This window comes from Sitophilus oryzae, unplaced genomic scaffold (assembly GCF_002938485.1).
Source record: "Sitophilus oryzae breed Bouriz unplaced genomic scaffold, Soryzae_2.0 scaffold_1395_pilon_pilon, whole genome shotgun sequence".
Classification (NCBI taxonomy): Eukaryota; Metazoa; Arthropoda; class Insecta; order Coleoptera; family Curculionidae; genus Sitophilus; species Sitophilus oryzae.
In genome coordinates, this window is record NW_022146054.1 from 978392 (window position 1) to 1039339 (window position 60948).

The window sequence follows — 60948 nt, forward strand, 5'->3', positions numbered from 1 at the left end:
CCTAAAAGTTCAGTTAAAAATGATGTGATGAATACAGGTAAGGGGGCTTCCACGAAAACCACATTTATGTATCTTACTCATAATTCCAAATTTCCAGGTAATGTCGAATGCGTTTTCTATGTCAAAGAATACAGTCGTTGAATGAGTTCGATCGACTCTCTCGAGTTCGATCCTTAAATAATTTAGATACGCTATTTTTGAGAAAAATCTGATCATCTAATGTTGATCTTCCCTTTCGGAAACCTGACAGTTATCAATAAGATTTCGATTTTCTAATAACAAGGTTAAACGACAGCTCATTATTCGTTTAAAAATCTTCCCCATAAGACAGGTCAGGCTGATGGGTCGGTAACTTAATGGTAGCAAAGGATCTTTAACATATTTTAGGATGAGAGTAATTATTGCCGTTCTCCATTCAGCTGGGAAGTGTCTTATACTCTAAAGTTTATTATGTAATTTTCAAAGAGTTTGTGATTTATTATACAATTTTAAAATAGCATAATATATTCTTGGAGTATTCAGAAGCATGTCATAAGTGATTGAGTCTGGGCCTGGCGCTGACTTTTTGGATGTGAAAGAGCTTCGATGAGTTCCGCCATCGAAAATGGTTTGTTGTAGTTTAGTTCCTGATCAGTTTCAAGATGTCAATCATGTGACATCAAGAAATCAAGATGGTGCTATTCTTTGTTCTTTGTTTTCAGGAGCATTACCTCATAATTTGAATCACTGCTGACTGTGGAAAATTGTTCAGCAAATATTACTGATATTTCACATGGGTTATCAACAATGGTATCATCAACATTTCTGATCCATTTTATGGAAGGATTGGAACCAGAAATCACATATACCTTTCTCCAGATCTCCGTTAAAGGTTTATCTGGTGCAAAACTAGAGACATAATTCTCCCAGGAGCGTTTCTTCGATTCCTTCATGATGTATCTTAATATTGGTTCGAGCCTGCTTAAAATATTAGCGGGGTGATTTTTGTATCGATTGAAAGCTCTTTTCCTGGTTTTTATTGCATTTTGTATATAAGATTTTTGAACGAATAATGCGACAACTTTCGTACCATTGCGCTAATTTCACATGCCAGTAAGATTCTTCTTCATATCATTAACGAAAGGTTAAAACCATATATTCAACCACAAATCCAAACATACCAAAAGTAGAATTACCATCAATGGCGTTACTTCGGAAGACTTCCAGCCTACCTGTGGTATTAGGCTACTGTCTCCTCAGTTTTTCAATATATATACTGAATATATCATGAGAAGGGCATTGGAACATTGGCAAGGGGGGACAACAATTAATGGTCACAAAATTACCAACCTTAGATTTACAGCAGACGATACGGTCCTTCTAGCGGGAAACGAAGAAGAGTTACTGCAGCTTCTAAAATTAGTTGAAGACGAAAGCGAGAAACTTGGACTTGAAATCAATCCCTCTAAAACAAAAATTATGATTATCGACAGGCAAAACAACAACAAACCTGATGTAGTGAGTATTGGTCGTTTTAAGGTTGTAAGTCAATATATATATCTTGGGTCACTTATAGACAACACGGGATCGTTAGAAGGGGAAATAAGAAGAAGATGTGAAATGACAAGAGTGGCAGTGCGAAAACTCTCAAAGATATGGCGAGACAAAAACCTATCTAAACACTTAAAAAAAGGCTTGTTCACTGCCTAATATTTTCTATATTAATGTATGGCTTCGAGTCCTAGACGATGAGACAGTCAGAAATGAAAAAAAATGACGCAACTGAGATGTACTGTTGGCGACGAATGCTCAGAATTCCCTGGACTGCCCGGCGAACCGATGAATCCATAAACCAAGAACTGAACATCACAGAACGCCTCTCAACTTCTATACAGTCACGTATACTTAAATATTTCGGTCACGTTATGAGAAGGGATACTGACTGTATGGAAAAACTCATTATACAGGGCAAGGTTCCGGGAAGAAGACCAAGAGGCCGCTCGCCCTCCCGATGGATAGACCAGCTATCAAAGATCACCCACAAGCCACTGCACACGCTTGTACATGAAGCACAAGACAGGGAATTATGGAGACAAACCTCACACATCACCTGACCACTACATTCCTCTTGTAGGAATAAAGACAGAGAGAGAGAGAGAGAGAGATTGCATTTTGTATATTTGAGTTCCACCATGGTACTTTTTTCTTTATTACTGTTTCTCTGGTTTTAGGTATTGATTTACTTGTAGCTTCAAAAATTATTTGAGTGATATCTTCAACTGACATTTCTCCTTCATAGGTTCCCGCTTCGAGCTCTGCAACATGTTTTCCAATCCGCTAGATCCACTCACCACCTTGAACAAATAAATAAAGACTTGTTGGTAGTATCCGTTTCAATGACAATAGAAAAATGGTCACTACCATGTAGGTCATCAAGAACATTCCATTCAAGACTTGTCATTAGTTCAGGGAAAACTAAGGTGGTATGTATTACTATACAGGGTAATAATAATTGGTAAATCAATAACCTACTCCACAAGTTATGAAAATAATAATAAATATTTTAAATGGGAAATTATAATGAACTAAACAATATATTAATTTGTGAATTAAATATAAACCCATAATTAGACATCCGCCTTTTTGGTATAGTTAGTATTGGTGGGTCCAGCCACCAATAAATATTTTTGCTTTAATTTAATATTGGAAGTTTTAATTCCATTTGATTGATCTAAAAAATTATACAGAATCAGGCATGAATTAATATCAAAAGATAGCATATCTTTATTCCGCTAAATAAAATTTCCTCGGTTCAGAGAGAGCATTAAAAAGTCAGTAGGTGTAAAAGCGGAAGTGAGGCGTCCTTTTATGCTACGACACAAAAAACACTATACTCGCCGTGCCTTGGAGGGCCTACATTGAGAGGTATGTTACCTGAAGGACCACTATAAGAGGCTTTCTGAAAGCGAGCTAGGAGCCCTCTAGAGATAACAAAACGATGACTAAGTGACTAGTGCACTAGCTCCGACCGGTGGTGACAGATTTAAGGAAAGCCCTTATACCGGCTAAGGAAATAGATGCGAGAGCGTGTAAGTAAAAATGGGGCCCTTTGTAGGGTTTCTTTTATCTGACCGCGAACTTACGGAAATAATGTAGGCGACACGAGATTTCTATGAAACGTTAAAGATTTTTTTTTTTTTTGAAGTTTAACATTAATAATTTTTTGTCTAATAGTTTAATAATAATTTGGTCAACTGGTGTTTTACAAATTGTTGAATTTTCATGCGATTATAATAAAAAATTTTAACTACGTTAATTATAAAATATCAATTTTTTTGTTTCTAATAAGCAACCTAGATTCACGTAGTCGCTACAATATTCTGTAATCACTGTTATACGGAATGATTTTTTCATTATTATTAATTATTTTTGTTTTCGAATAATATTTATTAATTTGTTTTTTGCGTGTTTTATGTTATATATTTTATGTTTATGTTTGCTATTTGTAATGAAGCAAACAAGCGGATGTTAAAGAAACTTAAAAACTGGACAACTGATTTTTATTAACTTTTTTTAACTATTAAGCTATAGGTACATATATACAACTATATACAATACATAGTACAATATTTTAATACTAAAATCGCAATCGCACGTTACAGTCAGCGATTTAAAAATCGCAATCAGAATTTTAATTGCGATTGGGAATCGCAGTTTTGCTCATCTCTAGTTTTACTGATGCTTAATTTTATATTTAAAAAAACTTTAGAACATTCATTCTTAAATAAAATAAAGAAAAAAAAACCTAATCCCAATTATAAAAATTGCCGCGTCCTTTTCTAATTTGAAGTTCAATAAAACACAAGTTTACTTAATCGGAATGAGTTGCATAGAGGCCACTAGCTTTTAATTTTAACAGCCGGGTGGTCGGGGTTCAAAGATCTTAATAAAAGGACTCCACGAGATTATACTCTATGAACTCGGCATAAAGATGTTACTATTAAGTAGACTTCAACACTAACCTCGAACTGCAACTACCATGAACTTCAAATGTTACTATAATTATTTGAACTTAAGTGACTCTAACTTAACCATGAGACTAGACTGCAAATAATACTACTAAAAATATTTAAGCAATTTATTGAAATATCAAAAAGGTTAAGTGTATAAAGAAAATGATGAAATGTATGTGAAATGAAGTAAAGTTTAGATCGATAAGAATAAATGAAAAATGAAAATGAATGGTCTAAGCTATATTAAAACTAAGACGTCATCCCCCTTAACTTAAACTAAGTATGCTCTAAGGGCAGAATACAAATAGCAAATCTAGACCTAAACTAAAATTGTACAGGTGTAGGACTTCAAAAGGTGAACATAAAAAACCCTAAATAATATTGGTTGTCTTAGAAAAGAGTCTCAATTATAGAACAAGGACTAGCACAACGTGTAAGAGTTAATAAAGGTAATAAAGAAGGACTAATTAGATCTGAACTTTACCTCAACGAGGGTTTATGATGTCCAACGGGTACCTCTACACGGACAACAGGAACGGATAGAATTCTGGACTGTTCTATGCTCTACGGTCTGGATCGGTCTTCTTACTCTACAATTACGAACAACCGAATAAGACTTAAGAAAGATAACACTCAACTAATCTTTCTACACGTGGGCGTGGAAAAGCCGAAAACCAATCAACAATACGAATAAAAATCAGTTGAGCATTGACTTAGAATAAGCAGAAGAATTATAGCATACCTTGGAACTCTACTCGGAGACTTCTTGGGCACGTGGAATCGGAATATCGGTCGGAAAATTTGGCTATTTTAATCCCATTGCGGAAATTGGTCGGCGGTCCATACAAATCAACAAAATCCAACCACGTCTCTGACCAAATGTGTTCCGGAAGACTTAATCCTTCTCTAGGAAGACCTGCTAACTACCAACAGGGAATGCTTCACGAAACGGCAGCCAGTTCTTCACGACGATGCAAGGATTCGATTTCCTTCACAAAATCAGATTTCAACCGGAAATTTCCCTCCAGGATATAGATAGAGAACTATATATCTCGACTAGTCCAACTCACAAAAAGGCATAAATAAATAACGATGTTCTAGAATATTTTCCACTGCCATATTCCACATCCGGTCAATGAACGAACTTAACTCAGAAATTCACACAATTAAATGAACGAATTGCACACTGCGATCCACATCAAAAATAAACAATTTAACTACGAAATTTTAACTGATAATTATAAAATTTCAATAACCAAAACAAAGGATAAATAAATCCAAAAACATCTGATTTGATCTGACAGTGACAAATGACGGACAGGTGATATCAAAGATAAAGAGAGATCGACAAAAAGCCTACTCTGGTGGCCGCATCCAGTGACAATATTGTGGAGCTGTAGCTGTATAATATCGCGGTGTATATCAGGTTGCATAATCGTAAAATTTAAATAAGATAATATTTAACAATAAAATTATACTAAACATTATGCAAAAATAATGGTTATTTGCGATAATTTATGAGCTAGCACAAAGAGGTCGTAGCGAGGAAATTTGACTGTTACAAAATTAAATTTAAAATATATTCTGGTTTCTTCAAAATGTAGAATCATTTATAAAAGGTCAGGTGACAAGGTGTCTCAGAATAAAAAAAAGTCGTCGTTATAAAACGAGGACACGACGAGAAAAAAGGTCGCAAACTTTTTTACGTAATTAGCGAGATTTTCGCCAAAAATTCAAGACGAAAAACTTGGGTTCTTTTTAATGATCTATTTAAATACAGGTATAATGCCGTCACCCCCTTAAAGTTGAAACTAAACTTTCGGCTGGCACTTAGAGGATTTGATTTAAATTCATTTAAAATGCTAATGTCTAAATCCGCCCCATGAATAAAAATTATCCTTGCTGAGTTGTATATTATTTTTCTTCCTTACCTTTTCTGCTACCTTACCCTTTGCCGTATTTCATCCCGAAGCTGTGTTCCAAGATTAGCCCTATATTTATCTCTAATTTGAAAAAAGACCTACATATGTAAGAATCAGTATTATTTTTGTGTATAATAAATTTGAATAAATATATAAGAAAAACTTTGAATGACAGCATTATTATTTAATTAAAAATTAATGTAATTATATTCTTTCCTGAACTTACGGCACTTTTAATCCTTATGTAACATTGTGGAGAAAAGAAGAAAATTAATTTTAGTTTAAAACGTTCAAAAAGACATACTATTACTGGCTATATTACCAATATATTACCACAGCCATTATGTCTAGTTGACAAGGGATCTCGGAAAACTGGTTTCCAAAAGGTTCACTGTGCCGGCTAACATTGTAAAACTTTACGGACTATTCGGCAAGTTTCCAATATTTCAGACTTCTGGCATTCAAGTAGATAAAGTGTTTTTTTTTTAAAAACCTCTTATCGAATAAACCATTAGATGAAATAATGAATGGAATTATATGTACTTTATTTGGGTTATAAACTAGTTTCAACTGGTAATTCAATTCACTGTACTTAGCAATTTTTTCTAAATAAGTTCTCTGCACATTTTCGTCAAGTGGCATACCAATATCTATAATCCATCCATGTTTATTCTTTCTGTCAATAACTACTATATCCGGTCTATTGTGGGGCACCGCAGCGACAGTTATAATCGGAGTATATACGACAGTATCATCATTATCTGCCTTCCATGCAGGTATGTATCTGTGAGTGGGTTTTAGATCCGTTACTAACTCAAAGTTTTTACACAATCCCCTTGCACACCATATTATGTCTAGCCAAGTACTCTCCGGGGGCCAGCGGAGAGCACCCCCCTATAATGTGCTGTATGGACTTAACCTCTTTCCCGCACATTCTACATTTATCTGATTCAATGTTAGTGCCTTGAATATTTTTAATGTATACTCCGGTAGGGACGACTTGTATAGCGTGAAGAATTCCTTCCGTCTCAGGAAAGAGATAACCTGATTTTCGGTAAGTGCAGGAAGCTGGAGCGTCAATATTTTCATTATGAAGGTTATGATAGATTCTACCGTGAAGAGGTTTTCCCTTCCATTCCTTGGTTCTTAACGTGGTTGTAGGGGTATTTTCCCGTGGTTTAAAAATGGTGTGATTTTGTCCTATTGTTGAGATTGATCGAAATATTCTCTTAGTTTTTGTTCTTCATTTGCTGCAGTAGTTTCAACACTTAGCAATCCTCTGCCTTCTGATTTTCTTCGTAAGTATAATCGACATTTTGATGACTTCGGGTGGTGCACACGATATTTTGTTAACCATTTTCTTATGTCGGTATCCAGTTGTTGAAGAGATGTTTTTGGCCAGTTGATCACCCCTAGAGAGTACTTAACAAGGGGAGCGTCCATGAATTTAAAGCTTGTATTTTATTTTTGGAATGAAACTGAGTTCCGAGGATTTTTCGAATTCTATGAGTCAGAGCATCGCATATCGTATTTCTAATGTCAATTGATTGTGTCTCATGTGACTGAGATAGACCTAAATAACTGTAATGTTCGTCGTTTGCCAGTGAAACAATACTTGAGCCATTTAGTTTATCTATTTAGGATTGCGTCGCTTTCTTTCATTTTTCCCCGTTGGATATGTATGCACGAGCATTTATCAACACCAAATTGCATTTTAATATCTTTTGATCTCTCTCTCTCTCTCCATCTCTCTCTCTCTCTCTCTCTCAGCTACCAAAGACGTCAGTTGTCTCTAATTATTATACCGACTAATAGCCAACCAAAGACGTCAGTTGTCTCTAATTATTATACCGACTAATTATTATACCGTATAATTTATAAACAACCGTTATTGCCAAATTCATGGCAATTGGTAAACATAACAAACAACCCGGCCAACTGGTAATCAGTAATCAACCAATCGAAAGAGTAGATAATTACACATATTTAGGTACTACGATTAATGAACAATAGCACCACACTGCAGAAATAAAAGGCCGCATAGAGAAAGCAAGAGCCACTTTCGTTAGAATGGAGAATCTGTTTGATCTGAATGGAGAAGACCTGAGATAGTTTGATCTCTCTGATGGAGAACCTTTTAGACCTGACGCCTAGTTTGACCTGAGGCCAAATTAAGACTAGTTAAGTGTTATGTCTAGTCTCCTCTTTGTGCTCCTCTTTGTTGCCGAGTCCTGGATATTGACAGAAGAGTCCACTAAAAAGCTTGAAACGTTTGAGATGTGGCTATACAGACGAATTCTTTGAATCTCCTGGGAAGCACAAGACGGGTACGAAATATTTGTAAATGTGAGCCACATCTTTCTTAAAAGTTTTGAAAAATTTGTGACACTAAGATCTTTATTGTAGTAGCTTATGTAGCGAAACCATATTTTCGTAAAATGTTTGGAAACAAAAAGCGATTAATGTTAGGAAACATATGTATCAAAAATGTGACGCAACTATTTCACAATGTTTCTCAGCAGCGATTTTGTTTCGATTTTGTGTCTTAAAATGCTACTAGGGATATTAATCTATAATATCTTCATAAAATAGTATAAATATCTTAATAACGTAAATATATTTAATTATTATAATTTGCATTATTCCATTTTGCGACTTTAAGGTCAGATTATCAAAATGGTTCGGCTTATTTCAGAAAAGCCGGAACGAAGCAGAAATTTAATAATCGTCGTCAGACTATTTCATTTAAATTTAAATATTTTAATGATTTGCGTTGTGCAATCTAGAAGGATTTGCCTCGAGAGCCGCATTCAAATTAAATATTTTTAATTTTTATACAAATGGCTGGACGAATATCATTTATTATTTGGTTTTCGACAATAAGAATAAATATAAGGTTTGCGCCATTAATGCTACAAAACATAATATTTTATTATATTTGCAGTAAAACCCCGGTTATCCGAGGTAACGGGGGACACACCCCTCGGATAACTGAAAACTCGGATAATCCGGATTTATTAAAAAATAAGCACCAATACATACTTTAAACGGTTTATTAACATTTTTAACATGTAAATACATAAGTACCTACATATGTAGATACTATCTACATTATAAAACAGTGAAATAAGTATCTATGCGCTGCTGTTTCATATTGCATCTTCTTTTTCTCGCTGCCATATTTCTCCACCTGTTAAGAAGAAGCAAATCCGCTGGGGTTGCCTCTGATTGTTGTTCAATATACCTCAGAGCTGTTTCCAGAGAAGCAAAACCTTCTTGATCGTCTTAATGGTAGCTGTTCATCCACCTCTTCGTCATAGTTATCGTTATCTGATTTTTCGGTTTCCCGAAAAGCGTTCGCTCTTTCTTCAATAGTCATTTCTTCTTCTAAATCATCTGTTGCAACCCATTCATCAACGTCTTGTCTTGTCACATTTTCGCAACCTTTTAAGTTTTGCATTAATTCTAATAAACTTTCTTGTTCTTCTGTCTCATTTAAATTTGTACAGGACCTTTCCATCCAGAAGTGTTGGTAACCCTATCTGTCTCTGGAAATTGTTTACTAATCGTTATTGCTTTTTGCTGCAAAATGGGACCTGACAGAGGCAAATCTTTGCTGAGTAAACCACGTGAATAAAGCTTCGTTAACTTTTTCATAGTCGCCTTTTTTTATTGATTTTCTTCTTGAAGACGAAAAGGCTTGTTTTATACACCATTCTTCTATTTTAGTACCGTTTCTGTTCCAATCTCCAACTGTTACCTCACCTACTCCACAATCTCGTGCAACAGTTTTGTCTCTCCTGCTTGAATTCTCCTAATGGCTTTTAATTTTTCTTCAATAGGAACGACAATTCTTTTACGTTTGTTTCGTTCCATTATAATACGACAAACGAACATTTAAACAAAGTAGTTGGTATACACTTAACTAGAACTCCACCCAGATAAATCATGCGAGTACATACGTATACTACTTCTCCGTAGTGAACGTAATAACGAGCTACATTCACTCAAATTTACATGCTAAAAGAGTCCAAAAATATAAATAAGGAGAACCACTCACACGGACCAAGGGGATTCCCCGTCGGTCCCAACAATTTTAAACGGAAATATGTAAATATACATATAGTATATTTTAGAAGATCGGTTAATACGGAGCATAGACGTGCGATCTCGGATAATCAGGGTCTTTAGATTGGATCGGTTAATCCGGAGCTCGGATAATTGCGACTCGGATAATTGGGGTTCTGCTGTATTACATTTTATAAAAACGTACATATACGGTATTGGTAATAGCAAAACATTTTCCGATGCACGTTATCAATCATATCGGAATTGACACTAAAGCCTATAAACCTGACTAAATGTAATTTTGGCAAAAATGTTTAAATTTGTTGTATAATTTGGAACTGGAAAATGCCATATGAAATATAAAACCGCAAATATCTGCGAAACCGTTAAAAATTTTGAAATACTGTAAATACAAAAATTGTTCATTTTTAACTTTAAAGAAAAATTATTATATATTTTACAAAGTTTGCCGTAGAATTTTGAACACGCATCTAAAGTAAATACCTAATATAATTTTTATTTCAGGACAGATCTTGTATTTGTAATTTTTTTATGGAAGGTTAAAAACTATAAGGAAGCCAAAATTGCAATAATATACAGGGTGTTCCATTTAAAAAAAATATCTCAATCCACTCACACTTTTTTGAGCCACCCTATAGAAGTTAAAATATTTTCCTCAAATACATCTAAGTACTTTAGGTTTGCACTTAAACAAAATTCCCAAGTGTCTTATTCTAGGATCTACAGATCACACTATTGCCGGTCCCTGTAGATATTTGCATGTGATTATTGGAAGCATCTGTTAATGTTTTATCATTATTTTCTCTTTTTGTTATTTTCGATAGAACTATACTGCGTCCTTACTGGAAATCCGTCGCAAAACGATTTACTACTTTAAAAGAACATATGCGACGACTTTTTAGCCTGTTCTGTACTCCATCTATTGAGCTGGTGCCAGCGACAGCCTCACAGCATACAACTAGTTCTCGCCTTATTATCCCCGGAAAGCTTTCGGATGTAAATTTCCCTTATTGACGCAGTTTTCATTAACAATGATTTGTGGCCGGGATTGATTTGTAGCCGAAGGTTGTAGGTGCGCGACTGGTAGGCCTGAAGCCGCTATTAGTTTGAGCTTTCCCGACGGGTATTGTGCCAACAGAGTAGTGGCGTTAGGTTGTTTCTGCAATTAATATATAATCGAACTAATACAGGATATCTATAGACTAATTATCGTTTATTCTCGAGACTAAATATCGTTAAGTTCTAAAACTTTAGAGAATAGAAGAATCTATCTGTCCAAAGTATTTCACTCTTGACCCAAAATTAATATGCAAAGAAGTTCTTGCTACAAGAATAATAGTCTCTTTGATTCATGCAAAAATTCTTGATTGAAAAGGGACATTTCTTGATTAAAGAGACACTTTTCTTAAACCAATAGCGAATACCATTGATTCAACTAAATTTTATTTTGATCTAAGAGAAGTCTATACATCATATACAGACATATTACGAGGTATATTATTTTCTGATAAAATTAGGTTTTCCTGGTCTGTAGTAAGTAAAGTGATATTATTTTCCTCGATTTCTGCTTCTTCACTTCTTGGTATTTTTTGGGGTGGTTCTTCACTCTACAAATTACAAAAAAATGTTACATCACGATTAATCAAAGTAAAGCAAACAAATTATTAAAATTATAAGCTTTGGTCACATTTTAAATTTTTTAATACGACGACTTGAAATTCTAAAATTTTTGTAATTATTTGCAGAAAAAAATCGATACCTATATATATATACCTATAAAATCGATATATACCGTCCTTCGTCATCGTCTTTGCGTGTCGTTATTATTTTCCATCAAAAGAGTATTTAGCTATTGGAAAAATGGCCATGTTTTTTGAATGAAGTACTTCCTAGCGTATTTTTGTTATTATCTTAAAACAAAGTAACTTGCACTTGGTTGAATGAAAATAGATTCAAGAGAAATTTTCGAATTTATCAAGAGAACAAGTTTTCTTGAGTTAAGAGAGTTTTTCTTTAGGCAAAATATTCTTTTTTACGCTAAAATAAATTCTCTTGCCACTAATTTTTTTTTTCAAGAACGATGACGACTTTAGTTCAAGTCTAACTTTTTTATCAGTGTATAAGAAGTATATTATTTTTGTTTAAATGTGTTTAATTTTGAGTAAGACGGCATTATATCTGCTGGAACTGGGTTGAAGATTTAAATAAAAACTACCATAATTGTCAAAATATTTCTAATTTTCAATATTTCTGTATTTTTGTAAATAGTAAGTTCATGGTCAGGGTGTCTCAATATTCCGTGAACATAGAACTACTACGAATTTTTGTAATAAAAATACGTTCATTGGACACAATTTACCTCTATAAAAAGTGTTTCGTTTGTCCGCTAGAGGGCATCAAACTTTAAAAATTTAAACACATTTTTTCAGATATTTTAAGACCTGTTATTCCGATTTGAATGAGATTTTGGGTGACAATGTTTTGCTAAGTTCTTTAATATTCAGGCGTTTACAAAAATCAAGAAAAAATACGGGAAGGGTTAAAACTACTCCCACCCCTACATAAATTTTAGTATGAATATTTTCCACCTCCACCGACGACATGTTTCCTTTTTGTAAAATTGTACCTCTAGTATTTACTACCACATCGCATAGTTTTTGAGAAAAAAAAGTTTTAGAGAATTTTTTTCCAAAACAGACTAGATACAAAATATACAGGGAGCGATATTTCGTGGACATAAAACAACTACGTATTTTTTGAACCAAAATAAGTTAATTGTACATTAGTTAACATTTGACTTTCCCAAAATTACCACCTCTATATAAATTTTGGTATAAATATTCCACCGACGGCTATGTTAGGTTAGGTTACATTTTTTGTCTCTTGTAGAAAATCTCCACCGAGCATACTTTTTGAGGAAAACATTTTCCAAAGCTGACGAAACCAAAAGAACGAAATTTGGTATGCTGGTAATATTACTTAAATTAGGATTGATTGACGTATTCAACTGTTCTTGGTCACTTCCTGTTTCACCGAAACTAGCTACAACTTTTTATTTTTAAATGGTACCCTCAGTATATTTCTACTTTATTCGATAGAAAATGACACTATGAATAGAATGACATATTATATGTAAAGTTTTGACATTTTCGCGTATGGTTTATTTGAAATTGTAACATGCGGTTCATAACGACAATTTGATTAGAAATACCATGTGTGTGGTAACAAATTATTCGTACCAGCCACCCTTATTTTACTTGAAAAAATTGAGATGTAATTAAAAACACGATCTAGGCATCTTTTAACCGGCCAGGATAAGACACGAAAGACATGAAATTTAAAATACGATTTCTTCTTTCGAAAATGTCAAAAGTTGACATATGATATGTCATTCTATTGAGAGTGTAATTTTCTATCGAATAAAGTAGAAATATACCGAGGGTGCCATTTAAAAATCAGAAGTAGTAATAATTCCTGGTAAAACAGGAAGTGGCCAAAAACAATTGAATACGCCAATCAATCCTAATTTATGTCATATACATATACTAACATATAAAGAGTTAAAAAATAAAGAGTTATAGGGGTATGTGTGTCAACTGCTAGACTGCTGGACGTATAGGTAAAACAACAATTAATACACCTGTACATATTAATATGACTCATATATTAATATCAGAAATACGCTGTCTCCTCTACGCTGTTGGCATAATACCCGTCGGGATAGCGCAAACTAATAGCGCCGACCCGAGCGCCCTTAGGCCTGCCACTGGCCCACCTATGACAACCTTCGGCTACAAATCAATCCCGGCCACAAATCATTATTAATGAAAATCGCGTCAATACGGGAAATTTACATCCGAGAGCTTTCCGGGCGCGGAATCCTGGAGAATGGGGATGACGGAGGAACTGAGAGAATTGATAGAAGGGGACGCTAAATGGAACAAGGAAAATAAATAAATCGTTGAAGGGGGGGGGGGATTCTTCATACTAAAGGAATTGGACTGCAAAAGATATCACGCAGCTATCACGCACGATGTAATTGAAGAAAATAATATTAAATTTATTAATTAAATATATATTATATAATACATTATTAATTTACAATATTTCATTTATTAGAACATACTAGATTGACTAAAAAAAATTGTCTGTGTTTTACACTCACCGGCAGGCACAAAAAATGCGCATCTTAAAATTTTCATGTATTTTAAAGTCTTATACAGGGTGTCCCAGAAATAAGTTCAAGTATTTTAAGGGGTGGTAGATCTCCATAAAAGAAACATATTTTCTCTTTATCGTTTTTCAAATAAATCTAAAATAACGGAATTATTTTACTAAAAAAAATGATTTTTTGATGAAAAACCAAAAAATGTTTCAAAAAATTTCGTATTTTCAAAATTTTTTTTCGCGAAAAAAGCCTCATAAGCGTGTTTCTGGGGTTGAACTATACTACCAGTTAAAATACTTGCACTTATTTCTGGGACACCCTGTATATTGCTAGAACACAATATATAAAAGTTTAAAATACATGAAAATTTTTGAATCGTATTTTGATGACTTTTTAAGCAATATGTAGTTAAATTATTTGACTTTTTAGTATCTCTTTCTAAATTCAAAATGAAAGTTCCATCTGTCAATTATACGAGGGAAAACAAAATTTTGATATTTTGCTGAAAGTTTGGAACACCCTGTGGAGTACGTTAAAAAACAAGGAATGTAAAAATGATTTTATCATCTAGATGTATCTTTTCTCGATAGTCTATTTTTTTAATCATCTCAATAGTTGTATTTCTTTTGGAGATTTTCCAAACCAAACATTTTTTCGTATTTTTTTAGATTAAAACCATGCCCTTACTTTTGTTCCTAGTTAACAGACCTATAAAATAGTGTTTATGATTTATCTAATATCACTATATTTGAAAAATCATATTATTATTGTCTGTGTGCAGTTACTCTAGCAGATATGGTTTCAAGTCCAAAAGTAGATCTCTACCATGATCAATTAAAGCAGCAATAATCAATACTTCAGTATTTAAAACTATCTCTACTAGAGTAAACGTCAATAAACAATAATAAAATTACTTTTCAATACCAGTGACATTACAAAAACAGTAAACACTATTTTATAAGTGTGTTGATGAGGACCTACCATCAATGCTAAAATTGCTGTAGATCGTACTGTCTTATTTAAAAGCGAATATATTCAACAAAAATAAAGATATTGAAATGAATCAAAAAACAAACTATCGAAAAAAGATGTACCTGGATGAAAAAATTAATTTTAATATTCCACAGGGTGTTTCAAACTTTCACAAAAATATCAACATTTTGTTTTTAATTGTATAATTGACAGAAGGAAACTATCATTTTAAATTTCGGTAGAGACACTAAAAAGCCAAATAATTCAGCTACAAAATGCTTAAAAAATCATCAAAATCGGACAACTAGAACAAAGTATATTAAACTTTAAATTACTTAAAATTTTTAAGGTGCCCGTTTTTAACGGTTTCGCAAATATTCGGCGCGTTTCTGTTACATATCGCTCTTTCAACGATAAAATACCAGACTGATATTAACACAAGATACAGATTTTGAAATATTTTAAATATAGAAAATGTTCATTTTTTAATTTCCCATCTAACAAAGGAATAATACGCAGAGCCGTTATTACATATTTTGTTGCATATATTATTCCTAATATTAAATTGAAATAAAATTGCTTGCGTTTCGCTAGCTACTGTAATTTTGGAGTTACGATATTGTTTAAATTTTTATATTTATTTCTGATGATTTAAGTATTCCAAAAACCACGGTCTTTAATATAATAAAAAAATACGACGAATCTGCCATTGTAGGCTTTAGAGGTAAAAGTTCGGGAAGGCCAAAAGTTGTATCTCAAAGAGATTACGAAATTTAGTAAAAATTTGCAAGTCTGCGAGAAGAAGTACTCTTCGCGAAGTAACAGTTAAATGGAATACTGTAACTGGTTTAAATATATCAAGAGAATGTTGCCAAAAATATATCCATAAATGCGGTCTGGGGTTTTACAAGGTAAACTTTATTTTGTGTGGATAATCAATTACCTGAACATTATTGATACAAATTCTTATTTAGGCCAAAGAAAAGCCGCTACTGACGGAAATTCAAAAGAAAAATCGCTCCAATTGGGCAAAATCTAAATTATCGTGGACACAAAATGATTGAAATAAGGTCATGTTTAGCGATGAGTCTAAATTTCATGTTTGCGTTGGAGATTATCGAGAACGAATACGAAATAAAGCAGAAGCCTTTCATAAAGATTGCATAAAGAGGGTTGTTAAATTTCCTAAGGGGATTATAGTTTGAGGTTGCATGTCAGCAAGAGGTTTGGGCAAATTAAATTTTAGAAATGGCACTGTTAATGCCCAAAAATATCAACATATACTTGAGACCTCACTTTTGCCTAGTGCTCAAGAATTGTTTCCAAACGAATACTATATTTTCCAACAAGACGGAGCATCGTGCCATTCAGCAAAATCAACTAAAAATTGGTTCGGTAATAATAATATAAAAGTTCTATTCCATCCTGCAAGTAGTCCGGACTTCAATGTTATAGAAACCGAGTGGCATAAAATGAAGCAATATTTAAGAAACTACCCTCAACGAACAATTTTTGATTTGCAGACAAAACTGCAGGAAATTTGGAATAATTTTTCTCCTGAAATGTGCCAATCTTTGGTAAATACAATGCCATTAAGAGTTCAGGCAATTGTTAAGGCGAAAGGTGATGTAACTCCGTATTAAACAAATTTCTTGTTGTGTTGTCCCAATATATAGTTGTCAGCAAATTTGGCTTGATTTTGGCAAAATAAGCTACTATCGAAAGGGATTTGTTTGCAAAGTTATAAAAATATAGTAAAATTGTCTAGATCATATTGTAATGTTTGAATTTAGAATAATAAACAAAATAAATTGAGTCCTTTTAACATATTACTATTTTTATTGCAAAAAATACCTTGTCCCAACATATAGTTGTTAGGGCTCGTAATAGAATTATTATCTTTTAAATGGCTTTACTGAAGAAACCAGAAGGTATGGGAACATGATATATCGTTAAAACGCAATTTTATTTGGATTTCGATTTTTTTCGATTATATATATAGGCTTGATTTTAAAATAATAATAATTTGAAATATTTTATAACAATCGAAAATAATATTTTTTTCTGACATCCCTGTTTAATACCGAATCAGTTGATTTAGACAGATCGAATATGTCGACTTTCCTTAATCTATAAACTAAATTTTAGGTTTCAATATACCGAATTTTTTTTGATTTAGACAATGCTTATTCAAGATCATGTTTTTGTCAATTTTACATATGTTTTTTTTATCACGAAATCTATTAGAAATTGATATAGGTTAGTATTTATCTCAAAAATTTTGAGATATGGAAGTTGCTTCGAAAAATATAATAATATACTGGGAGTAATTACGCAATCACTATTAGTATGAAGCGGCAACAGTGTAATGCTGAAAATAATTTAGACAGATGGAGCACGTGCCTTTATGCAAAATTCCAAAAAATCCTATCACTGGTACCCTTTATAATGTTATTCTTTAACGAATATTGAAATATTCCGATTAATATGGATAAATACCCATCCCCTTATTTCAATTTCTATACCTGCGACTCTCAACAAAATATTAATGCTAAACACGCACACCGATGCCTGGACTAATCCTACCGCTCGAACCGGAAGTCAGCCGCGATCTCGACGGGAAGGCGTTCCGCTGCCAGTGGCGTTAGCGACTTCCGGTGCGACACCAGCGCCACCTCGTCAGCGTTTCGTAATCCTCTCGAGACAGGAAACACGCCATGACGGATGCAAAACCGGCATCGCGGCGTGGAAAGGATGCGGTCAAAGAAGCAAGCTCCGGCTACCGTGGTAAGGACTGCAATTAGGTTTGATGGTGATGTAGGTGCAGGTGTGTTGGCACAATTTTGTTACAGGTTATTCTTGTAGAAAATTAGGTGACGACTTAAAACTAAACTGCAGTTGTAGAGATGAAAAATATTTATATCGAATAAAACGGTTTATAATCCTATGAATATCCAATAAAACAATAAAATTCATATACATTGAGATGCAAAAAACGCAACGGAATTTTTTTTCGTCAAGTTTAAAGTGTTATATTTTTGTTACTTTCAGCACTATTTACATGAATTTTTTAGCGATATACGAGCCCTAACAACTATATGTTGGGACAAGGTCATATTTTGGAATTATTGCTCTGGTTTTTCAAAACGACTGAAAAATATGTTTAATTTTTTTTAAATATAAACATAGCCATGTACCCTAAACAACTTGACAATGTTTTTATGAATTTGTAAATCAATCCATATTTACAGTAGCGGATTTTGTTCATAAAAGGACAAATTTGCTGACAACTAAATGTTGGGACAAGTATTTTTAAATAATTAATATCATCCTAGGCGGCTTTGCTATAAACGTCACAAATGTCGCAAACTCTTTACTTCAGCATTGTAATGACTCGATACTTTAAGTAAAATTGCAAACACAAAAGTTAAACATGAAACCACAGTACATTAAAACATAGATATAAAACAAACATAGCATGTATAAACATCATTTGAGACGGGAAACTAAACATGTTTTGCCCAGAAGCGGGCGACGTCAATTGCGTTCGACTTTGCTGCCATAAGGTCCTCTATAGTGCACTTGGCGGGGCACAGTGGGCAAGTATACATATGTTGGGTGGTTTGTAGTGCTCCACATTCGCAGAGGTTGGAGTCCACATGGTAGCCCCACTTGGCAAGAGTGTCTCTCGATCTCGCTGTGCCCGTACGCAGTCTGTTATTTTGTTCATAAAAGGACAAATTTGCTGACAACTAAATGTTGGGACAAGTATTTTTAAATAATTAATATCATCCTAGGCGGCTTTGCTATAAACGTCACAAATGTCGCAAACTCTTTACTTCAGCATTGTAATGACTCGATACTTTGAGTAGTGAGATTTACTGTAAGTAATTTTAATTTTTTTAATTTTCAATTTTGTTAATTTAATTCAAAGTAATGGTCCGTGGAAAAGCTACAAATCAAAAACTACGCGAAATTATCATTCGTCAATACAGTACGGGAAAAACAATTCGAAAATTTTTTAATGATTTAAGTATTCCAAAAACCACGGACTTTAATATAATAAAAAATACGGCGAATCTGTCAATGTAGACGTTAGAGGTAAAAGTTCGGGAAGGCCAAAAGTTGTATCTCAGAGAGATTTACGAAATTTAGTAAAAATTTGCAAGTCTGCGAGAAGAAGTACTCTTTGCGAAGTAACAGTTAAATGGAATACTGTAACTGGTTTAAATATATCAAGAGAATGTTGCCGAAAATATATCCATAAATGCGGTCTGAGGTTTTACAAGGTAAACTTTATTTTGCGTGGATAATCAATTACCTGAACATTATGGATACAAATTATTTCGGCCAAAGAAAAACCGCTACTGACAGAGATTCAAAAGAAAAATCGCTACAATTGGACAAAATCTAAATTATCGTGGACATAAAATGATTTGGAATAAGGTGATAACTGGATAATCCAATGTCAAAAAAATCATATTACAGCTATATGTTTCATTTTGCATAAAAATGTTAACTAATAAGTTAGAATAATTATATTTCTACCCTAAGTGGTTTTGTCGCTAAATTTATCTAAAGCTAAGTACAACACAAATCTTAAACACGTGGACTATTATAACAACAAATACATCGCAAAAGAACTTGAATTTTAGTTCAGAATGCTACCAAAATAGTCTTTTACGATATATTTGTTGTTATAATAGTCCACGTAATTAAGATTTGTGGTGTACTTAGCTTTAGTTAAATTTAGCGATAAAACCACTTAGTTAGGGAAGAATTATAATTATTCTAACTTATTAGTTAACATTTTTATGCAAAATAAAACATATAGCTGTAATATGATTTTTTTGACAAATTATTGTTTCAGTTTTTGATCTCAAAATTCAAAGTCACGGTACGTCTCTGGATCTATGGAAATGATTTAGTTGTTCGATGATTTTGAAAGAACGCATTATGGCCATTAAAAAATTACTAATTTTCCAATTTATATATTTTTTATTTTGAATCATATAAAAACCGAACAGTGGAGTCGCTTAAAATACACTACTCAAAACAATTATCCCATATTTGAATAAAAGCGAGAATAAAAGTAATTATTACATATCTCTAAATGAAGCATGCATTTTTCTGCCTTCCTCTTGTGAGATTTTTAGGACAATTAGGGTACGCACTGACGTAATTTTTAATCGGCCGACTATTTAGTTGCAAAAATTGAAACAATACATTTTTATGGAGCCGATCGGCCCAATATTTGATTGCATTCCGTAAGTAAGAAATTTTACAATATCTATTTGTATTCAGTGGTATACCGGGTGTTGCATCGTCGGACGGGACATAGGAAATCCCATGTAAATTTTAATGGGGTCAATAATTGGCTTCCCTAATTATTTTAGAGAATAATTCTAGTTAGGTAAAATAAATAATTATAGTATTATTACAATATTCAATAACTTATTAATTTAGGTACTATTAAATTTTTAGAACTTTAGGATTTAAGAAGATGTTCAAATATTCCTCCATCGACTGCTAGACAATACCCCAGGCGATCATTAAATTCTCTTCTTATATTCGCTAGTTGGTAAACTGAAATTCTATTGCATTCGGCAGAAATAGCATTTTTTAACTCGTCTAGATTTGGGTATTTTTTATCCTTGTATATCCTGTTTTTTAAATGGCCCCGGAGGAAGAAATCATTTGGCGAAATATCAGGAGACCTTGCTGGCCAATTTACTGTATGATTTAGGCCAATAACGTTTCCGTTAAAACTATTGTCTAAATATTCCCGAACAGCCAGGGTACTATGTGCCGGGCAGCCATCCATTTGCTACCAAACTTCCTGATTTTCCCTAGAGGCATCATGTAAAGCAGATAAAATATGATTTTCAAGTAGTTCCAAATAATATTCTGCATTTAAATTTTGCGTAAGAAATAATGGCCCGATAATATTGTGTCCGAATATCCCTGCCCAAACATTTACTTTCTGTGGATATTGCGTCCTTGTTTCGACAAACCTGTGTTGGTTTTCTTTGTTCCAATATCGATAATTTTGAACATTGGGTTCATTATTTAAGGTAAACGTGCATTCGTCAGTGAAACATATGTTTTTTAAAAATTCCCTATCCGTGTTTGCTCTTTCCATCATATCAAAACAAAACGCCTGCCACCGTATTTCGTCCCCACCTCGTAGCCCTTGGTGCTTTTCATATTTGAGGGAATAGTATTTATGTCGTTTCAAAATTCGAAACGCTGTAGTGTGATCTGTTCCTATTTCATCCTCAAGTTTCCTTGTGCTAATCTTTCCATCGTTCTCTTCCACGCACAATAAAACTTCCAAGTCGGTATCATTCCTTGCATCTTCTCTTTGTTCCTGCCTTGCTTCACATCTGCAGTTATTTATTAGGGTACCTTTAGTCTCAAATCTCTGGATATTCCTTTCGATTGTAGATTTTCCAAGTATCGGTCTATTCGGATACAGAGCAGCAAACATGTTCTTTTGATAACCTGATAACCTTTTGATAACTATTTCCTTGATCATACCATTTAATCATCAATACTTTTTCTTCGGTAGTGTAATTCATGGCTAATATTTTCGATGTAGGTATGAGTTTTTAATAATAATAATACAGCACTAAATAGATAAATTTCTGAAATGACAACTTCATTTGACAGTTATCTTTTACCTTGACTGGTGCTCATAAGTAAATACAGGGCCATAAGAAAGGAGAAATATTTAAACGGGCTAATCAAAAATATCTAAAGTTATTCTTTTGAATGTGGGGTTTAGTGCTCTTCGATAAACCTAAATAGAATTATTCTCTAAAATAATTAGGGAACCTCAATAATTGACCCCATTAAAATTTACATGGGATTTCCTATGTCCCGGTCGACGATGCAACACCCGGTATAAAGATTAAAACCGTAATTGGTATAACAAACACCTTATAGAAAAAATAAATAATTTATGATACAGCAAAAGCGCAAAGAAGTTAAGTTTACAGTTAAAATTTGATAGCAATACATTTATATTTTTTTAAATTTTAAACTGGATACTACAGAACTTAATATTTCCATTGAATGCAAAGGAAGATATTAGAGCAAAGATAGACTGTAAATTTCAAAGGCAGCACAAACTACACCATATTAATTACAGTAAACGAAGAGCCGTACCTTGAACAATAATCTAATTTAGTTCTGGATCCTGGTGTAAAAACATACTCTGAGCTGGAATGGAGATTCCTGTATTCTCCCTTAACGAGGCTTTGCATTGCTATTCTCTGCAGTGGCAGACAATGGTCAAAAACTAACCTAACATTATTACTAGCTCGATATTGCAGAGTATAAAAACATTATATAAAAAGCAATCACCTTCAACCATCCAGCTTATTGCGATATCGAACGATATATCATGAAGATAACTGGATAATGCATTATTTAATGGTATTATATTTAATAAATTTCAGAATTTGAGGAAAGTGTGGATATTTTCTTTTTTCGATTATACAGGGTGTTTCTTAATGACATGCTAATATTTAAGAAATTGATTCTTGGACCTATTCTAAGTAAAAAACTTCATATATATGTTCTAAACATCTTAATTTTTTAGATACAGGGTGGTAAAATTTTCTAATTTTTTTTTCAAAATATCTCTGATGGTATATTTGATACACATTTTCCATGCATCAAAATACTTATTTTGATATACAAAAAGAAAATGTTTTATTTCAAAATTTCCTTCCAGCCGATGCAGAAATTATTTCCTCACAACAGTTACCGCATCATATTTTCCGCGATTTGACCCTCAAATAAACTGACTTTATTTTTTTAAACAAAAACTATGCGTTTGACGAAAAAAATCAAGAGATAAAAAATGTTTAGAAATGAATGGAGATTTCGAAAATATTTTTATTTTTATTTTAAGAGAAGTCGGTAGTGTAAAATTCTTTGTACTCCAAAAAATATGATTTAATGCATCAAAGACGTCTATGAAGTTTCATAATGATATCTGTAATAAAATCAGAGTTATTATGAAAAAACGTTTTGTTTTTAGAAAAATTTAACACCCTGTATTTAACACCCATTATCAGAAATTAAGACGTTTAGGACATACATACATATGAAGTTTTTCTTTTAGAATAGCTCCAAGAATCACGCCCAAGAGTGGGCCCATCCCCAACATGGCACTTAAGAAACCTGACGGAAGCTACACGTAAGGAGATGAAGAGAGAGCTAACCTCCTACTTCATACACACTTTCCAGGTAGCATATCTATTGATACGCAAGTAGCTCCGACCGAACCCCACAATCCACTCAGGGAAGACTGGGAGACGGCCAAGCTAGTACTAACAGAACAAAAACTAAAATGGGCTATTGACACCTTTCAACCTTATAAAACAGCAGGAATAGATGGGATTTTTCCTGCCTTCTAAAAAAGGGTCAGGAAATAGCTACACTCCATCTATTAAACATTACAAGAAGCAGCTTAGCGATGGGATATATACCAACCATCTGGAGAAGAGCGAAAGTCATCTTCATACCCAAAATAGGCAAAACTGACTGGGCTAACCCCAAATAATTTAGGCCTATTAGTCTCACATCGTTCATATTAAAAACGATGGAGAAAGTAGTGGACAACCATATTAGAGTAAATCATCTACAGGTTAAACCACTGCACGATAGTCAGCATGCATATAGAGCGGGCAGATCCACAGAAATTGCTCTGTACCAGTTAACTGAGCTAATACAGGCAAGCCTGGATAGCAAAGAAACAGCACTTTGTGTCTTCTTGGACATTGCAGGGACGTTTGACAATATACCTCACAAGGTGGTCAAGCGATCTCTTGAAACAAGAGGGGTGAACAGTACGATAATTCGCTGGTTTTGGGAAATGCTCTCAACACGAACAGCAGAGGCTGAGATAGGTACAAAAACTGTAGTTGTTAAAACAACGCAAGGAACTCCACAAGGTGGAGTGACCTCCCCCCTACTGTGGAGCTTGGTAGAGGATGAACTACTGGAAGAATTAACTCTAGCGGGAATACACTGCATAGGGTATGCAGATGACATAGTCATCATTGCACGGGGGAAACATGAAGGCACCCTGTGTGATATTATCCAAACAGGACTCCGCATCGCTGAGAGATGGTGCAGGACTGTCGGGCTGAGTATAACCGCAGTAGATAAAACCGCAGTAGTGCCAGTCACCAGAAAGCGAAATTTGAAAAACTTGAAAAGAATCTATCTAGATGGAAAGGAAATACTGCCACCACAGGAAGTGAAATATCTGGGAATAACCCTGGATAGTAAACTTCTCTGGAACAGGCATATTAAAAACATTACCAGCAAAGCCACAAAGGCTCTCATGATATGCAGAAGACTGGCGGGAAATAGGTGGGGCTGCGCCCCTAACATTTTGCGCTGGATGTATACCATGATAATAAGACCCATGATTACTTATGGAGCAGTTGCTTGGTATACAAAACTAGAGCAACGTACAGCAAGGCAAAACCTGTGCAAAGTACAGAGACTGGCATGTATCTGTATCACAGGTGCCATGAGGACATGTCCAAGAGCAGCAATGGAGGTCATTCTAGACCTAACATTACTGCACATTGTCGTCGGTAGTTTGGTTTGGTTTGGTAGATATCCTGGTAGACGGTAGAATAAACTAACTCTTAAGTTAGTAAGTTAAATAAAAAATGTGATAAATGTATATGGTTTTTAGTTTTTTTGGGGGAAAAACCCATCATGAGCACTTAGTAAGACAACCGAAGTAGTGTCAGACTCTTACTGACTAAAACAATCCTCAGAACCTTTATGTGTCCCCTTCTGGAAACGCGCTAGCATTACTTCAGAAGGACGGTTCTATGTAGATGATCTGTTCTAGGTTTGAACCTCTCTTCTTTTTTCCACTAGGATTTCCTTAGCCATTTTGCTTATTTCGTCCCAAAATATTTCGTTCTTCAGCATGATGTCGATTAGGTTATCTGTTAGTTTACCCACTTTCTCCTCTACAGTCTAATATAGCTCCATCTTGCGCAATGGAAAAATATGTGTTCGACATTACATTGTAACAACATAATTTTTTTTACAGTAACGAGAAGTATCCGTATCCCTGTAAGGTGGAAGCGTTTAAAATAAGCTTCAAAGTGTCCATGTCCGGATAATTCATATAAAACGTCTTGTCCAGCTTGCTGTGGCTTCTTCATTAGACCACCCTTCTTGCCATGTCTTCATCGTGTTCTCATATGATCCTTGCTTTTTTCTTTCCCTTCTTTTTCCAGCTCTGCTCGATGAGCGGCTAATAGATGTATTGGAATTGGTTTGGTTGCTCAATTGTTGTTATGGTTAATCTCAGGAATATTCCCCTTCCCCTTCCCAAAGATATTTCTTCATTCAGTCTTCTTAGCAGGTTTTCCGAGCACATTGAGAATACATATAGGTCTGTAGGATTTGTCTGAGCTTTGGTACGGTTTTACCTCTTTTTCTATGAGTACGAGTCGTGATATTTTCAATGTTTTAGGTATTCTACCGTCTACCAGGATATCTACCAAACCAAACCAAACCAAACTACCGACGACAATGTGCAGTAGTGTTAGGTCTAGAATGACCTCCATTGCTGCTCTTGGACATGTTCTCATGGCACCTGTGATACAGATTCATGCCAGTCTCTGTACTTTGCACAGGTTTTGCCTTGCTGTACGTTGCTCTAGTTTTGTATACCAAGCAACTGCTCCATAAGTAATCATGGGTCTTACTATCATGGTATACATCCAGCGCAAAATGTTAGGGGCGCAGCCCCACCTATTTCCCGCCAGTCTTCTGCATATCATGAGAGCCTTTGTGGCTTTGCTGGTAATGTTCTTAATATGCCTGTTCGAGAGAAGTTTACTATCCAGGGTTATTCCCAGATATTTCACTTCCTGTGGTGGCAGTATTTCCTTTCCATCTAGATAGATTCTTTTCAAGTTTTTCAAACTTCGCTTTCTGGTGACTGGCACTACTGCGGTTTTATCTACTGCGGTTATACTCAGCCCGACAGTCCCGCACCATCTCTCAGCGATGCGGAGTCCTCTTTGGATAATATCACACAGGGTGCCTTCATGTTTCCCCCGTGCAATGATGACTATGTCATCTGCATACCCTATGCAGTGTATTCCCGCTAGAGTTAATTCTTCCAGTAGTTCATCCTCTACCAAGCTCCACAGGGGAGGTCACTCCACCTTGTGGAGTTCCTTGCGTTGTTTTAACAACTACAGTTTTTTACCTATCTCAGCCTCTGCTGTTCGTGTTGAGAGCATTTCCCAAAACCAGCGAATTATCGTACTGTTCACCCCTCTTGTTTCAAGAGATCGCTTGACCACCTTGTGAGGTATATTGTCAAACGTCCCTGCAATGTCCAAGAAGACACAAAGTGCTGTTTCTTTGCTATCCAGGCTTGCCTGTATTAGCTCAGTTAACTGGTACAGAGCAATTTCTGTGGATCTGCCCGCTCTATATGCATGCTGACTATCGTGCAGTGGTTTAACCTGTAGATGATTTACTCTAATATGGTTGTCCACTACTTTTTCCATCGTTTTTAATATGAACGATGTGAGACTAATAGGCCTAAATGATTTGGGGTTAGCCCAGTCAGTTTTGCCTATTTTGGGTATGAAGATGACTTTCGCTCTTCTCCAGATGGTTGGTATATATCCCATCGCTAAGCTGCTTCTTGTAATGTTTAATAGATGGAGTGTAGCTATTTCCTGACCCTTTTTTAGAAGGCAGGAAAAATCCATATACATTTATCACATTTTTTTAACTGTAGGGAAACTTGAGGATGGGATCCTGACTATTAAACGTGTGAACACCGAAGACGTATCTCCCAAATCTATCTTCCTTTCAAATAACAACTTAACTTACTAACTTAAGAGTTAGTAAGTTAAGTTGTTAATTAACACTAACCTCGACACTAACTAATACTAAGTTTGCTTAACTAACACTTGTTAACTAAACACACTTGTTAATCTAAACCCAATCAATAAACAAAATGCCATTTTTTTTCATTCCTTAGCAACCTGCAATTACTACTTATTTTTGACTCTAACCCTATAAATTATGCGGTATAATAAATAATAAAAATGTAATTAGTAAATCTCGAACTCTAATGAAGTAAATCTGTATTTCCCACTTTCTCGCTCGGCAGAGAATATATAAATAATTCCTCAAAACTTGCTGTTGTTAATTATAGCGGCAAACTACGCAAACAAAGCTGCTATTGGAAATTTACATGATGAATGTTCCCGTTCGTTGTTCCTCCTCTAATTTATAGAATAAACTTCGGCGCACGTACCTATATTAAGTTATAATGTTCCTTTAATGCGTGCCGCTACATGAATTTTAAGTTATATTTGGAGTAGTTTCTTTGTAATTTATTTGGTTTCCATATCGCGAGAAGAGCGGCAGGCGTGGAAGATAAATCTTTTATAGATTGTTTCGTGCTGATAACGATATACTGGTGAATTTTATTATATAATGCACATAGAACGAATGTTTGCCTATATGTTATACGTTTAATGTCTTTGATATTTTGATATATTTCTAGTTAATATTAACTCTCATTTTCCATTCAAAATAAGTTCTAACTCTTATTTGTAAAATATATTCAATATGACCTCTCGGACGTCTTGTTATAGTCTGTCTAACGACAAGATCTTTGACAATGATAGACGTGTCTTTCATTTTAATTTCATAGTGGTTTATTTTATTTTTCAAAAAAATAAGTTGGTACAATTGGAACGCATAGCGGGAAATTAATATATTTAAAATTTGACTGACAAGTGATTACTTCAAAATATTGTGAATTTTTTCACAATATTACTGTATAATACTGAAAAAATGTAATCGAGTTATTTTATTAAACAAAAAACGGTATGCGTTAATACAAAACAAACAAGAACAAAACACCATATTATACCAAAAAAATATAAAAAAGAACTATTTCTTACTTTCCAGCTTCAAGAAACTTCGCTTTATTATTAATAAATAAAATATAAAAAAATTAAAATAATAAAATACAAATTTGTAATATTCCACAGGAATAAATTAAATAACATAAATAAACTAAACTATTTTATTAATAATAACGCTTCCCAAATTTTATACCTTTTGCTTAAAGGTTGATTAATTAACTTTAATCTTATTTTTTAACAGTACTAAAAACTAAAAGCCATTACTTACCAATCGTGTAATGTCGACATTTTACAGCTACTCCAGTTTTTAGTATATGTTTAGTACGATCCTCGTACCATATACGAGATGCACTTATCTACGACGAGATGGTATACAAACTTTATTGATGGTAACTTTATTGGTGTATAAGACTTTCTGCCTGGGCAGCGAGTATTAACTATAAACTGTGCTTTGGGTCTACAGTTAATTTTCACTCGATTTTTCCTCCACCTGACTTCAAAAGACACTTAATAACACGAATCAAAATGCATCATCTTCCAAAACGCAGGGTATTTGACATAAGTTGACACAAAATGATAACCTATAATTTGGCAAGACTTTGACAAACCTCAAAAATCTTAAGTCGAGTTCATACGCATCGGCCGCGGCGTCCGTTTGTCGTTCATCGTTCCGTCAAACTAATAAAATTGAAATATGATCTGTCATTTTTGAAATAAGAGTATATCTATGTAAATATGACATTGACAATTGAGAGGTATACTAGGTTTATCCTTCTAGATATAGGGTATCTAAATCTATATAAATTAATTTGACCGATGGTGTGCTGCGCCGCGCCGCGCAGTGCCGGACGTTCATAGTGGGTTACCTGTAGGGTTGCCACCTGCCCTTTTTTGAAAAGGACAGTCTTTTTAACAAATTAGATAATTAGACTTTTTTTGATTTGACTTTTTTTGACCTAAAAAGTCTTCTTTATTTACGTATTTTTCCTGAGAAAATTATCTACAGCAACCAGCAATATTCCTTCCATCCAAATTTAATTAGACATGTTATACAACTTGTACACAAAAGTATTAATTTTTGCGACGTGATTGCAATATAAAAAAGTCATTTTAACGCCTAGGCTAAAAGTAGAGCACTTTTATACATACATACATACTGCCATTACTCGCTGACGAGTATTTGACACGCATCAGAAAATGGTCACGCAAGGCGTTTTCTTTCATGAGCTTTTCTGTGACTGAAAAGCCCGATACGTGATGTTATCTCGCTTCCGCACTCCAGGCATTCAAAAATCTCATTGCTTTGTTGCCTCTTTATTTTTTGGTTGTCGCTGTTACCTGCCTTTACAATTGTTCTCCATTCTGTTCTATGGTAAGCTGTTTCTTCCCACTCATTTTGCTTGTTAATTCCCTTTAAGCTTTCGTGGAAAATATCCTTGTACCTTTTGAGTTGTCCACCCGGCCTCCTCTTACCGTCTACAAGCTCACTGTAAAGTAGAGATTTTGGTATGCGGTTTTCTTGCATTCTGCATACATGACCAGCCCATTCTTAAGTGGGACTTTGTAATCATGACTTTAATACTCTCGCAGTTAGCTTTTTCAAGGACCGATACGTTTGAGACATGATGGAACCATTTTATTCTTAAGAGTTGTCTAAGATGTCTCTGTTGCAACTTGTTCAATGCGTTCATGCGTCAGCGGTACGGCACCCCGGTTTCGCTTCCATATAACATGGAGGGAATTATTATCGCTCGGTACACCGCAAGTTTCGTTTGTGTGCACAAGTCATGATTGTAGAAAACCCTGTCTTTTAATTTCCAGAATACTCTTGTGGCGCTGCTAATCCTGTGCTGAATTTCAGAGTCGATATTGGCCTTTTCCGAAATCAAATTGCCGAGGTAATTGAATTCCGCTACATATTCCAATAGTTCTTCTCCGATTTTTATGGCATTGTTGTGATCTTCCGGGGGAGTGCACATGATTTTAGTTATTTTATCGATGTCCAGTTTAAGTCCCAAAGCCTCATATGCCCATGTATATGTGTTCAACATTTCTTGCAATTGCTGTAACGTATTTGCAACTAGAGCACAATCATCTGAGTAATGGAGTTCTGTGATAAATCTTGTACGTGTTTTTGCCCTAAGTCTTTTTATGTTGAACAGACCGCCGTCGTATCCGTATCTAACGCCCAAACCTCGCTCCTGGAGTTTGCTGTCCACTATAATGGAGAGCGCTACCATGAATATATTGAATAGGAGAGGCGCTAAGACACATCCCTGCCTAAGCACAAAAGTTCGAAAATATATTATTAAACTGACATCAAGTGTCAAATTCAACTAGTGTAACCATACTTTCTCTATATATAATTACTTCCAGGGTATTACTTTTAAATCTTTCTATATTATTTGCAATGTTGGAAATTATTTAAAAAATTATTTGTGAATGTTTAAAAAAAAAATAGCATCTTCTATTCGGATTAATAATTACTTTTTGTTCTTCGCCTGTAATGTCAAACGTATAGCCTCGCCACAAAAAGTATCATTTTTAATCCAGTACTGAAAATATTTGCACTAATTTATAACTCACCCTGTACCAATAATTGCTACTTGGCGCTAGCTAAATTAAAAGTAATGAAGAACGTAATGAAAGAGTATTTTACTAATGAAAGAAAAATTTATTATAAATAATATAAGAAGTATTATCAAGTATTGTATCTAATCTATACAGTATATTCATTTCGCATGATTTTTTCTATACCATGCTTGTATAGAATTTTGTCTCTTCGCTTTTCGTTGGAGCATTAAAATACCATACATTAATGCTTCAGCGGTTGGAGGACATCCTGGGACATAAATATCAACGGGTACTAATCGATCACATCCACGTACTACAGAATATGAATAGTGGTAATACCTAAAAATATAGTTAAATTATTAGTTAAACCGAATAAAGTATCAAAGTAATGTCCAATAGAAAGACCAAATCATTATTGTGTTTTTTGTAATGTTTGGAGTACTATATTAAAATTAAATAGGTATACCATTACAACATAAATTTCGTACTACACTTTACCTACGACCATAAATAAAATCAAGTCTTGTGAAAGCAATGTCTAAGGTTTATTTATATTTTACTTTTGTGTACAATGTTTTATAGTTGGATGTACTTAAACAGCCGTTAAACGGTAGCCTACTAAAATGCCGTTAATAGATATTGTGACGTCGTTCATGTCGGCGGAAAGTAATGCCTAGCCATAAGCATATTGCAAGAGCACCTGTGGGTCAGTGGCTGAGGCTATCGCTTCGTAAGCGGATGGTCCGTGGTTCAAATCTCACGCCGACCAAGTCTTTTTTTATATTTTTTTTGCTTATAGCGTGATCTTATTGCATTGGTTTCACTCTTTTGGGTTGGATTGGTTTAGTTATTTGGCGGGTTGGCTAGCGTGGTTATTTGGAGGGTGTTAATTCTTGCGTTGGTTATTTGGTGGGGTTGGTTATTTGGTGGCGTTGGTTGATTTTTACTAATTTATATTTGTTTTTTTATATTTTTTATCAGTGTCGAGAATTAGATAACTCGTTATGAGGAGGGATACTGACTGTATGGAAAGACTCATTACACAGGGCAAGGTTCCAGGAAAAAGACCAAGAGGCCGCTCGTCCTCCCGATGGATAGACCAGCTATCAAAGATCACCCACAAGCCACTGCACATGCTTGTAGATGAAGCACAAGACAGTGAATTATGAAAACAAACCTCACACATCACCTGACCACTACATTCCTCTTGTAGGAATAAAGAAAGGGGAGAGATCACTGCAGACAGGACTCCGGAAGCGGCCGATGAGAAATTATATTGGTAAATACGGGTGTGGTGGGGGCATAAGGAAACAAAAGAGCGATTAATGTGGTGCGTGCGGCTCGTTCGGTACGCGTCAGTGTGCGCAAAGTACGATTCGTGAGGCGCGTGCGGCGCTGGTCAGTGTGCGCGTAGCTTATATCCGCTGCGCCGTAAACAAATACCAGCGCGCAGCGGTGTAGAACTAAACTAAATCTCGGACAAGTTGACTAGCCACGACGGTATCGAAAGCCCGTGATTTACTAACGAAATCGCCCATAAGGTTGCGCATCTTCTTATTTCTTCAATCAACGGTTAAAGTGTACATATTTCAATATACTTACCCACCACCATTTGCACAACTGCCCATAGAAATAACCCATTTGGGTTCTGGCATCTGATCATACACCCTACGGAAAGCTACAGCCATTTTATTGGTGACCGTACCTGCTACGATAATTACATCTGTCTGCCTTGGAGATGCTCGAAATACGACACCATAGCTGTTGTTATAAAAGCAATAAATAAGTACAATTATAAGCAAAATAATATTTTTTAGTAATATGTAACAACTGCTTTATCTGGGAGTTTAAAGTTCAGTTGATCAGATAAAAGGAAAGAAATAAGTATTTAGTTGAGTGCATTATGGGTATTTTTATGTAACTCTTTATACGATCAAATAACTACATTATGATGAAATCAAATGTTCCCTCTGTCGTTCGTATGGCCTTTTGAAATCATTTTAGTATGAGTTATGATTCTAAGTATATATCCTATTCTGAGTATGATTCTAAAAAGTGGTCAAAAGTTATTTTCGTAATATGAGATTATATAGTCGGCTTGGGCACCAAAGAACTGGGCCCATGTGGTCAGCAGAGAGTGGAAACTAGAATAATCCAATCTGAATGCTTAAATTATGGCACTATGCCGTTGTTAGAGTAGATTCTACAAATTTCTATTAAAAATATGCTTGCTTTATCTACATAGTCGACTTTAGAAACTTCATTTGAGACAGTGGTGGCAATAATGTACCCAATTGTTTATTAGTTTGCAGGGCCAATCACGTAGTACAGTCCACCATGTGACATATTTTAGTTTAGTCTATGAGAATTCATGTTCAGTCTTATGAGGTACATGTTTTTTATCTTTCTTTATTTGGTGCAAAATTTGTATTTTCCAGTCATTTGGTTACTATCTATTAGACATTAATTCGTTTTAAAATACAAATTTTGCACTAAATGAAGAATTCATCTTCAGTCTTATGAACTGATAAGTACTTTAATTTTATCTAACACTTCATAAGACTGAAGATGAATTGTCATAACCAATAAAAAGTCAGATATATTATCTTATAGGTTCGGGCATTTTTTTTTGTTGTTTAGAGCTATTCATTGCTGAAAAAAAAATTTATACGCTGTGACTCCAATAAATTCAATTTAATATTAACTATTATTATTATATTATTCTAGTTGTACAAAACAACAAAATAAAACACTAATTTACTATAATACACCAAAACTCTTCACTTTTGCACTGGACGCGCGTTTCACTAACCATGCATCATCAGCAGATCTTCCCCTAGGAAATGCAAGTCCTTGTCGTTGGTGGGGAAGCTCCTTGTCAGGTGCTGGACGAATCTCTTCTACCATTTTAGCTCGGTCTAAGAAACATCTCATTGTCTTGTCCCTGGCTGTAGTGTCGTGGCCAGGAAATTGCACCAAGACATATGTATCACGATGCCGGACGAGGCTACCCCTGTCCGTCATACCAGCCACTCTCTACTGACTGTGATCATGTCTCGCGGGTAGAGGGTGTGGGGGGGGGGTCTTGGCTTAACCGCCTGGGCCAAGAGGAGACAACCTCACCAAAAACCTAAATCCTACGATGGCGGGACCAAGTCAAAAGGATGCGTGGCTAGATAGAGGACTAGCCATTACTGGCTTCAACCTTGGGTATCAGGGGGCACTCCATTGTATTTACCCCTTACTTCTGCATGCGGGGCTCTGTAGAAGTGGACCGACTATCCCTAGCGACTCGTGGGAACAGTATGATATCTAGTATTAAAAACACTATCGATGAAGCTGTGGGGAAACACCCTAGCGACACTGGAAACATTACAAATGAAAGTTCCAAAGGACCAAATCCAAAGGAAATTACAGGAGGGGCGGCTAACACTTGCTTGGCATCATCCTCTACAAGTGGCACAAAAGCTACCACCTTCCCCAGCAAGGGTCGGGAGCCTACCTCTAGACCCAATAAGCGATATAAGCTACCGTTTTGTCTACCCGGCCTGGATCAACCAGGCGGGCTAAACGATCCTCTGAGAGCAGGTCTTAGCGGAGCAGAAGCACGGAAATACCTCCGACTGCTCCACGAAGGACTTGCTCCAGAGGAAGCAAAAGCGAAAACACTCCTCCGAAAAGGGGGAGTAAAGAAACCAAGAAACAACCTGACTCATCTCCATCAAAGAGCAAGAGAGGGAGCAACCTCTCACCTCTTCTCCGACAGGGAGAGAAAAAAGCCAGGATGGAAAGCCGTCCAACACCGGGAGGCAAGCAGGGACGTATCACCAGCTTTGCCGCTATTGCTGGACAAGTGAAAATGGCCGTGCTGCCAAAGGGTTTCCCAGAGGTTGCTCTGACCACCGACCAGAAAACGTCTCTAGAAGAGGCTATATTGGACGAAGTAGTGGTGATCGGATTGCAACACAACGATCTACAAAATGTGGGTCAGCTGCGTTTTGCGGGGATACACTTTCGGGTGGGCATGATTCTCATAGATTGTGTATCTCAAGAATCGGCGAATTGGTTGGTGGAAATCGCACCTAATTGGCAAGGGCCGGAACTGGTTGCAGTAAAGGGAGAAAAAATTCCTAAAGGGGTGGCCATCACGGTCTTTCTGCCGAGGAGCAAGGGGAAAGACACCACCTACCTGCTGAGCCTTATCCAAGGTCAGAACTTCAATGTAAGGACATCGAGTTGGCGAGTCATCAACTCGAGGGAGGAGAGTCATGGTCAGGTCCTCACAATAGGAATTGACCTCAAATCCAAGGAGGCAATAATAAATAAAATAATAGAAAGAGGGATATATCCTCTATTATAGGTACGGGACAACACCGGTATCAGGTCTAAGGAGAGACCAAGTTAAAGAGGTGGAGAAAATGAAAACAGATCCTCCACCTCACCGGTTCCTCAGCCGGAGGTAAGCTCTCCGACTGTGCAGAGTGGCACGGAGGGCAAAACTCCAACCGTTGAAGGGTGTGTACCCTCGGAGGAAGAACTGTTGTCAGAGGAGGATGGGAAACACCCTGTCCCCTCTACAACAGGGGTATGATGGGTTATAGATTGTATGATGACTCAAAGAAGGGGAGGACAATAGATCTTTAAGGTCGCAGTGATTAACCCCCCCCTCTTACTCATTCTACATTCTGCGCAACATCATCAGCAGATGAAAGTGACTACTAAAAGTTTTAAAAGTTTTTATCATCTGCTGATGATTCTAACATGATTAGCGAAACGCGCATCCAGTTCAAAAGTAAAGTGTTTTAATGTATTTTGGCGAATTAGTGTTTTATTTTGCTGTTGTAAGACCAATGGTTTCAACCCCCTACTGTAATATAAAAAACAAATCAGTTTTATTATTTTCGTAAAGTAAGTAAATCAGATTTTTTTGACCTGGAAAAAATGGATTATATCTATTTAAATTGGTTTATACCGGTCCATGTCATATCTTGGAGCTGCAATGTGCATCATTTCCACTGCGCAACATGCCAATCCAAACGTCATGGGCCATAAAGACCTAGTTCTGCCCCAATTGAGTAAGTCATCTAATCTAGCCAAGCTGTATTCAAACCATCCTGGAAGATTATCGATAAATAGAACGACAAATTGTATTTATACCGACTTAGTATATTGTATATGTAAAAGTAATTGGATCCCAATCCTGTTGGGAACATGAAGGGAAAAACACAGGAAATTTGATTTTTATCGTTTATACTTACATGCTAGAATACAGTGTTAGAACATGTTATTAAGCTTATAGACTAGTGATGGGATAACTCGAGCGAAATAACCGACATCGCTCGATTATGAACGAGCGATGCAAATGACGAGATACAAGCGACGAACGCAAACTATCCTAGAATGAAATAAATTGATATCCGATTTTAATGTGACATACTCGATCAAAAGCCGAACGAATTTTCTACATACATTGCAGGTAGCAAATTTATACGACGCGACGCCGCGCGCCGTATATACAGGGTTGTTCACCACATACGACACGGAGTATTGCAGCTAAACGGCTAGATTTTTACAAATTGTAAGTTTTGGGTTCATTGAAGGACTATTAGAGCTACAATTTAAAAATATTTTTACAAGATACAGAGTGTCCCAAATAAATAAAAAATATCAAAGTTGTATTTTTTTAAATCGAACACCCTATATATTATTACATTTTTAGTTTCTACGATTAAAATAAAGGTAAATTTGATTAAGATTTATTACACTTAAACCTTACCGTTTTTGAAATATTTTCAATTTTGTGAAATTGCAGTATAAATTTTAAGGCTTCATTTCTCCGAGGGTATCAAAGTTTTTAATACTAAATATTTACTGAAATTTATTTATTGATCAGTTATTGTATTGCAATAATAAAAACTTTACTACCTTATACAGAGTGTCTAAAAATTTATTTTAAATAATTACTAGCTTTAAAAATGGAAGCAATAACTTGTTTAATTTAAATGGAACACCCTGTATATTTTTATGCGAATCAGATGCACAATTTAATTGTCTATCAAATTGTATTATACCATTTTTACCTATCTCTTCAAGTTTCAAGTAGAAAATGCATTTTCTTGTAATTTAGAACTCATTTATCAATATACCCATGGAATACTGACATTTTAGACTATTTTTAAAGAGTACAGATACTAATATTGTCGACTTAGTTCGTTTATTTCATTAAAAAAGAAGAAAAAAACTGTTTAACCTATCCTCGCTGTTAAAGAGGACCAATTAATATGATTTCAGTATTCAAACTACAATTAATTGACTGTTTGCGTTGATTAATAATAATTGCTCCAAATACTAAAAAACTGAATTATGTATGTGTATTAGACAGTGTGGTAAAAGTAACACCAAAAATTATATTTAATTTGTTGACAAATGCTTATTTATAACAACAGAGACGTTCATTTTGTTAACTTACTATTGTATTAAATGACCTGTTTATAAATTGACGGTTGTTATTAATCGAGTTAAGTTTTTGTCAAAAAAACGCCTTTCGCAAGAATTCGGCATACGTTCGAGTACGATTTTATTAATATGGAGGAAATATTAAAAAAAGCTGAAGAAACACGACAAGCGTTACTTCCACCTAAAAGTGAATCCATTTACAAAAGGAATATAAAAAATACCTTCAGTGGTTGGGACAGAAAAATATTGTAGGAGGGAATGCCGATGAAAGTGTACTCTTGTAAATTTATTATACGTAGAAAGTACTGCATTCAAATCCACATTTATGCAGAATAATTTATTAAAGAACACAATTAAGTATGTATGTTAAATTGTATTTAGTTTCGGAAATACTGGTGGTAAATTTAATTAATGGTATAACTTGTTTATAAAGATTTAAATCGTTTTCTTTTAGCATGCACAATTTAATTGTAATATTATTGTATTTAGTAAAACCGATAATATTAAGTTTCCGTAGAAAATGCATTTTGTTATAAAAACAATCTAAAATGTCAATATTCCATGGGAATATTGATAAATGAGATTAATTATAAGAAAATGCAAATTTTTCTATGTAAACTTGAAGGTATAGGTAAGATATAGTAATACAATTTGATTAAACAATTAAATTGTGCATTTGTTCATAAAATATACAGGGTGTTCTAGAGGAAATTAAATAATTTCATTATTCAAACTACATAAAATTAGACACTCTGTATAAGGTGATATAATAATAATTATTGCAACACAATAACTGATCAATAAATAAACTGAAGTAAATATTTAGTATTAAATAGTGTGTTTGATATCCTCGGAGAAATGAAGCCTTAAAATTTATTATTATATTTCGTAAAATTTCTATTTCAAAAACGGTATTTATTTAGAATAATAAACCTTTATCAAATTACCTATGTAGTTAATCGTAGAAATAAAAATGCGGAAATACTGGTGTTCCATTTAAAAAATACAACTTTGATATTTTTACTTATTTGGGACACTCTGTATCTTTTCTTTTATTTTTAAAAATGGGCTCTAATAGTCCTTCATCGAACCCAAAACTAATAAATCTCATCTGTTAGCTACAATATTTGTGTCGTATGTGGTGAATCAAAATGTATAATATCCGTTGCGTATCTGAGGGACAAAATTTTACGAATTACATCGACAATGCTTTGAAATAAACTAAATCAAGCGATCAGGTAAGAAATGGTCGCTTGCTACTTGCCATTCATCACCGAAAGAATATGTGCCCTGATTCACGCAACTTACTGGGTGGCGTATTTAAAGTAAATAAGTACTTATAAGCGACGGGCGAAAACCCGTATTTTTAACTACGAGTGATATTTCGCTCGAGCGATCACTCGGTTATTGCAATCGCTTGAAACTCGAGTATTCGATTATTGAAATTAATCGTTTTTTTCCCATCGCTATTATAAACGTGCTTGAATCCCAGATGTTCTCTATTTATACTAAAATTACAAATTTACCATGACAAAGAAAAGCAATTTCATAAAGTCTGTAGGTCTAAGGTCCGTTTTCTCAACTATGTCAGAATCATCAGCAAATCGTTATACCGTAAAACGACGTCAGCGATGGCTATGAAATGACGATCGATGACATTTCCCATATAATTTTACATATAAAATGACAGCAATCTTCATTTCATAGCCATCGCTGACGCCGTTTTTATTCGATTATAATGGTGTTTGACTGTGTTCATCTTTAATAACCAAGGTACCCGGTACGTAAAGATAGCTAAAGGTTTTAGTCTTCTCTTGAAGATGTCTATCATGATTAGTGAAACGTGAGATCACAGTTTAAAAAACCCGTCTAATACACCAGCAGTGGCGGATACAGAGGGGGGTCCATGGGGTTGACCTTCCCTAAAATCTATAAATTGAGTTAAATATTAGGGTTTTGGGTTAAAAATGGCGCTCTGAAAATCATATTTTACATTACTTCTTATTTGACCCCCTTAAAATAAATTCGTGTATCCGCCCCTGTACACCAGCCTGTATCTGTTTCATCGACTTGACTAAATCATTCGATAAAGTACGCCTATTTGACATTATAGATATACTGAAAGAGAAAAAACTGCCTGATAATATTGTGGAAATCATCAGAAAAATAAATATCGATAACACAACTAAAGTGAAAGGAGGGAATAATCTAACACAAGACATACCAACACCAGGAGGCATTAGACAAGGAGACAACCTTAGTCCCTTCTTATTCAATGTCTTAATGGACATCATCATAGAAAAGGTGACCTCGATAATTATCGGTTATCGAATGGGACACATCAGAGTTAGCATGGTGTGTTATGCTGATGATACAGTCATCATCGCGGAGACAGAGGACGATATGCAGAGACAGCTTCATAAATCTTATCAAGTAAGCCGAGAATTAAATATGATTATCTCTACATAAAAAAATAAAGGTTTAACTTTCTCTTAACAGCCGGTAAGATGCAAACTGGTAGTAGAAAACAAAATTATTAGCAAGTATCACAGTTCAGATACTTAGGAATAAATATGTCGTACTTACTACCATGATCCAGAGAAAGATCTGAGAAGCCAGATAAACAGAGCAATGGTCATGTCAGGATGTCTGAGGCAAATTGTGTGGACAAACCCCTTCATGCGAACAGACAGCAAAATTAAAATTTACAAGACCTGCATGCATCAAACCAATAATGACCTATGGTATAGAAATCCGAGAGAAAACAAACAAGACCAAAAGTTTAATTTACTACAAATTGTTTTCCCGGCATAACATTTTAAAACAGAAATGCTAATTCAAGATGACTTATTGAAAAATAAAAATTTTGTATGAACATGTTCTCATAATTTCTTTCTTGAAAGCTTTATTTGCATTGAATTATTAAAAATTCTATTTATTTATATATTTTGTATGTAGAAAGTGCATCCAGTAAAAATATATTAAACAAATGCAAGACTTGTAAGAGTCTTGCAGCAAGACCAAGACTAGGGGAGTCTGGATCTTGGTTTTGCTCCATTTGCTCATCACTTTATAATAAGAAAACTTTACCTTTAGTGTCTTGAAACGGTGAAAACGGTCGACGCTCCCCTGGTTTGAACGCTTTATTCATATGGCTAGGAGTTTTAATATCAGTTGCTTTAATTTCTTTTTCATTTTTGCAACTGCAGTTTCTAATTTGGTTTAGCGAGGCAGTTATTAATAAACGGCTTAACGATATAGAAGTCGAGTACATTTTTATCATTCGTATGCTGATTTTATTGGCAGATGTCAATTGACAATGGCAATAGTGACACCTCTGGTGACACTAAATAATCGAAAGATAATCTGTAATCTTTGAGTGAAATAAACTTTATGGTTATGTTTTTGTGGTTGTGTTCCGTTGTAAGGATAGGTTAATATTATACAAAGAATACAGGGTACCGCCTCCCATACGACACTGAGGCTCTAAGGAGAACGGTAGTTTATATCGAAATTAAATTTTGGAAGCATATGTACGTTAATTGAAAGAAATATTTTATAGAAATATAAAGTTATGCAGGGTGTCCCCAAAAAAAGTTACACATCAAAGTTGTGTTTTGAATGAATGAAAATATCTAGGAAAATCTTTGCTTGAGGGGTAGACAACCCTAATAATATTTTGAAGTGACATGAATTCCCCATTGAATATCGGAATAATACACTGGGTGTTCCATTTTAAATAAAAGAGTAACTTGCTTTTAAAGTAACCAATGTTTCATATTAATTTTGTCTCACCGTGTATAATTTTTTGGGTCAAGTTTTAATTTGATTTAAAGTACAGTAGTTATTTTAACTATATAGATGTTAGGTTATACCGGGTAAATTCCAACTTAGACAGTTTTTATTGAAATTTAAAAATTGTTCTTTTTTTTTAGAAAATACTAAATAATGTCAAAACCCTGACATTTTAGTCATATACTTCTCTAATAAAACTCACTTTTATCTTTCTCGTAGAATTCAGAAATCAATTAATATATAGGGTGTTCCACTTCAAAAATCACAACTTGGATATGTAACTTTTTTGGGGGACACCCTGTAGAATTCTCTATATTTTAATAAGTGCTCTGAATTAACCTACATATGCTCACAAAATTTCATTTCAATACAAACTGTCGTTCTCCTTGGAGCCTGTGCGTCGTAGGAGATGCGCCACCCTATACCGGGTGCGTCTCAAAAGTGGCTCACCCTTATAACTTTTTTATTTCTTCAGATAAAAAAACGAGATTTGGTATGTTAGTATATGACATAAATTAGAATTGATTGACGTATTCAATTGTTTTTGGTCACTTCCTGTTTCACCGGAAATTACTACAACTTTTGATTTTTAAATATCACCCTAGGTATTTTTTTACTTTATTCCATAGAAACATTCTGAATGGAATGATATATCATATGTCAACTTTTGACATTCTCGCGTAATAAAAAATCGTATTTTAAAATTCAATCTAGAGTGCCATGGCTATGTTAAAAACACGTCTAATGTTAGAAAATGCTCAAATCGTATTTTTAATAATATCTCAATTTTTTCGAATGAAACGCGGGTGGCTCATTAGCATATTTGGAAAAAGCATTTTTTTAAGAATAATTTGATACCATACACTTGGTACTTCCAGTCAAATTTTCGCTACGAACCGCAAGTTATAATTTTAAATACACCATATGCGAAAATGTCAAAAATTGCCATATTATATGTAGTTCTATTCAAAGTGTTATTTTCTTTCAAATAAAGTAAAAAAAATACCGAGGATGCCATTTAAAAATCAAAAGTTGTAGTAATTTCCGGTGAAACAGGAAGTGACCGAAAACAATTGAATACGTCAATCAATCCTAATTTATGTCATATACTAACATACCAAATCTCGTTTTTTTATCTAAAAAAACAAGAAATAAAAAAGTTATATGCGGCCAATATTCATTCGCAAGAAGCTGAAGAGGATCCCGATATCCTTATTATCAAAAAAAAACTTATAAATTTGCCTCATTAATTAAATTAATTTATTACTAGTAGTGGGAAAGATATCAATATTTTGGTGGTTTTTATTGTTCCGGATTGAATATGTAGTAATACACTGAAAATGGTAGCAAAATTGTAAAATTTTCTTATTAGAGGAATCACACAAAGAAAAATTTCTCACAAAGAAATGCATCTCAAACATTGACTGATCCTCATTTTGCAGCCGACAAAACTGTCTGATCATAATACCGATTCTGCACTAAATATGTAATTGTTTGTGAAAAAGAATGGAAAATTTTCTTAAATTCTTAATAATAAAATATAATAAAAAATAATGTAACTGCTTGCAATTAAATACTGCTATGTTTTCAAAGATCACTTATACCAGAACGAGACTGCCGAAGTTGGCATTCTATTTCTTATGCTCTCTACCTATACCGAGTGCGTCTCAGAAGTTTCTCCCCCTATAATTTGTATATTTTTAACACAGCCCTGGCACTATAGATTAAAATTTAAAATACGATTTTTTTAAGCGAAAATGTCAAAATTGATATATGATAGCCATTCTACTCAGAATGTCAATTTTCTTTTGGAATAAAGTAGAAATATACCGAGGGTGCATTTAAAAATCAAAAGTGTCCTGTTTGACCGGAAATGACTAAAAACCATTGAATACGTCAATCAAACCTAATATATGTCATATACTAACACACCAAAGCTCGTTTTTTTATCTAAAAAAATAAGAAATTTATAGGAGTGAGTCACTTTCGAGACCGGTGTAGAAAAAACAACAATCGCAGACTAAGATTGAACGTAGAGAAGAATTTTGAAGTATCTTTAAGTGAAAATATGTTGTTAAAGTAGCATAAATATGCTTAGTTTGTAGTTAAAGTATAGGACTGAAGGAAACAGAGAGTTATAGTAACTGTTAAGGAGGGGGGGGGGGCGCCAGATAGGGTACTCGCCCGGTCTCAATATTTTCCTTCCGCCGGCCCTGTATATGGGTGAGCCACTTTTGAGACGCACCCGGTATACCAAGAAAGGTTAACCATCTTGGTAACCTACGGTAAGGATCGGTCCCCAAAAAATATTGATTAAATGCGTAACGGTTTGATAAAATAGTAGAAATTTCAAATATTGAAGTTTTTAAATTTAAATATTCTTATTATGGAACCTTCTGTGCTATATTTTTGGAATGGTAACAGATATCGATGCGGTATTCAATATTATGTTTTTGATAAAAATTGAACTCCAGAGACCGACATTAGTTTTCGTCGAGGGGTAAACACCTGACCAAAATGTGTACACCAGAAATCCACTTTTGATAAATACATCCAAGGAAATCCACACAAATTCAAAGAAATCTAAAGAAATCCACAGAAATCCAAGGAAATACACAGAAATCCAAAGAAATATATGCAAGTTTAAATAGCGTTTATGAACTGATCGAACCTCTAGAGATGGCACTTCTTGAGACTGAATCTATTATATTGATGGGTGACTTAAACCACAGAATATCTAGCTACGCAACAGAAAAATACTCAAAATGAAAGAGCAAAAATTGCATAAATAAAATACTAGATGGCGCGACAATATCATAATCAGAATATATTTGGAAATTTTCATTTTTCGGTTTTAGATCGACGGTACGTCGACGGCCTTGAAGCTCGGCTAGAAATTCACAGTTGCCAGATTCAAAAAGAGTTTAATTGGCATCCCATTCTTTTTCTGGTGTATAATGCAGTATGGGTTTCTTTCTATTCTTCTTTTCCTGTAAGATACACTTATATTAATTATTCCTTTGGCTATTAAAATAGTTTTAAGTATATTATTACAAAACATATACATTTTTAATATACACTACCTTATAATGTTAACTAAGAAAATACCTTTAATTACCTTTAAAATTAATAATATACAGGGCGATTGATAGTGATATTTATTAATGCTGGAACGTTAGTAATGAAATATAAGTTTAATAATAATAATGAAATAATTTATTAAAATGCAGTACAAAAAAATGTTAACTGACTAAAAAATACTATAATAACAAATTTCTTCCGTTTGCCACGTTATTTATATAGACCTAGGTAGATTTTAAAAAGTGACACAGGTACATTTAATAATATATTAGTACGGCATAAAAGTTGCTGTCACGACATCGAACAATAAATTAAAATTCGTAAAATAAATTAAAATTATTAATTAAACAAATCTTTATAAAAAAGAAACGCAAGTATACCAAATTTGGGCCCAATCGAACCCAGGTAATAATATCATAATAGTGTACTATATTATGGTACCACTCGATATGCTTTAAGGTACCATAATATTGCAATGTCACCGAAGATCCGTAGTATACAAAATTTAAGAACAATCGAACGCCATGAAATGGTATCGTAATATGGTACTATATTAAGGTACCACTTTATATACATCATAGTACCATCATATTACAATGTCACCGAAAATACGTAGTATCTCAAGTTTAAGCCCAATCGAACGCCATGTACGTAATATAGTACTATATTATGGTACCAGTTGATATGCTTCATGGTACCATAATAATGCAATGTCATCAAAAATACGCAAGTATATATCAAATATGAGCTCAGTCGAACGCCAGGAAATGGTATTGAAATATGGTACTATATTAAGGTACCATTTTATATGCATCATAGTACCATCATATTACAATGTAACCGAAGATACGTAGTATAACAAGTTTAAGCCTAATCGAACGCCAGGAAATGGTATCGTAATATGGTACTATATTATGGTACCTCTTATTATGCTCCATGGTACCATAATATTACAATATCACCGAAGATACGTAGTATCCCAAATTTAAGCCCAATCGAACACCATGTACATAATATGGTACTATATTATAGTACCAGATTATATGCATCATAGTACCATCATATTACAAGGTCACCGAAAATACGTAGTATACCAAGTTTAAGCCCTATTGCCGCCATGTACCTAATATTGCTATGTCATCAAATATGGTACAATAGAAGGTACCACTTTATATGCTTCATGGTACCATGATATTACAATGTCACTGAAGATATAGTATACTAAGTTTAAGCCCAATCGAACGCCATGTATCGTAATATAGTACTATATTATGGTATCACTTATGCTTCTGAAAAAACGGCGTCCAGTTGGCTGGAGAAGGACGATCGATGACATTTCCCATATAAATTTACATATAAAATGACAGCGATATTCATTTCATAGCTATCGCTAACGCCGTTTTTTCCCGATTATACGATATGAACTTGCATGAACACAATCGAACGTCAGGAAGTGGTAGAACTACAATAATAGTTCTGTAGAACAATACTTATTATATTGTCGCCGAATTACAATGAAAATTCAGGATTTAATTATACAATCAAACGTCAGGAAGTGATTGTAATTTAGCTCATAAGATTTAATTCCAACTAACATGGCAAATTGAAAAAAAAACAGCTCTGATCTATTTTAATATGTTTAAATGATGTAGCAAATTTGAAGGTAGGCTTTATCAGGAAGTATTACGATATGAATTACACAATGGTAAACACTGCACAAAATTCTTTTAAATTTGTTTGTAGAAAACTTGCTTTCTTTTAAATTTATTGCCCTCTATTATGTAGTAGCGAAACTACCACATCAAAATATCTGATTTGGAGACAGGCTTTTAAAGCCTGTCTCCTTTTGCTACCTATAATTTTATACATGTAACGAGGCTTCTGTTGCGTAGCTAGATATTCTGTGCTTAAACATAAATTTTTTAAATCCTGATTCAACTGGTACAATTAAACTGGTATCCCTTATAAATAACTTTGATTTAATACAAATAATTGATAAACCGACTAGAATAATGCGAGATAGTGAATCACTTCTAGATATAATATGTATTAGTAATAATTTGATTTTGGATTGTCATGATAATGTGGAGTTGCGATGCAATACTGATCATATGCTCGTGTACTGTTCTCTTGTATTTGTTGCTGATAGACCTAAACCTAAACATATTGTATACAGAAATTACAGTGATTTTGTCTTGGCAGACTTTGACCGGGACGCTTTTTGTGTAGCGTGGAATGATATTAACGCCATTGCTGATATAAATGTTAGAGCAAATACATTGAATAATATGATTAGTGCTTTATTTGACAAACATGCCCCGCTACGCATTGTTAAGACCGCGTGCCGAAATCGACCTTATATTACTTATAATATTAAGAAAATGATAGGATTAAAAAGAAAAGCATTTCAAAGATATCTAAAAGACAAATCTCTTGTTAAACGCCAGTACTATGTCGAACTGAGAAATTATATTAAGAATGCTATAAAATGTGAAAAAAAGGCTTACTTTAAATTTATTGTAGAACAAAATAAAAATAATGGTAAAAAACTATGGCAGATTTTTCAGAATGGGGGGTTCCTACAAAATCAAACATCGCTATTAATATTCCTAAAGAACTAAGTGACCCTAATGCAACAAATAATTATTTCTTGACAGCGGCCGGATATTCAAAAGTTGATCCTAATACGTTAAGCTACTATCAAAACAACAAACTGTACAATAATGTACATTTCAGTATTAATTTAATTAATGAAACAGACATTTATACTAACCTAAGGGAAATAAAATCTAGTGCTTACGGTACCGACAATATCAATATAAAAATGCTAAACCTCGTATTGCCACACTGCATAACTCATATCAAAAATATATTCAATAGCTCAATAATATCTGGTAAATTTCCTTGTGCATGGAAATCAGCTAAGTAATATTCTCCCTATATCTAAGGTATTGACGCCCGGTTCTTTTGGTGATTTGCCGACCTATCAGTATATTACCGGCTATATCGAAATTATTCGAAAAAATAATTTATAAACAAATTTTAGAGTTTTTGGAGGCTAACAATATTCTTCCAATGGTCCAATCTGGATTTCGTGCTAAACATGGAGCATCTACAGCTTTGCTTAAGATTGTAGATGATCTTTCTCGCGCCATGGATGGTTCGATTCGGTTAACTTTCAATTGCTTTTAGCTAAGCTTCGATTCATCGGATGTGATACTGCTGCATTGTCTTGGTTTGAAGATTATCTAAATGATAGGACACAACGAGTAAAGCTGAATAGTTTGAATTATCCAACTTTAGCGTGTGACAACGAATGGAGTGCCCCAGGGTAGCATCTTGGGCCCACTCTTACTTTTTATTATACACATTTGATTTGCCATCAGCGATTCATAAGTGTCAAATGCATATGTACGCTGACGATGTACAGATATATCTGGAAACTGCCATTCAAGATGCTGGGGACTCTGTTACTATTTTGAACCCACGCGATTTGGTTGCTTACGAAAACATGGTGTAGTAACCATGGACTAATAATACATTCTAATAAAACTCATGCACTTTGTGTAGGTAATGCGAGGAGTAGAAACTTTATTGTTTCAATTTAGATTTATCTATTGGTGGTACTCTGATCCAATGGGTCGATGTTGCCAAGAACCTGGGAGTTTACCTAGACAGCGGCCTGACTTTCGAACATCACTGTAATAAAGTATACAAACAAGCTATGTTTAAATTGAAAAGCATGTATAATCTGAAATTTTTGTTGGATGAAGCGACAAAACTTCACCTAATAAAGGCGCTGATATATCCACATTTGGACTATTTTTAGTCAGATTTATTACACATGTTTTTGACAAACTACAACCAAGCAAAAATACAGAGAGTACAAAAATGCATCGGTGAGATTTGTTTGTGATCTGCTAATATAGAGCACGCAACTCCTCATCTAATTAAATTGAATGAGCCTAGACTCTCTTTACGTTTTCAATATCTTTATATTATGTTATTATATAAAGTCTACATACAAAGTTCCTCCCATTTATAATTTTACTTATAAAAGATCAGAAACATAGTAAGAGATATTTAGATTAAATACTTTTACAGTCCCAGTGGCATTCTAGTTCAAAATTTAAATGTAGTTTTTCCTATAATGCACCTTTATTGTTAAACCCAATACTAGATATACTAGATTCACCGCCATTTTCAAGATTTAAATTTGAGATAAAAAATCGTTTGTTTGCTAATTAAAAATAATACATTATTGTCTACTAATTAAATTAATTTAAAATCGTTTTAATGATCAGCTGTTTAAAAAAAAATATATTCTTTATTGTAATTATTCTTTTGCATTTTTTTTATAATTCGAATTCTAAGTGCAGAATCATTTACTTTTATTTTATGGTGGAGTAGAAGAGCCAAACGCCAAACTCCTACCAATTATTGTGTAATATTGTACGTATATTTGTAATATTACTCTTTATACAATAAAAATCATTATTTATTTATTTATATATACAGAAATCCAAAGATATCTAAAGAAATGAACCGAAATCCAAGGAAATCCAAAAAATATTAGATTGCATTTTAAATAGTAATAAAGGTTCATCAAAGTAATAAAAAAATTGAGAGTGAGTTTTTTATGTGAATAAACGTCTATTTAACTTACTATTAATATTATGCGGTGATTAGTATTAGTTTAAACGTCAAAATGAAATAAAAAGTAATAGACTTGGGACTATTTAAGCTGAAGTTTGACATAATTTGTTATATAGTAAGTCATTAATACAAAGGTCTGTTTGACTGAACAAATCGGCAACTTTAATTGATCTCAATTATACTTTATACTGTATACTGAAATAGTTTTATTTCATATTTTACAAATAAGGATATTTTTATAGTATACTAGGAGGACACAACGAATATAATAACAAAAAAATAGAAGAATAAAAACAACAGGACCTTTGTATTAATGACTTTACGAGGAGCTACTTTTAAATCTTTTTATATTACAGTAGAACCCCGATTATCCGAGTCGCAATTATCCGAGCTCCGGATTAACCGATCCAATCTAAAGACCCTCATTATCCGAGGTCGCGCGTCTATGGTCCGTATTAACCGAGCTTCTAAAATATTCTATATGTATATTTACATATTTCCGTTTAAAATCGTTGGGACCGACGGGGAATCCCCTTGGCCCGTGTGAGTGGTTCCCCTTATTTATATTTTTGGACTCTTTTAGCATATAAATTTGAGTGAATGCAGTTCATTATTGCGTTCACTAGGGAGAAGTATTATACGTATGTACTCGCATGATTTATCTGGGTGGAGTTTTAGTTAAGTGTATACCAACTGCTTTGTTTAAATTTTCGTTTGCCGTATTATAATGGAACGAAACAAACGTAAAAGAATTGTCGTTCCTATTGAAGAAAAATTAAAAGCCATTAGGAGAATTAAAGCAGGAGAGACAATTAAAATTGTTGCACGAGATTATGGGGTAGGTGAGGTAACAGTTGGAGATTGGAACAGAAACAGCAGTAAAATAGAAGAATGGTGTAAAAAACAAGCCTCTTCGTCTTCAAGAAGAAAATCAATGAAAAAAGGCGACTATGAAAAAGTTAACGAAGCTTTATTTACGTGGTTTACTCAGCAAAGATCAAAAGGTGTGCCTCTTTCAGGTCCCATTTTGCAGCAGAAAGCAATAATGATTAGTAAACAATTTCCTGAGACAGATAGGTTTACCGGCAGTTCTGGATGGCTTGACCGCTGGAAAAAACGGTACGGTGTACGACAACTGACTATATATGGAGAAAAACTTTCTGCTGATGTGTCACCAATTGAAAAATTTAAACAGGACTTTAAAAAGCTAATCAAAGATTGTGGGTATACATGTGATCAAATTTATAACTGTGACGAAAGTGGTTTGAATGATAAAATGGTTCCATCAAAAACATTGGCATCTTGACAGGAAAAATCAGCTCCTGGGCACAAAAGAAGTAAGAAAAGATTAACCATAATGGCATGTTCCAATGCATTTGGTAATCACAAAATTCCACTTATGGTTGTTGGCAAGTCTGTACATCCAAAAGCGTTAAAAGACATCTCACCCAAAGCCCTACCAGTTTATTACAAAAGTCAGAAGAGTGCATGGATGGATGCGACGTTATTTACTAACTGGTTTAAGGAAGATTTCGTGGCATCTGTGACTAAATTTTTGAAGAGAACCAGCCTCCCTATTAAAGCAATTTTGTTAATGGACAATGCTCCCTCTCACCCTGAAGAAGGACTCCACGTGGGCGAAATTGTAATTTTTTTTCCTCCAAATGTAACCAGTATAATGCAACCAATGGACCAGGGCGTCCTGGAAAACATAAAAAAAATATAGGCGTTTATATCTTGAACATCTACTAGAATGCACAGAAAAAAAGAGGATATTATCACTGGGATAAGAAAGATTACACTAAAAAATGTTATTTACTGGGTAAGCCAAGCTTGGGATTCTGTACGCTGTTCCACTATTCAAAAATCTTGGTTTGGTCGAAAGTTATTGATATTGAGGACTATAACAACAGTGAAGATGATATTCCATTAAATGAATTGGCTTTGAAATGGAAAAGCCGTGGAGAAACGTCCTGTACAAATTTAAACGAGACAGGAGAAGAAGGACGTTTATAAGAATTAATGCAAAACTTGAAAGGTTGCGAAAATGTGACAAGACAAGACGTTGATGAATGGGTTACAGCAGATGATTTAGAAGAAGAAATGAATATTGAAGAAATAGCGAACGCCTTTCGGGAAACCTAAAAATCAGATGACGATAACTATGACGAAGAGGTGGATGAACAGCCTTCCACTAAGATTACCCATCAAGAAGGTTTTGCTTCTCTGGAAACAGCTCTGAGGTATATCGAACAACAATCAGAGGCAACCCCAACGAATTTGCTTCTTCTTAACAGATGGAGAAACATGGCAGCGAGAAAAAGAAGATGCAATATGAAACATCAGCGCATAGATACTTATTTCACTGTTTTATAATGTATGTATTTGCATGTTAAAAATGTTAATAAACCGTTTAAAGTATGTACTGGTGCTTATTTTTTAATAAATCCGGATTATCCGACTTTTCAGTTATCCGAGGAGGGTGTCCCCCACGTTTCCTCGGATAACCGGGGTTTTACTGTATTTGGCAACATTCGAAATTGTGTAACAAATTATTTCTGACGTTAGAAAAAAATTGCATGTTCTATTTCGAGTAAAAATTACTTTTTGTGCCTCGCCTGAAATGTCAAACGTACGTCAAAAAAAGTATAATTTTTACTCCTAATATCAAAAACTTAAAACGAATATCAATAACCTTGGTGATCAACCATGAGAACCTGACGATTGTTGCTCAGTTTTGCTCGTAGAATCGCACTATATCACGTAGTTTTATTGAACCGCACCAAATATATGGGAGGGCTAATTTTGAGTCTAGGGGGGCTAAGCCCCTCCTTGCCCCCCCTAGTTGCGCCTCTGGTCACGCTGAATGAATATGCTTAATTATTAGTATTTAATAAGTTATAAAATTATTTAACTTTGACTCGGATTTTAACTCTATTAAAAAATAGTAAAATCAAAATAAAAGAAAACAATTTTACATAAGTACGTAAAAGAAAAAAGAAAATTTTAGTTTCCCAAAAATATAAGATGGAGAAAGCTGTAGAAACTTTTACCCTAAATATTTTCTTTATTTTTATTCTTACTATAAAAGGTTCATCAATCTGGAAAAGACATAATAAAGGCTTTTGTATCTGAATTATTTAGAAATGTGCCGTGGATCCTCTGTATATCCATTTTCATTTCCCCAACTACATCAAAAATAAAAAAATTCTGGACCATTTAATTTTATTACGGACTGTCATTTACCAAATTAAATTTTCTTCTTTGTACCCGGTTATGAGTTCGTATAAAGTAAAATATCGTTTGAGTACTTTCTGCAGCTCCGTGCGTATTAAATTATAAACTCTAACCCATACAGGATTTTAAATTAATTGTTTTGGAGTGTATTCCTCAAAAATGAACAGTTAAAACTTTAAAAACTGCAAAAGTTGTTAACTGTTTCAGGTTCAATATTAATTTATTTTATGATTAGCATGTAGTGTAATTATACACTATCCGACAAAAGTAAATCAACTTTTCTGATAAAATGAGAGTCTTCAAACGGCAAAAACATAATATTAATATAACATTACGTAAAATTTTATTTCAGTAGCCGAAATTAGTGCGACGAAAGTAAAGCAACTGTTAAGAGAAAATATTTTATTTCATTTAAGAATAGAAAAAAAAACAGAAACAACACTAAAGAAGTATAACAATATTGACGTGACCTAGCTTGGGGGTTGTTTGCTAGGATCGCTTATACCAGGTTCTCTCTTTTGAACAAAACAACTATTCTAAAAAATATATTTATTTATTATAAAATTTAACAGTTTTAGAAATATAATAACAATTTTTGGAAATACCAAGACTAAACAGAGTACAGAGTATGCTGAGAGGAGAACTTACAACATAGTTCATGTGCTATCCTGTACCAGTTCGAGGTCCAACTATTCTAGCTGTTTCAAAACACTGCGGCACAAATTAGCATAGAAAATAAATATAACGACGAGTGTAACTGGAACTGTTTTATTCATGTGGGAACAGTTTGGGGCTTAGAGCAGTTTGAGACTTGGAACAGTTTGGGACTTGGAACAGTTTGGATCTTGGAACTGTTTGGAACAGTTAGGTAAAAAGAACTGGTTTGAGTTGAGAATCGAGGTCGTATATTGCTTTCGCTAGTCTAGCGGACGGGACCGTTCAGCCACAAATTACCTATAACAGATGCGAAAGAAAGCGACTGCATCGGAAACCGCTCGGCAATCCCGACACGCCTATTGAGTGGTGTAAATACACCAGTCGTTTAGTCCGGAAACCTATGCTGTGTCGTATTCTCTTGCTGGAATGATATAGTGCGTCGTTATATGTTTCTTTTTAAAAACGCGTGTAGGATTTTTGTTGAACTTTTGAACTGTTATTCCTTATTTCTCTATTTCTTATTTCTCTGTTATTAGTTTTTGGTAATTTGTATACCTTATTTAAAATGGGATGCAAATGTGTTTATTTATAAGGAAAAAAAAGATATTTATAGTATAAAAAAATAATTTATTTAACAAAATTTAATTAAAAATGTGACAAAATAGTTACCTTTCTATGGGTTCTATCGGACTTTTTTCGACTATATAAATCTTTATTTGTAAACTTTAATACATCAAATATTTTCAATAAATCATTTAATGATGTAAATAAGAGGAAATTTCTCACATGGGTGGTCAAATTCTATAGTTTTCATTATATCAAACAGCCTCTGAGAAATGTTTTCAACTCAAAATGCCTTTAATTATGTTTGACTACATCATTAAAAAGGGTCTTCAAATACGTCAATGTGATATTTGTCTAAAATTTGCCAAAGAATCCGAATCTCTGGATAACTCGAAATTATTTACCCATTTAAAAGCCTTTGATCATGAAAGTGGAAAAATTTGTTCATTTTATTTACAGGCTGGAAAAATTATTTATATTAAATTTTGATGAGTTTTGCACTGAAGAAAATATTCAGAGGCTGTTTGATATAATGAAAACTATAGAATTTGACCACCCATGTGAGAAATTTCCTCTTATTTACATCATTAAATTATTTATTAGATTGAAAATATTTTATGCATTAAAGTTTACAAAAAATAAAGATTTATATAGCCGAAAAAAGTCCGATAGAACCAATAGAAATGTAACTATTTTGTCACATCTTTAATTACATTTTGTTAAATAAATTAATTTTTTATACTATAAATATCATTTTTTTTCCTAATCTCCTACGAGCTGATATAATATGACGAGCAATCTATTAAATTACTGTGAGATTATACAGAAAAGTCCACAGACTTCGAGACATAGGAAAATCAAGTCCATTTAGCGTTTGTCCAAATTTTGACAAGTTTTCAAAAATGACAGTTTTGTTTAGACTGACGTTTAATTTCACCTGACTTCTCAGTGAATGATTTCTTTTTAGTGGGTATATAAAATCTAAAATTTACGGCCATGAAGAAATTCAAAACTTGGAGCAGTTAAGGCAGAAAATATTTAATGCCTTTGACACTGTCACCCCTGATATGTTATCCAATGTGAGGAGGGGATTTTATGATCGTTTGGGTTATTGTTTAATGCAAGAGGGAGGCACTTTTGAACAATTTTTGTAATTTTTTAAATTTCATTATCCTGTTTTTTTACCGTTTACCCATTACCTACCTTGACGAACATGGGAAAACGAAGGTCCTTTTCAGGACCACAAATATTTTGATTGAGAAAATTGGTAACTTTTTTGGATTAAAAAACAAAAGTTGTTAATATAATACCAATTTAAAAGTGTTTTAGTAGTTTTAATACACACTATGATATAAAATTTATTATTATTATAATGTACATTATTAATACTATTGTTCATTCGAAATGGCATTAAGGCCCAATTGCAACAATGATTTAAATTTTTCTTAAAGATAAGTAATAATCACCTTAAATGAGGGAATTTGACTAATTTTTAATAAAATTTATTTAATATTAATAGAAATCCAAGAGATTTGAAACCTCTTTTAGCGATTTATAACATTCTCAAATGAATTACAGCTGCCCTTATTTTCTATGAAAATCACACAGCTTTTTTCATAGTCGCTGCAGTTGCTATAGCTATAAAAAACTAATTTTTTAAGGTGTGAAAATTGCGACACACGCTAAATGGACTTGATTTTTCGTATGTCTCGAAGTCTGTGGACCTTTTTGTATGCCTCGATAGAATTTAGAATGAATTTAGAAATTCGTATTTAGAAATTCATTCTAAATGCCTCGATAACATATTGGTGCAGATTATTTTCACCCAAACAAATAATAACCCAAACTATACATTGATGCGGATTGTCTATGAACTCTTTCTGAAGGTCACAGAAACCTGAACGCGTAATTCGGTGTTCTTTCGCATCTGTTGTAGTTAATTTGTGGTTCAGCTGTTATCTGTTATCGGGATAGAGAAGAGAGACCTAAAAATCAAGTGTGACGGTTTGCGCGGCGTTGCCGCTATTTAATATATTTAATTAAAATTCAACTAAATTTTTAACGCGAACAGAATAGGGTGAAGAAATTTTTTTATAATAAAAAAAGTGCTGGTGATGTTGCCAAATGCAATAGTTTTTTTTGAAAAATACAGTGTAGAACAGTTGGTTATTTTGTTTTTTTAAGAATGTATTTTTAAAGTAATATAACAGAATAATTATAAATCTATATTTATTCATATACAGGGTGAGTCTTAAATAAGTGCACATATTTTTAGGGGCGGTATATTTCGATTCTCATGAGGTTTTTTCGCGAAAAAATGTTTTTGAAAGGTTTATATTTTTCGAAAATTTGTTGGGATTTTATTTTATGATATAAATTTTTTTTAAACCACTTTTAAGTGTATTCATTTATTTTTTAACATTGGTGATCCTCTGTTTTTCTTACGGGTTTATTTGTTATATATTATTGTTTTATTAAAAATATATTTGAGTTACTTTTTACAGAGAGTGTGCCATACTGATGCCTTTGACAATCAGTGAATTGGTTGTATAATCACAGGCTATTATTAGGCTATTACTGAGCTAAAGTATATTTTGTATTTTGTATAATTGGCCTAATAAAAAATATTTTAATTTGATATAAACCCACCTTTTTTGTTGACATTTACACACGTAGATCATGAAGTAAACGTCGACATTGTCTAGACTGTCACAGATGTAGGTTTGAGGTTAGGTCTGTGATTAGAAAGAGTGATTAATCGCCCTCCCTTTGATTGATTAATGGTTAGTAATTTCTCTGAATTTTTGTTACTATGGTTTGGTCAAAATACCATATCTGAAAGTAATATTCTATTTTATCACTTTTTATTCGACCCTTACTCAATACCTTCTTCGTACCTACTTGAATATTTTATACAGGGTTCGACAATAGCGTCGGGCATCTGTACCTACTAGAATAAAAAACTTGAGAATGTTGTTTAAGTGCAGACCTAAAGAGGATGTATTTCATGTAAATATTTTAACTTCTATAAGGTGGCTCAAAATAGTTAATGGACCGGGATGGTCTTTTTAAATGGAATCCGGTATATTATTGTATTTTTGGCTTCCTTTCAGATCACTTTACATAATCCTAAGATATGAGTAAATATATTTCGATAGTTTCAGAGCTATAAATGAATAAATAAAAAAGATATATAAACAAACAAAATACGAGTAGCGGAAAAAGGGGCCAAAAAACCCTACATATATGCTTATTCTCTGCATTAAGTTCATCAGACCGAAGGGAACAGCCATTCGACGACCGGTTTCGGAGATTTTTCTCCATCGTCAGGCCGACTTTGCTGTAACCCTCGATCTGAAAAGCAGAGAATAGCATTTGAGTACAAAACGTACTACTATGGCGAGAGTGCTAGACGCTCTACGCCATCTAGCGGCAGCTGTGACAATCACAGATCGTACCTCCAAAATTAAAACCAGCGGTCTACTGGACAAACATGCTTGCTTCATCCACGTTACCGTAGATGGAGCTAACAAGCTATTTATATATACCCTACCTAAGCCTTCTTAGCTCCATCTACGGTAACGTGGATGAAGCAAGCAAAAAAGAAATATTTTTAACCCTCCTTAAAAAATTATTACAAATAAAAGGACTGTCCTGAAATAAAAACTTTATTAAGTATTTACTTTAGATGGTTACTATCCTTACTCTATTAATATCGTAATCTTAAATCAACAGAGTGTTCGAAATTCTACGCCAAACTTTCTAAAATATAAAATAATTTTTATTTGTTTTCTTAAATGGAACACCCTGTATATTATTTTTTTATTATATGGAGAGTTAAAAAATTTAATTTAATTTTTTTGTATTTACAGTATTTCAAAATTTTAAATGGTTTAGTTGGATGGTTTAGATACACGCGTATTATTTCATATGGCGCTTTCAAGGGTAGAACACCAGAGAAAATCATTACGTGGCTTTGATAAAAATTTGCTGTGGAAAATGCCATATGACATATAAAACCGCGAATACCTGCGAAACCGTTAAAAATTTTGAAATACTATAAATATATTTTTTTAATTCTCCATCTATTGAAAACATAATATACCATTTAAAAAAACAAAGAAAAATTATTTTATATTTTAGAAAGTTTGGCATAGAATTTTGAACATCCTGTATGATTTACGATTATCATATTTATATCAAAGTAAGTATAGTATCACAGACCATCTAAAGTAAATCCCTAATATGTTAGTTTTGATCTCAGAATAGCTCCTGTATTTTTAATATTTTTTTTTTAGATAGGCTGAAAAATACATTTTTTTTATTTATTTATTAATATCTCTGAAACTATCGAAATATATTTACTCATATCTTAGGATTATCTAAATTGATCTGAAAGGAAGCTAAAAATGCAATAACATACAGGGTGTTCCATTAAAAAAATAATCTCGATACACTCACAGTTTTTTGAGCCACCCTGTAGAAGTTAAAATGTTTTTCTGAAATACAACCTAATCTAACACATACTTTAGGTTGGCACCTATACAAAATTCTTAACTTTTTCATTCTAGGAGCTACTGATGCCCGACACACTAATGCCGGATCCTGTATACCTGTTTCACTTTTATATCTTATTGATCCTGTCATCTTCTGCCGCCAGTCTAAACAAATCAATTAATAGTGCATCAAAGCATCGGACCTGACGAAATTCCATTTTCTCTCGGAATGTCGCCGCAGCTCGGACCTTTGTTTGGTCCGAGCAAACAGGAATCAATTGCGCCAATAAAATAAATCAGTCCATCGGCAAATTGGTCGTAACCATTGCATTATTAAAACAATACACGTCGCATTTACACTGAATCATGATTAATACAAATAGGAGTTACGATCGAAATTAATCCGTTGGCCGGCGGCATTAAAACTGGACCCGATAAATTTCTGAGTAAATTCGGACGTATTTTATAATTTGGCCCGGGTGCTAGCACCGAACGAATGCAGAGACGTTAAATATTGGTAAAGCGGTGGGCTTGATGCCATCTGCACAGTGTAGGACAGTGTCTAATTACCGAAGAGCAAAAACGTTTCTGTGAGTAACACCTCATTCGACACGGAGTATTGTAGCCAGGATTAGATTTTTTAGAAATTGTGAGTGATGGGATCTTTGGAAGACTACTAAAGCTACAATTTAACCCTCGAGCCTTCCCTGGAGGGAATCCCCCTAGCGCCTGGCTTGGTCTAACAAACATCTCACTCATCGTCTTGTCCCTGGCTGTAGTGTCGTGGCCAGGGAATTGCACCAAGACATATGACGATGCCGGACGAGGCTACCCCTGTCCCTCATACCAGGCATCCTCTACTGACAGTGGTCATGTCTCGCGGGTAGAGGATGTGGGGGGGTCTTAGCTTAACCGCCTGGACCAAGAGGAGACAACCTTACCAAAAACCTAAATCCTACGATGGCGGGACCAGGGCAAAGGGATGCGTGGCTAGATAGACGGACTAGATAGGACTAGCCATTACTGGCCTCAACCTTGGAGTATCAGAGGGCATCCCATTGTATTTACCCCTTACTTCTACACGCGGAGCTCTGTAGAAGTGGACCGACTGTTCCTAGCGACTAGTGGGAACAATATGAGATCTAGCATTAAAAACACCACCGGTGAAGCTGTGGGGAAGTCCCCTAGCGACACTGGGAACATTACAAATGAAGGTTCCAAGAGTCCAAATCCAAAGGTAACAAGAGGGGCGGCTGACACTTGCTTGGGATCATCCTCCACAAGTGGCACACAAGCTACCACCTTCTCCAGCAAGGGTCGGGAGCCTACCTCTAGACCCAATAAGCGACACAAGCTACCGTTTCGTCTACCCGGCCTGGGTCAACCAGAGATCATCTGAGAGTAGGTCTTAGCGGAGCAGAAGCACGGAGGTACCTCCGGCTGCTCCACGAAGGACTTGCTCCAGAGGAAGCAAAAGCGAAAATACTCCTCCGAAAAGGGGACAGTAAAAAAACCAAGAAACAACCTGACTCATCTCCATCAAAGAGCAAGAGAGGAAGCGAGAACCTCTCACCTCTTCTCCGACAGGGAGAGAAGAAAAGCCAGGATGGAAAGCCATCCAACACCGGGAGGCAAGCAGGGACGTATCACCAGCTTTGCCGCTATTGCTGGACAAGTGAAAATGGCGGTGCTGCCAAAGGATTTCCCAGAGGTTGCTCTGACCACCGACCAGTAAACGTCTCTAGAAGAGGCTATACTGGACGAAGTAGTGGCGATCGCAATACAACGATCTACAAAATGTGGGTCAGCTGCCTTTGGCGGGGATACACTTTCGGGTGGACATGATCCTCATAGATTGTGTATCTCAAGAATTGGCAAATTGGTTGGTGGAAAACCAACAAAAAACATCTCTAAAGGGGCGGCCATCGCGGTCTTTCTGCCGAGGAGCAAGGGAAAAGATACCATCTACTTGCTGAGCCTTATCCAGGGTCAGAACTTCAATGTAAGAACATCGAGTCGGCGAGTCATCAACTCGAGGGAGGAGGGTCATGGTCAGGTCCTCACAATAGGAATTGACCTCAAATCCAAGGAGGCAATAGAGAAAGAGGGACATATCCTCTATTATAGATACGGGACAACAGCGCTATCAGGTCTAAGGAAAGACTAAGTGTCTAAGGAGAGACCAAGGGGCAGAAAATGGAGACAGATCCTACAGCCTCCACCTCACGGGTTCCTCAGCCGGGGGCAAGCTCCTCGAAGGGCGGCACGGAGGGCCAAACTCCAACCGTGGAAGGGTGTGTACCCTCGGTGAAAGAAATGTTGTCAGAGGAGGATGGGAAATACCCTGTCCCCTCTACAACAGGGGTATGATGGGTTATAGACTGTGTGATAAGTCAAGGAATGGGGGTACAATAGATCTTTAAAGTCGCTGTGATTAACTCCCCTTCTTACTCATTCTACATTCTACATATTACAACTCTCGAGTGGGCGCGTCCGGAATTTTGTGCCGCAATTTTACTAATTTTGTTAAAACAAAATATCTATTGGACATAGGCCGGTAGTGTCATTAAATATTCTTATTTAGGGATATTTTACGCCCTGGGTGGTAGTAGTTACGTATCCGGCGATTTTGGTTCAACTGGTAACTATGGCACTTCTACTGGTAACTGGCAACTACAGAAGTTGCAGTACTCCGTGCGTAATTTTTTCTGCAAACTTAACTATTCTTATAAAAAGTGGATTGCGAACATTTATCATACGAACTGTAATTTCAGATAAATTCAGTGCAATTCAGAAAAATGATCAAATTTATCCAGTAATTCTAAAATGATTGGGCCCCAAGGGGAACGACAGTTTCTATTGAAATGAGATTTTATGAGCGTAAGCTAATTTAGAGCATTTCTTAAAAATATAAAGAGTTCTACAGGGTGTCCCAAAAAAAAGTTACATATTAAAGTTGTGTTTTTGTAATGTAACTGTAACTGTAACTGTTTTTGTAATGTTTCTGTAACACCCTATATATTAATTGATTTTCGGATTCTAAGAGAAAAATAAAGGCGGGTTTCACTAGGGAAGTATATGACTAAAATGCAAAGTTTTGTAACATATTTAGCATTTTCAAAAAATAAAGAATAATTTTTAAATTTCAATATAAACTACCTAAACTGGAATTTTCCCGGTATATTCTAATATGTAGTTAAAATAACTATTTACCTTAAATCAAATTAAAACTTGACCCAAAAAGTTATACAGAGTCAGTCAAAATTAATATTGAACACCGTTAAAAACAAATTACTCTTTTATTTTAAATGGAACACCTAGTATATTATTCCGATA

The 60948-nt window shown here is 34.4% G+C and overlaps 2 protein-coding genes across 2 annotated transcripts; one reads left to right on the plus strand and one right to left on the minus strand.

The window, feature by feature from the left end:
- Positions 1–30804: 30804 nt before the first annotated feature.
- On the minus strand, positions 30805–40436 carry LOC115875726 (NADH-quinone oxidoreductase subunit B-like). Its single transcript, XM_030891240.1, has 4 exons — positions 40217–40436; positions 35643–35784; positions 32273–32431; positions 30805–31009 (listed from the first exon to the last, which is right to left on the minus strand). Exons 1-4 carry the CDS (start codon positions 40407–40409, stop codon positions 30829–30831), a joined length of 675 nt encoding a protein of 224 aa, XP_030747100.1. The 5' UTR covers positions 40410–40436; the 3' UTR covers positions 30805–30828.
- An 8949-nt stretch (positions 40437–49385) lies between these two features.
- On the plus strand, positions 49386–49964 carry LOC115875750 (jerky protein homolog-like). Its single transcript, XM_030891262.1, has one exon. The coding sequence runs from the start codon at positions 49386–49388 to the stop codon at positions 49962–49964; it is 579 nt and encodes a 192-aa protein (XP_030747122.1).
- The last annotated feature ends 10984 nt before the right edge of the window (positions 49965–60948 follow it).

Excerpts from the sequence above, each read along its gene's own strand:
- LOC115875726 (XM_030891240.1), bottom strand. The coding sequence starts at position 40,409 with ATGATAAAAATGTACTCGACTTCTATATCGTTAAGCCGTTTATTAATA. Across the intron at positions 35,785-40,216 it reads ACCGTTTCAAGACACTAAAG|GATGGTTTGAATACAGCTTG; the intron begins GTAAAGTTTTCT and ends ATAATCTTCCAG. Across the intron at positions 31,010-32,272 it reads AGTTGTGCAAATGGTGGTGG|GTATTACCACTATTCATATT; the intron begins GTAAGTATATTG and ends CTATATTTTTAG.
- LOC115875750 (XM_030891262.1), top strand. The coding sequence starts at position 49,386 with ATGGAACGAAACAAACGTAAAAGAATTGTCGTTCCTATTGAAGAAAAA.